The sequence below is a fragment of the Saccostrea cucullata genome, unplaced genomic scaffold (genome assembly GCF_032062105.1).
Source record: "Saccostrea cucullata isolate Sc308-1 unplaced genomic scaffold, CSIRO_AGI_Scuc_v1 ctg664, whole genome shotgun sequence".
NCBI classification, from domain to species: domain Eukaryota; kingdom Metazoa; phylum Mollusca; class Bivalvia; order Ostreida; family Ostreidae; genus Saccostrea; species Saccostrea cuccullata.
This window is the reverse complement of record NW_026928756.1, coordinates 27719-99807: the sequence shown is the minus strand read 5'-3', so window position 1 is coordinate 99807 and position 72089 is coordinate 27719. Positions and strand designations below refer to the sequence as shown.

The 72089-nt window shown below is 31.5% G+C and overlaps 5 protein-coding genes across 6 annotated transcripts in view; 3 read left to right on the top strand and 2 right to left on the bottom strand.

Annotated features, from left to right (window-relative positions):
- The window catches only part of LOC134278648 (serine protease inhibitor dipetalogastin-like), a 9767-nt gene extending 4932 nt beyond the window's left edge, over positions 1-4835 (bottom strand). Inside the window, exons 1-4 of the mRNA XM_062760945.1 lie at positions 4701-4835; positions 3674-3872; positions 552-695; positions 1-55 (exon numbers count right to left, since the gene is read on the bottom strand). The exon at positions 1-55 is cut by the window's left edge and continues 71 nt beyond it. Coding sequence (XP_062616929.1) covers positions 1-55; positions 552-695; positions 3674-3870 — 396 coding nt within the window. The 5' untranslated portion in view covers positions 3871-3872; positions 4701-4835. The remainder of the gene's footprint in view (positions 56-551; positions 696-3673; positions 3873-4700) is intronic.
- A 17320-nt stretch (positions 4836-22155) lies between these two features.
- On the bottom strand, positions 22156-36234 carry LOC134278654 (sodium- and chloride-dependent glycine transporter 2-like). Its single transcript, XM_062760951.1, has 13 exons — positions 36028-36234; positions 34338-34469; positions 33821-34112; positions 32863-32995; positions 30853-30987; positions 28180-28256; positions 27624-27748; positions 25441-25553; positions 25071-25199; positions 24864-24963; positions 24501-24601; positions 23865-24035; positions 22156-22438 (listed from the first exon to the last, which is right to left on the bottom strand). Exons 1-13 carry the CDS (start codon positions 36218-36220, stop codon positions 22298-22300), a joined length of 1842 nt encoding a protein of 613 aa, XP_062616935.1. The 5' UTR covers positions 36221-36234; the 3' UTR covers positions 22156-22297.
- Positions 36235-48652: 12418 nt separating this feature from the next.
- LOC134278647 (uncharacterized) lies at positions 48653-52094 on the top strand. The gene is made up of 2 exons (XM_062760944.1): positions 48653-48758; positions 49865-52094. Exons 1-2 carry the CDS (start codon positions 48740-48742, stop codon positions 50398-50400), a joined length of 555 nt encoding a protein of 184 aa, XP_062616928.1. The 5' UTR covers positions 48653-48739; the 3' UTR covers positions 50401-52094.
- Positions 52095-54334: 2240 nt separating this feature from the next.
- On the top strand, positions 54335-56737 carry LOC134278646 (uncharacterized). Its single transcript, XM_062760943.1, has 2 exons — positions 54335-54397; positions 55361-56737. The coding sequence occupies exons 1-2, from the start codon at positions 54367-54369 to the stop codon at positions 56101-56103; spliced, it is 774 nt and encodes a 257-aa protein (XP_062616927.1). The 5' UTR covers positions 54335-54366; the 3' UTR covers positions 56104-56737.
- An 8754-nt stretch (positions 56738-65491) lies between these two features.
- LOC134278658 (uncharacterized) overlaps positions 65492-72089 on the top strand; it is a 14547-nt gene continuing 7949 nt past the window's right edge. The window contains exons 1-2 of one of the 2 annotated variants that reach the window (XM_062760955.1): positions 65492-65824; positions 71769-71845. The gene's annotated coding sequence lies outside the window, so the exon portion shown is untranslated. Of the gene's footprint in view, positions 65825-70618; positions 70799-71768; positions 71846-72089 lie in introns of those variants that run through there. The other variant, XM_062760956.1, reaches the window with a different exon arrangement.

The following is a 72089-nucleotide window of genomic DNA, read 5'->3' as shown; positions in this document are numbered from 1 at the left end:
GATACAGCGGCATATTTTAACCTGACATTTCCCTGCGTGTGATACTGATACACCTCTGTAATAGGATATAACGTTTGTTTATAAAGGACAACAAAAGACAATTGTTTAAAATTAAACGCACATTTCTCTAACGATACTAAAGCACAGAATGCTTTACTATTAAGTAATTATAGTTACAAAGAAGATGCAATGACGGACATTTCGATTTTTCAGTCATTAGTTAAGTCTTCAGCTGGCAAGTATCGAAAAACCTACAGGCTGTATACTTTGGATGGATTAATTTTTGTAACATTTTGAATGAGATGGTTGCTTTCATCTTTGACATATCTAACAATATTGTACTTATCTCATTGCAAGGGTATATGTAGAATGTGTGACAAATTTAATTTTTTCAAAGAAATAACGTTTATTCTTTATCTATTACTTTAAAAACTATATTATTTCTAATACATATCTTATAATTTTTATTCAAATATAGTAATCATCGATCAGTTGTATGGTTAATATAAGAAATCTGACGAGAAATTAAAAAGGTATGCCCTCACACTTACACACATTTCGCTTGACATTCATTATCATAGTTCTTCCCGTTCTTTCCACAGACGGGTTCGTAGGTCTCCGCACAATAGCAGCGTCTGGAAACTTGTTGCCATGTACCTTGCGAACATGGGCCGTCGTGAATCTTGTACACAAATCTGTAAAATAAATATTTCTTCATTTAACAATATAACAACATCTTTAAAGAACCTTCTTTAAAATAATTTACTAGACATATTTACACTTTGATAAACGTGTTGTTGTGTTCATTTGATATCATTAGTCGTGAAAGTATAAAATTTTATATAATCATTAAATAGGAAGACCAGCTTCATACCGTAATTCAAACAACGGTCATGTCCGTAATGACCGAGCACAAGATAGACAGAAAAATCCGTACACTAACAAATTGTCAGAAATTTAAATAATGATTTCTGTGCAATTTAAGGACAAAAAATCACACCCTATAAAACACATTTCACATATTATATATATCAAGTCATTAATGCATACAAATTGTTTGAAAAGAAATCCATGCTAGTGCAGGTACTGATATAAAGTTTTTCATAATGTATGAATATAGATCATAAACTACAAAAGTACGTTCTATCAGTATTTCTTAATATATTATGCTGATTTGATATAAGAAATATGAAAAAAAAAAGTTTGTCTTCAAAGAAAGTGTGCTATACTAGTATTGAATAATGCTTGAAACGTTGTAATTTGGTGTATTTTGGAATTAACTATTTGTTTGAGAATGAATTTTTAATTTCTGAGAAATTCATGAAATGCGCAGCCGTGAAACGTCGTAGTTCATGTCATCATGAATATCTCAAAAATTCAATTCTTTTCTTCTTTTTACTTTATTTCTCAGAAGATTTGTGTTTATATTTTTGTCATTCAACCATCTTTTTTGAAAAAAAATGCACTTTTTTTTACTTTAGGTACATCACAGTGGAAATTTTCTTAATTCATCTCACGGTAGTTAATAGCAAATTTGCAAATAAACTTACAGAATATTTTTGGAAATGTAAGTATTTTTGTTTCGTCACTGAACATGCATAAAAGCTAGATAACAGGGGAAAAAAATAAATTGTCGTGTTTTAACTAAATTAATTAAAATACCCACAGCAGTAGAATCGTTTAATGGGAAAATTTGAAATTAGGTTTGAAGAAAAAATTTACCCATACATTTATTTAAATGTGTTAAGTATCGAGATTCTTCCTATGAAAACTGTAAAACAGAGTGAAATTGGATTCAAATTGTGTAAAACAAGGTCAGTAATTTTTGTTGGTTCTCTGTAAATTTCTATCTCAGGACAGGGCCGGTGCCCCTGAAAAGTTCCTGTCTTACAATTTTCTTACATCAACACAAATTAAAGCTACAAAAATGATGTTTGTATACCATTACTTTCAAAATTTGAAAGTTTTTCATTATTAATTATTGATTCAAAAGGTAAATATGGAAATTTCAGAAGAATAAATGATAGAAAATATCTGAGTAAAATATAAATTTCAAATGACCGTGGTGTTTTCAGAAATATTCTTCTCTTTGATGATTCTGAATACATCCTTTCTCTGTGTACATTAGTACGTAATTCAACCTTATATTTCCATTTGCTGTGTTTTTCTACTTAGTCAGAAATTGATTTGAATACCATTTTCATGTATACCTAGACGTATGGAGAAACAGGCGCTATGGTGACGTCACGATGAGGTCACAGGGACGTAAACATTGTACATGTATAAGGAAAAAAACTCAAACATGGAGTATATTTTTGGTGCTTTGAAACATTTAAAAAGTTAAATACGTACATGTATAAGGAATATTTTAAGTTTAGTGTGAATCATTTTTGTGTAGATCATACATACATGTACTTGCATGAAGGCATATTTTTTATGAAGTGCTCTTTATTAAAAATGCTTACATGACAAGTCTGTATAATTTACACACCAATATTTCACACAAATTTTAAAATCAGTCCTTAATAAGAAAACGTTACGCTTACAATACTGAATTTAAGACTTGGACAATAGAAACAAAAAAAAAACTTATTGAATGTGAATTAAAATTCTTGCATAACTGTTTCTTTTTTCTTTTCGATTTTATAGCTTATAATTTATTTGTACATGTACTAATGATGCTGTAAATATTTTTTGCTCAAAAAACCGGAAAAACCAAACAAGGGAAACATTTTCATCTATTTCTGACATCAGAATTGTCTATCAACTACTGCGATATAATTCCAAAAGCTTCACAAAGCTTACGTTATTTGTATGCTAAAAGGACACAATAATTACCACACAGTTTGATTTAGAGAGGTGCTAAGTTTAACAGCGGATTGATTGATCGGTGTTCCTTTCAACGCTTGAAAGCCAACCAATGTCACGATTATTTGTAACATGAATTAAAATACCAAACGAAATTTGAAGAAAAAAATATATTAATAGGAATGTGGTAATTCTAATTTTTAAAATTAAATGTGCTAAATTACAATGAAACAGTGCATTTGGTTACTGAAATAGTTTGTGCACTGAAAATTGTGAATAATATTTTATTAAAAAGGTGTCATGAATTTTTAACTAGGAGTTTTTACTAGAATGGATGCAGATTGAAATAAGCAAATTAAGATGGATTAAAGATGAATGGAAAATAGAAATGCATGTCAGGATAAATCTAAATATATTAACAATGGTATTCTTTCTTTGTGCAAATTGTATATAAACTATTGATTGACTGTATACTAAAGAGGGAACATTTTAGCATTGAATACAATGTCTTTTTTGCCAATAAAATTCAAGACAAAATTTAAAAAATATATATATTATTAAAGAGTCATGATATCTTCAAGGAGAAATAAGAATTACATTATTTGAATTGTAAAAATGATATCAAATCACAATAATTAAGTACCGGTATTACTGGTATATCATATATAAATGAAATAAATTCAAATAGTGCACATATCAATGAAATTCAAAACAAAATTTTAAGAAATATTATTAAAGAGTTATGAAATCTTCAAGGAGAAATAAAATTTTAAATCATTACACGATTTAAATTGTAAAAATGAATTCAAATGACAATAATTAAATTTTACCGGTATATCATATATAAATGAAATAATGCACATACGGTTTACAGCTTAATTCACACGTATTTTTGTACGTGTTGCCGTCATTTCCACACACTGGTTCGGAGGTACCGGGACATCTACAGAGAGTGCTAGGGGGTGGCGGAGGGGGTGGGGGTTGGGTCCTTCGAAAAAATCTCGCGGAAACAGTAGCACAAACAACAGTGTAAACTAATACTTTCAAATATGTGAGCTGCATGACTGAAAAATAAAACCAAAATGACATGAAATTTTCAAAAAGGTCGGGAGAACATTGCCCCCCGCACATCAGTTCAGCATATGTTACATATTGACAGATTTAGAACTTAAGGCTATCATTCCCTTGGATGTTTTGCGACGTTTTCTTGAATTTTTATGTACTTGTTGACAATAAATTGAGATGTAATAATTATTAATGACATTATTATGCGAACAATATTGTTTGAAGACCAGATGTTCAAAAAATACCTTAATTTGTTCACAATTAAGTTAATTAAGTTATATAAAACAAAAGATTGATAAATTCTATTTCAACTCGGAAATGTAAGACAAGACTTTCAGAAGTGTTAACGAAAAATATATCTTAAAAATTATAAAAATTCCCATTCACTACATAATTGTACATTTTAAGTTTTATTACATATTCTTTGGGAATAAATCATGTCTAAAGCCTTGTAAGTGAAAAGGAAAATTAATATATATTTTCCAGTTATTATCGATTATTATATTTAAATTCATATCGAGAAAGTTATTCACAAAAATTAGAAAGTAGCAGATTTTTTTTTTATAAATCTTTCATGTAGTCAGGTTAATATGTATATAGTATATGTATATAGTGCATAAATCAAATAATAGTTTTAAAATTTTTATTCAATAATGATAATAAATTGATTTTTAGCATACTTACTTTATTATTCGCTCATTTAGAACAGAAAATGATAATTGTAATTTAATTAATAGAATATGCCCAAAAATTATATTTATAAAATAAAATGAATATAAATAATACATTTTTGCATGTAAAATGTAAATCAAAAATATCTAACTTACCTTAAATAAATAACACAAAATGCAAATATAAACGATACTGATTCAAACACTTAAAATATTATAATTGGAAAAACATCGACACTTCTATATATTGAGCTTTTAAAATGATTGATGGTGTATTGCTTTCCTCCGCTCGTCGGACGTTTCACTGATTTATTTAACACGTATGGTGCTACATTAGGGAAATAATCACCTTCAGCAAAATACACTTAACAAAATTTCTAAGTGTTCACTTTAATAAATGTATTTATTCAAAAGCTACTTTATAGAATGGTATGATATTTTCAAATTATTACAACAAATGAGTTTTCTCAACAATTCTTGAAAGAAAATCAAATATCACCGATGAAAACCAATGTTCCGTGACGAAGCTTAAAAACAATAAATCTGTGCTTTGCGGCATGTGTTTTATCTAGTTAGTATCTTTTTGTGATCATTATCAAATTTTAAAAACTGGTTTCAATAAAAAACACAAAACATTGGCAAAATGGCCTTTGAAATAGAAGGGAGAGCCGTAGGAATGTTAATATTTGGATCATCCTTGCGCTACGTTTTACTCACTTTTATTTAAGTGCTTAATTGTACTTGATTTTATTTTTTAGAAATTAACAACCAGTATCAAAACCCGTTTAAGCACATTTTCTATAGGTTGTGCTTCATTTTTCGTCACAAATTTATCACAATTTGAAAGTTTTTTAAAAAAAAAATTAACGAAACCGGAAGTGACCTTGATCTTCGTCTTGGGCCAAAATTTCGCGTCACACCAGGTTGAAAGAGTGTTAAATTGTCCTGAAAGGATCTTAGAAACATGAAAACAAACCATTTCAATCGTACGAAAATGATAAGAAATGGGTGCTCGTGACAGTCTAATATGAGCTCAAGCTGTCTGAATTATCCTTAAAGCCATGCACTTACGAACTAAACACCCTAGGATATTGACCAAGAGGCCGCTGTGTGATGATACACTGTTAAATTTCCGAATTATAACTCATTCTTCAATACTGGTGAATTTTTAAAATATATTTCTTTTCTCCTTTATTTTCCAATAAATAAAGTGGAAGCAGATAGATTGATATTGGTATGACTGGATACTTGTGTAAGGATATAGTATAAATAGTTTTATGGATATGAGTTGAGGAATAAAAAAATATTGATCATTGTTGTATTGCATTTACGGGATTTCAATTGCAGAAAATGTGACATAATTTTCGAATAGGCATAAAGATGTTGTTTTATTTAAAAATAAAATCAATTGGCATGATATATGTGTACATTATCTTAGCATATAAATGAAATAATATATTTATTTTGTCAAACATGCTAAAATTATCCTAATAATTTTTTTCTGAACTTACAAATTTGTGGTTTATGTTCGTAACGCATGGTGTCCATATGCATTGAACTTTTTAACACCTCTCTACAAGCATTAAATAATTTGTCAAGTTCAATTTCTGTGTTTAATTAATGAGTATGTGTGATAAATTATTTTTAACAATATGCTTCATGACCATAACTCAGTTCTTTTTGTAATTTTAAAATGATCTCTGATTGTAAAATGTTTGGTGTCTTGACCGTTACGAACATAAAAGCTTTCAGTATGATTGCTAAAATAACAGCCAATGAATCATAAGTTTGGCTCAGGAAGTCCGTAGCAGTGGTATAATTATAAATTGAAAACGAAAGTAGAAAGGTTGCGCAGCTGTCTGCAAAAAAACATGACGATGCTCATTGTGTCCACGTGGAAGACAGAAGTTACGTACATAATAGATTCGGTAAGTATTTTCATATTGTATCAATTTTAGTGAATTTTTAACACATAAATACAGTCATTGTATCTCTATACCATGTAGCCATTAATCAGAAACTGAAAGATGTCGCTTATGACCATACAAAATGCATAAATCTGTCCGAGTCGAGTACTTTTGGTTTAACATTTGACTTTTGATTCGCGTCTTTTGTTATGAACATGTGTTTTTGCATTATTTGTATAATGTATTAATGATAAAGTTATATTGTACTATATTTTATTCTATATTTGTTAGTTTTGTTCTGCTCTTATCAAAGGATGAATACTTTTTGAATATTTGTTTTAATATTGCCATATCATTTACGCAATTACGTTCATAACAGAGACACGAAAACTTGAAGTAGTGACATAATTTGTACTTTACAGACCCTGAGACGTGCTACTACCCCAAAAAAGCGTGTGACTTTCGTGCGCTTTCCGTTTCGTGGAAACCGTGTAGCGTTTCGTGTAAACCGTGCAGCGTTTCGTGTAAGCTTTCGTGTAAGCTCCAAAGCGTTTCGTGCAAACCGTGTAGCGAGCGTGCGAAAAGCGTGTGAGAAACGTGCGACTTTCGTGTAAGAACCGTGTAAGAAACGAGTGACTTTCGTGTAAGAATCGTGTAAGATTCATTCGGAAGTCATTTCATTTTAAATGTGGCTATCGATGGGTCAGGATGTCAAATTAGTATTTTATTATTGAATTAGTTATGCTTGCGATATTTTAGGATTAAAAAAAAAATGGAACAACAAAATGACATTACACGGTAATGTATAATATATATTTGTTTGTTTTCTTTTCCTTCTATAGAAAATGTGTTCAAATTAATCAACTATGTACAACAATTTTAAGGGCATTGAATTCAATATACTATCAACGCGATCATGGCTTCTTAAATATTTTTTCTCAAAGAAAGAAAGAAATACCGGTATTATTTTTTTTTAATTTAAAGCAAAAATATATCAGTACTCCGCTCTTCTCTTTACATTTAAAGTACATGAAAGAAAGTTTTGAAACGATGTGTCAATTATTGCATAAAACTTGTTGCTCATTATTGTCAAATAAATGGATTTTATAATTTTAATTCACATGCACTGACGAAATAAGGGGGTGGGGGGGGTTAAATTTAATTACTAGTACAGTCCTTAATTTTTTGTTGTAAATTTCAATCTTATGTTAGTTTAAATAAATGCTTAATTTTTTCTATTCTTTTTTAAATCCTTTGTTTAATATGTGCGCAGATACACCCCTTAAAAATGTATTGGAATCGTCTTTCCGCCTTTCTACTGTGATCATCATCAAGGTCATTTACAACAGCGAGCACGGGTTCCGAGTGCTAGCAAAAGAAAACCTGTTTTGCTATATGAACATGTTGAGTTCCCGGCTTAATGACACCTGAAAATAACGACTGGATTTTATTTATTTTTTTTAATAAAATGGTTCTATAAATATTTAATGGATACAACGTATAAATCAGCGGATTTCATCTTATATTTGTAAATCCGAATTTCTAGCCGTAAACAGTAAAATAGACAGAACTTATTAGGTAGTCTTTTCATGAATATCATGTTAGAAAAGCTGAAGAGTAAATAATGAAAAATTATATATTATTTGTTTTATAAATCACGTGCTTTTTATTTCATCTAAGATATTTCAATTTTCTTAAACATGTAATATACGTGAATGCCGGTGTAAAGATCGATCTACATTGTATGTACAGATGTACAATGTATAGTCAAATGCCGAGACTATTAATTAATGTACACATATATACATAATATTATGTTAAGTCGGGTTTTGAAATGAAGGATTTTACGGTATGATTTGTATATTGATGTTATTTGATAAGCTTCATGTAAAAAGAGAAATTGAATAAGAATAGATTAAGACATCACATTTACCCCTCCTCCTATAGATATTACTTACGTAAGAAAAATAAAATCTTTAAAAATGTATCAATAATCGTTAGTAGAGTATATAAGCAAATTTTATTACTAAATCAAAATCAAGAAAAATAATCTGCCTACGTAGATCAAACACAATATAATCAATATTACATGTATTTAAAATCAATGAGTTCATTTTCTTGTGTTTAATTTATTAAATTATACTCGTAAAATATTACATTGAAATGAATGACTAATATATAAAAATTATGTTTTATTAAAAAGTCATTCATGATATCGGCATTTCGTTTTTAAACAGTTGGATAAATAAATAAAAAAAATAAATACGAATTTATGACATTTATTAATTAATAACAACTGTCAGAGTATTAAATAATTCTATCGGTTTATACAATACTAGTGTACTGATATTTTATTTAAACAGCTGCTAAATGTGGCTTTCTGAAAGATTTCCATTTAACTAATGATAAAACCGTAATAATGCCGGAGATATTCTGAGTAGAAATTCCAAACCGAGACCAAAACGTGCGAGAATCGTGTACAAAGCGTGTGAGAAACGTGTACAAAGCGTTTCGTGCAGCCTTTCGTGTAAACCGTGCAGCCTTTCGTGCAAATCGTTTCGTGTAAACCGTGTAGCGTTTCGTGCAAACCGTGTAGCGTTTCGTGTAAACCGTGCAGCGTTTCATGCAAACCGTGTAGCGTTCGTGTACCGTTCGTGCAGCGAGCGTGTGGGGTAGTAGCACGTCTCAGGGTCTGTAATTGCCTTCTTTCTGGTTTTATCAAGGATATATGATAAATATAATTAAACAGCATATGTGTTGATTACATCATTGTTGTGTTTTGTTTTTTATATATATTTTTCTTTCAGATTTACAAGAAATGACTGAATTATGTTCATAACAATGACACAAAGATCCAAGACTCAAAATAGAAGACATAGGATATTAAAGCAATCCATCTGACAATTTACTTGTCTGCATTAATTCTCTTTGAAAGCTAGTCTATTATTAAGCTTTGAAATAAAATATTAAAAGTATTAAAGACAAGTGTTCGATTGTCTTGTTATTTTTTTTTTCGTTTTTAAAGCCTGATTCGGAGTTGGGTGTCCATGTTACTTACATAATTTCTCCTTTTTTGAAACTAGAAATAAAAATTGTGACTTTTTAAATAAATTCCATTTAATATAAAATTAAACATGATTTCCTCATACCTTTTTGATTACATTATTTTCATATTTTAACAACTTGTTAAATTCTAGTAACATGTTACTTGTTTAGTGCTTATGTAAGTAACGGTGTCCATTGGTAATCTTGGGTATATTTTCTAATTATAATGGAATAAGGCAGCAATAAGTCATGCAATAAAACATGCAAACTAGTGTTTATATACTTCAAAAAGGATTCACCAGAAAAGAATAGCTTATTGATTTAAAAAACAGTCACTGTGGACACCAAGTTACATACATAAAATTTCAGACATGCTTGTACATTTGGACACCTATCTCCTCTTTAAGACTTCAGATTATCTTCCCATCAATTTTTTTCAGAAGCAGGAAGGGTACTGACTCAATTAATATACATAAATTTTGAAATTGATTATTTTTAAAAAATAACCCTTTGGTCACACATCTGAACTCAGTACTGAAGAATGAGTTGAATATGAAGCCCATTGAACACATTTAAGAATTTACAAGATATGTCAGCCCCCCCCTTTTTTTTTCTTTTTTCCACGCAATTTCAAAGGTTTGGAAAGATCTAAGCAGTAGGTGTGGCAGCAGATGGATCAATCTCCTATTCAGGGATACGTGGTATTCAACTGTAATGACAGTCTTGTAGTAATAAGAGCGAGTGGTGATGGTCTTACTCCATAGAGATTTTTTGTGTGAATTTTCATTTTGAGGGTACTTCATTTCCTCGACACTTTGCTTAAAATTCTGACGAGACACTTACATGAAATTTACGCAACATCGAAATTAAATATGCATCATTAATCAGGAATTGAAGAAATTATTTATTGTTTGCATTTGTTCTTTAAAACTTCAAAAATGTTAGGTGAACACTTAGAAGTTTGGTTCAGTGTATATGAAACAATATTTAAACGGTAAAATATATAGACATTTCAAAAACAGTTGAATGACGTATTTACTTACGCATTTCCAGATTGGTCTGATAATAATCATGTATTTTTAAAATGTTTCTCAAATACTTAAAAAGAATGTTGTCATTGACGCCAACCTATATACGGTATTCTTTCTTTCTTGTCATTGAAGTGAAAATTCAACAAACGCTATATTATTTGGCAGGAAAAAAATATATTTTTTTATATTTCGTCCAAGGAGATGTGAAAAAAAATCTTTAAAAACAATCTGATTGTACACAGGAAAACTCTGAGATTGATATTGAAAACATGCTTAAGTTTCAGACTGACAAAATCTATGTGGATTTTGAGGACCAGATCTTCCAACAATCTATTGGAATCCCCACGGGTACCAATTGTGCCCTGTTATTAGAAGACCTATTTTTTTCATTCATATGAAGCAGAATATGTTCAAAATCTTAAAAGAAAAAGACGAAAACACTTCACATGCTGTGGGCTTCAATCTGTCATTTAGATAAATCGACGACGTATTGTTAAGTATTAATAGGTATTTCCATCCTTATGTCGAGGCAATACTTGTATATCCAGGTGAGCATGAAATGAAAGAACTACAGAGTCTGACACATGTATTTCATATTTGGATATTATACTACGTTTATGGTAATCTTACAACGAAGCTTTGTGATAAACGATTTTCAATCGTCAACTTCCCTTACTCATGAAACAATATACAATTATCACCTTCATGCGGGTTAATTCGATACGCAAGAGCATGCTCTATGTATGAACATTTTATAAAACGAGTTAGGTTGTTCAAAAACAAGTTGATGAAACAAGAATGTTAGAAATCTCGTTTAAAGTCTTCATTTCGTAAGTTCTATGGTCGGTACAATGGTGATCCCCAGTCATGATAAGGGGCAAACGTGGGTGTTACCGGTCAGCGGGGGGTGCTCGCTCCTCTATGGCAGCTGATCCCACATCTGATTATTTAGAGGTCCCTCTTTGCTCTGCTCCAAAATTTGTATTGTTTAATGGACTTTGAAGGTCAAATACTCTTCGTTATCTCTATATATTCTATTTTGTACTTTATTTATAGCTTAGTGTATGGAACTTCAACCAAAAAAATTGGTTAGTTGTCAAAACACGTCATTATAGTTAATATGCAACGGAAATATAAATGCTTAAGATATACATTTTGAAAAACATTAATGCTTATGATGTTTAAAGTATGAAGACTGTGAGTGAAATATTTGGTAGAGACATTAACGTGCTCTTTTTATTTTAAAGTAAACAAGGATACTCACGCTTCTGAAGAAGAGAATTATAAGATTTTAATTTTTTTTAAAATAAAAACAAATACTGTTAATAGGGAAACCCCCTTTTTATTTTCGCCCCTTTCGCCCTTGTCACAAGTGGGCGAATTTTAAACGGGTCGAATTCAAAGAACGCAGTAAAAATTCTTAAACAAAACTGTGACTGGGCGAATTTAAAACAGGGTAAAATTATCAGCAAGTGTAAAAGGGCGAAAATAACACGGGGCAAAAATAATCCTGTATACAGTATACAGAATTTTTTTAAAACAATTAGAGTAAAATAACTGAAATTTTTGCTTAGGTACTGTCGATAGATTCTCTCATGTAAGTGCTGTTTTTTTTGTTTGATTCCCACCGCGGGACTTCGAGACCAGACTTTGCAAAACTATTCAAATGCCTTGAATGTCGAGGACTGAACTAAAATTCTTGCCCTCTACCTGCAAGTGATTGTATCTCGATATGAGATATAAACAAACGTAGTTCTTTTTTCCATGTTGGTTTTATTAAAAAAAAAGATGACAAACGTTTCAGTGCCAGTATCTACAAATGAACAGCATAAAAGTTGATGGCAGTTTTAACAGAAAGTAAATTAAGAATTTATCCAGTAATAATATGTTCCCATACGCCTCCATACTAATTGTGAAATGAATATGACTAACAGTCGACAACGGTAATCCGTCACTTTATCTTTACTTTTCAAGGAAGACTTCCGCTAAAAAGATAACTTCGCATCAAAGGGCTATTGAAAATTTTCAAAGGACATTGTGTATGCAATTGTCTGTTATTTCATATAACACGTACAAACTATTTTTAGGGAAGGATACGGAGATAACGAACAGTATTCAATCTCAAAGACCATAAAACAAGGGAAGATTTATCACATTTTATACTGCGACGGTTTACGTCAATTTATATTGTACGAAGAACTGCTACTTTTTAACACATATTTCAATATTCAATAGGTACTTAATGAAAATAAAAACTTGCAAGTTTACCCGTCGAAAGGAATTTGAAATCAGACATCGTACCGTTAAACAATTTAAACAGAGACTAATAATTTTTAACATAATTATAAAGATTACTTGAATTTAAATAATGTCAAATAATTGATGTAAATGGTTGTAATGAAATAAATGAAGTAAAAAATGTGATTGGTCATATACGATGGGTGATCAAAAAGTTCGCAAACTAATTGAATAACTTCCATACAAGAAACAATATTTGGTTTTAATGTTGATTATATTTTAAATTAATCCTCCCCGATTTTAATGCTAGTCAACCACCGTTCTGCGCATGCGCGAATCACGTGATATTGGCGGTCACGTGACGCCCTCCGTAGCGTTCTGTCACAAAAGTTAAAAGATTTTTCCGAGTTTTATTTCTTTCCATGTGAGTTGATTTTTATGACAAGAACAGTTAATTTGTCAGAAATGGTCATATGTCGGCAACAGAATGGGTGGATAATAACATCCTTTCCAAAAATAAGCATGGCGACCATTAAAACACAAATCTTCTGTCTCAGGAGAGACCTTTATTCAAGGTGGATACAGAATGGGTGCATCCTTTTTATCATATCTAATATATTTAAAATCTAAAGTAAACGATATCTTAGGTATTTAATACTTATATCATTGTTCAAATATTCAACTATTTTTCAAAGTGCTAATTGGAGGTCTTTGATAGCAAATTGCTTAATTAAAAATACAATCATATCTTTTCAAACTTGCTTTCACTGGGCAAGACGACAAGTATCATTTTGAACCATCAGCCTTCCTTCACTAAAACGATTAATCCAATCATTAATTGAATTTATAGGAACTCATTTATCTCAATAAACTGTGTACAAATCATTATATGATACTGTAGAGGGATTTCTAAGATATTACAATAAATTGTACAGTCGTTTGTTGAACGAGTTCGACTGAAACAACCATTTTTCGTCACAAGTGACCTAAATAGTGACGTCATTTTCACATTGTGACGTCACAAACAAGGAGAGAAACTTTATTCAGCATATGCTTTTTATAGACCTTGTGTATGGCTATGTGTGTACCGAATTTCATTCTAATCTGAATTGTGGTTTTGTAGATATAGCGATAGTTTGCGAACTTTTTGATCACCCCTCGTAAATATGTATTTTTTTAATACATATAATCTTCAAATAACACCCTGTTGATAAAAAATGACTTTTTACGAAGATATGACAATTTCCGGCTATGGTGTCAAAAAGTCAGGTATTTCATTTATCGTATAAAAAAAGTCATATCCAGCGTAAGTTATGAAAATATGTTGAGGTTTCTAATTTTTAAGGAAAAAAAAATTAAGATTGATTTTTTTTTTTCTGAACGCTTCTGAAAGTTTTTGAGATTTTCACATACCATATGATGTAACAAAGAACGTCAGAATTTTCGGCCTTGCAACATTCTTTGGTTTGTTTCAAACATGTTATGAAGGATATATGCCAGTAAATAAAATTTTGACAATTTTGTAATTTAATAATTGCTTGCAATTGTGTACTACATGTACATGTAGTAATAATCTTCAATAAAACTCGCAATACAATATGAAAACACACAATCTCAACTCGTTTGACTATGCAGTTATAATGTACTTCAATATAGTAGATAACCTCTTTTTTATATGAAATACTGAAGCTCTTGAATGGATCTATAAAAATTCCTTTCGAACTTTAGAAAAGAAATTGCTCACACGTGAATGTACCTTTATCTTATTACTTTGGTGCTGTCATATATATATATATATATATATTCAAATATAATTCTGATCAAGTCTTGGAGAAAGACCAGAAATGCTTATGGATGTTGTATTCTTTTCCTTATCTAGAATACATTCTACTCTTGCATAGTAATTTTTCATCTCTTTGAAATAAACAAATCAATTTTTATTTTTTTTCTTCAAATTAATAATTCAAGAGTACCGTATCACTACGTGAATTAGATTGAACTGTTTTGACTAATTCCTTGGTGGTCCAACACAGCTTGCAAATCCGTTTAATGATTTACGGCCATCTTAACCTTATGTTCATCTACTTGATCTAGGGTCGACAGAATGATTAAATGTCTCTTTATACAAAATATGGATTGATATATTTATAATGAAAGTACAAAAAGGGAGTCAGATGAAAAATGAATGTTTTGTAACCTTGTTACGTGCACTGATAATCTATCAATTACACCTAATTTTTCAGATACAAAGTTTTTTCAAGCTTCTAGTTACTAGTTCGTCCATAGGAGAAACTCATTCTAATATACAGTGTACTATAAACTACAATGTAAATGATTGCCTAATTAAAATGCAGCACAAATTCTATTCATATTTAACAAAGTGAACCCATTTACTGATAAGATTTCAAAAGAAGAAAAAATATCAAATTAATATATTACATAAATATTCAACTGTATACCAAACATGAAAAATATTTATCATTCTGAGTGAACTTAAGTCACCATGCACATCAAAGAATATATGGTTATTAAAGTGATATTTTTGTTTAATAACCATAAATATTTAAGAGTGCAGGTGAAAGATCCTTTGATGAAAGAAAACAGTTAATTTTGACTTTGCATTTTCAAAAATGTTTTACCTTAACCTGTATTTTCTCTGAGGCATAAATTTCATACATTCTATGGTCAATTTTCACTTGTTTTGTAACTATTATACAAAAGTACGACCAGGTATATAATTAATATATTACAATATATGGCCCATAAAAATGTCATCAGTTTGACAAATCTGTTAAATATAGATTAAACAATGAATGCTAACACTTGTAGTAACATCGGTTCATTGACACATAGCAATTTGATGTATAACTTCTGAGATTTACCTTTTCTTCCTTTTCTCATTTGTAAAAAAAGACAGATATTGATCCGATTGGAGGAATATATTCAAAAATCGGTCAGAGTCTTTTGCGAAGTTCATGGATAAAGACCTAATAGATATAAAACGGCTGAAATAATATACGTCCTCTAAAGCTAAGGCATAATGTTCAAGGCACGTTTTACAGAATATAGAATTAACAAAAATGTTATTTGAACTTTTTAAAAAAGTTACTTCGTATAAACACTCACTATACATTATGAAATTGATCTAAGCAAACAGTTTGCTTCCTTTAGTCATAAAATAATTCAGATAATTATCATTGATAGTTGATTAAATCGCTTTGATAAAATTGGAGCAGACTCTAAATGTAGGACTATATCATGGAATTTATAAATGTTGAGCTACCATAAAATTAATTACTAGTATCTCATTTAGCTACATGTATTACAGAAAATTAAAATGATTCACGACAGATAACTTCAGCTGTAGACACTGAAAATACATATGTCTCCCTTTGTTTTAATTTGGAAAAAATGTCCAAACAGTTTTTGTTCTATCCAGGAGTGCGAGATTTTGACGAGAAGTAAAAAAAAAAGGATGAAAATCATTAAACCTTTGAATGTATCCTTTCACCTAATTTGTACATTTTCCCCTTGATCCGTTTGTTGAACATGAAGGCACAAAAATTTCCTTTACTGCTCAAAAGTCTTCCATATGCACTTGGTTGCGTCTCGACATGAGTCATAGAAACTGGCCATGGAGAGGTTCTTGAAATAAACAAGAACAAAATACATCGTAATTAAGGTAAATTCATATTAATCAGATGATTGATATTTTTTTTACATGTATTCTGAACACAATCCATGATGCGGAAAGTAAAGTGGCATAAGCTATTATTTATATAAATTCATTACAAGAGAAATTTCAATCAATGTTATCCAATATAATTATTTAAAGATGTCAGACTTATATGTATGTACTCGATGATCATGATCCTTGCTTCAAATTGCAGTCCTGATTTCATTCATTAAACTTTAAGATACAATCGAAATCATGTTTTATATTCTTCAGGTGATACAGGTCCAAAACAATCAAAATATGTGTCTGAGAACTGATGACTGATTGTAATGTTAATAATCCAGTCTCACATTTTTTTTATTAACAAAACATATTAAGGAGGGATTCTTCTTATATTTCTCAGTTGCATTTTAAAAAAGTAATGAGAATTTTACAGAAACAAGAAGATAAGACCACCAAGCGATGATATCAATAAGATTGAGTTTTACATTAGGTGCAAGGTCAGGTCAAGCTCATTATCTTTATGAAATATCTGAATTTTCTCTATTTTTTCTTATATTTTTAGGATATACGAGGGTTGTCCCCAAAAGTCGTAGACAATGCTTATAACTTTTTAAACATTCAACCAATACTAACCAAATATTGCATAGACATAATATATTCAATGTTCCTTAAAATTGTGAATTCTTAAATATGTATCTTTCATATTAATAATATCAGGACGATTACTATGAAGGCCGATAAGGTCTGTCGGCGCACGACCGAAATTCGGAATAATTTACGCATATAACTATTACATTTGCTTTTATTTCTCTAGTACTATGTAAAATATTGAACTCAAATTTAAATCAGTGAAACGAGAATCAAAATCTTCATGATATGCCAAAATTTCATATAAATAGCATTAGAAACAGACTGTTGGTGTTGTGATTTTCAAAGTGTCGTTGGAATTGAGTTTGATGCAAATGACGTCGTCAAACGCGTAACCGGCGCACGGACATGTGATAAATTGTTTTGGATATGGTTTATATGCACAAGTTTATCTTTTAAAAAGATAGGTGAGCTAGCGCCGTAGGAAAGGAGGATCCGTGATCAAGTGATTTATTTTGCTGAATTCTTTCATTTTTATCGAGGCTGAAGAGTGATAAAGTTATAGTTGTTTTCTGAAGCGTATTTTGTAGACACATAGGTAAAGAAACGGGGGGTGGGGGGTGTGTGTTGACCTATTGGAGTTTTGGCGCAACGGAACATTTATGACCTTTACTGGAGAGGAGGGAGACCCTATATAATATGGAGAAGATTCCGATTGAGGCATTGTATGAGCTAGTTTAAGAATAGAATTTCTTGGCAATATAGCAAAGAAAATACAGGGGAGTTTGTTAAAAGGAATATAGAAAATAACTCAAAGTGTATGTTGTATAAAGCAATCCAGAAAGATATGAAGTAGCTTGGTCCTTTGGGTCATCTTTGTCAAGAAATGTTCTACTAGGTTAAAAGCCATACACATCAGATTTTTTTTTTATAAATAATGGATTTATTCGTTAATTTTAGTGTAAATTCTTGTTTCTGGAATTTGTAAGATTGGCTGAATTGACCAATAAGAAATTAGAGTCTATCTTTGGTTGTGCTTAGACGTAAAGAAAACCCTCCCTTGTCTTTGTTTAGAACATTTGAGGTATTACAAATATGTAGTTATCTTTAAAGTGTAAGCTACACAATAAATAAACATAATTATTTAATGCTACTGTACAACATGATACAACGAAATTGTTATCGTACGGTCTATCTATAGTAGTTTTCACAGTTTTCCGTGAAGCCGAGCATGCGTATTCAGGGAATTTGGACTAACGTAGTTGCTAGCGCTCGAGAGCGCTAGCAATCAGAGATGGGAGAAAAGAGTACAGAAGTGTCATTAGACACTAGAATTTAATAAAAATGTTATTTTTAGATGGCATGAGATTCAATTTCCTCTATACCGAAAATAGTTACAGCATGCAAGAAGTAGAGTACTGTTTGTTAAACGGAGACAATGGGGAACAATCTGGGCCACGAACGACGTCAAACAATGTGTATTCTTTGCTGCCTACAATGAGGTCTACGAACGTGCAAAGATCACATCTTCTCAGACCTCCCCGGGAGCTCTGAAAAACACGTTGTTTTGCCGAGAAATTTTAATTGCAGGTGTTTATAGCCAAAGAGAAAAAAAACCACAAAGTCAATCTTTTGATTAACATCCTTACTTAGAAGTGTATATACGACAATTTATAATTAACCATATCATTACAGTTATGTCATTGGTGAAAACATGTATCATTACCGATCGAAGAAAAACCTGAAAAGACTGATGAGACAGCTGCATGTAGCGTAGAAATATGAATAGGTACAGATATTATTTGCATTTCTGGAGAGAAAGTGATTTTCCCCCGATCTTTATACGTTAATTTTGTTTTTGTTAACGTATTGAACACACGTCATTATTCTTAACATTTGTCTTAATGTTATATCTGCTAGAGGTACTCTAACGGAACTTGATTTCTTCAGAGCAATTTGTGAAGAGTATCTGAATTCAGTAATATATCTTGAATAGATGTTACGCACTAATCGAAGATATTGAAAGCCTGAAAGTCATGAGAAACAATACACTTTTAAACCCATTATTTTCTGAAAAGGTTGCATTTACGCAGCTTTAACATGTTAGATAGTATCAAACTAGAAGTACCGGCCGTGACCAATAAGCTACAAAAAAAAATTATACCCCCGCCTCTCATATGGTTATACTTGCAAAGTTCCATGTTTTGCTCTGGGATACCCGAAATAAAAGTCAGACCAACAAATTAAAGTTATGAAGAATCTGTGAAAGTATTTTAAGACTTTTTCGCTGGTATAGGAGGAGCTTTGGATAAGAAATGGGTACCCTGCAATATATTATACAAAGAATGGTTGAGTACAAGTTTTGCTCTTGGAAAAAAGTAAAAGAGGAGGTCACAACGGCACTATGTAACAAAGATTCTGTGAAAGCGTCATTTAATTTCATTCATTTGTAAAAGAGAAGTACATCTAAATGCGGATAAGAGATGGGGTATCCCAGAGCGTAACAGATGGACGGACACCCCAATTCCATATATATACTTCTGAAGCAGATGGGATTATAAAAATGCCAAATGGATCGACGTCAAAAAGCCACAACACTCACCATGCAGAAAACTTCAGAACACTTTTGAACCTTTTTTTTTATCACAAGGAGTCAATATCAAACTTAAAGCAATAAGAGCTGCAAGATTGACATAGGAAAACATTGTTGCAAATTTGTTATAATTAACTATTTCAATGACAGAAATATAGAACATTTATAAATTTCTGTTGTTCTTATTTGCAAGAGAAGAACCTTTTACAAGCTTTAAGCAATATACCCTTATTGTCGTCTTGTACAATATTGATATCTTATATAATGCTATATATCTGATTGTACAGAAGTACTTCTTCTGAAACAATTTAAAATTTCATTTTAGTTTTATTGATCATAAGGGTTAAAATTACATATAAATTAATCATAATAACACATAATGTTGTTTATATTGACAGTCGTGTAGTTAATATTATTAACAAGAGGCCCAGGGGCCACATCGCTCACCTGAGCAAATCGGCTAGGAAAAAGCACAAATCAGATCAGAACTGAAAATTTTACTGGAGGGGGGGGGGGGTGCTTGAATTTTAATCCTACTTGGGAATGCCTTCATATTTAATACAGCATAATGACTTTGATGTTCTTGATAAAAAGATTTTTTAAAAACATGTTCTTCCTATATATAACTTCATAATAATTTGAATTTGATTCCCTATTGTTTCCCTCCCTACCCCAAAGGGCCATGATTTGAACAAATTTAAATCTTCAATACATGAGGATGCTTACATGTCAATATGACTAAACATAGCTTTTCTGTTCTTGGATTTTTTATCTTTATTTTTCTATGTAAAACTTTGATCCACCATTGTGGCCGCACCCTACCCTTGGTGGTTATGATTTGAACAAATTTAATTCTAAACTACCCGAAAATGCTTCCATATAAATACTAGTATCACTAATCATGGCTTTGCTATTCTTGAAAAGAAGATTTTTAAAAATATATTTTAATATAAAACCTGGATCCCCCATTGTGGCCCCATCCTATCCCTGGGGGCTATGATTTGAACAAACTAGAATCTACACTACATGAGGATGATTCCACATAAATATCACTAATCATGGCTTTGAAGTATTTGAGAAGACGATTTAAAAAAATTTCCCTATCTAGTCGTATGTAAAACTTTGATCGGCCATTTTTGCCCCACCCTACCCCCGGGGAGTATTATTTGAACAAACTTGAATCTACACTACCTGAGGAAGATTTCACATGAGTTTCATCAAAGTTGATCTTTTTTAAAGATTTTTCCTATATATTCCTATGTAAAACCAGTGGTTCATCTTTCCTGGCCCAGTTTCTTGAGAAGAAGATTTTTAAAGATTTTTCCTATATACTCCGATTAAAACTTTGAGAATAGAATTTTTAACGATTTTTCCTATATATTCCTATGTAAAACTTTGATCGGCCATTGTAGCCCCACCCTACTCCCGGGGATCATGATTTGAACAAACTTGAATCTCACTACCTGAGGATGATTCCACATGAGTTTCAATTTCTTGGCTCAGTGGTTTTTTGAGAAGAAGATTTTTAAAGATTTTTCCTATATACCCCTATGTAAAACTTTAATCGGCCATTGTGGCCCCAACCTACCCCCGGGGGGTCAAGATTTGAACTTCTTACAAGATGACAGATATACACAGACGGAATTAATGACCAAATTATCAAATGCATACTTCTTACAAGATGACAGATATACACAGACGGACAGAAAGATTCCGGGTAAAGTTTTCCCTTGGTTAAAGCATAGCGACTATATAAACTTGAAAAAAAAACTTTTCTGATATAATCAACATCCAATTGCAGGTTAATTTAAAATTTTATGAACACATCAATACCAATACATGCCACAGTAAGTAAAATATAATATCATATTGCTCCTGATCTATATCGAGGTAACCGCGTTCATGGCCTACATGTATGCATGCAGGCAATCGATACATAGTAAAATGATTAATATAATCTCAAATAAAACTCTTTTTCAAAGGTAAATACACAAATATAAAAGTCATTTCAAGGACAAAAATCCCTTTTCTTGAAGTTCTTGTAACCTTTACAAAAAGTCTTTTACCTATTACATATAATATGACTAATTATAAAAATATATAGAGAGAGTTTTATTCACCGGCTAAAATTGATATGAATTTACTGAACCCGATATCCTCGATTTGAAAACTAATGAAATAACCATTTGCCAAACAAGAAAATGTTCAACAACAATAAGGGATATTTTCACCAAATGAAGGCGATTTTCTTAGACTGGAAAGTGAATTAACCAATCAACGTTTATAGAAACTAGCGCGAGAAATGTAAAGATTCTCTTAATTATACAAAAGACCAAATCAGTCACTGAAAATATTTTTTATAAAAAGATATCATATAAAGACTATTTTATTAAATTGAGCCAATTAATTAAATCATTATTGGAGATAAGATTCATGGAAAATAGGAGCCCTTTCATAACAAAGAAAAATCTACACTTTATATTTTGTTAATATCTTGAAACATTCACATTAATTTTACATTTACAATTATATTGTTTCAAAAAATCATAGCAATTATACATCCTGCATTTATCTTTTAGCTATTTCCTATAAATAGTCTGAACAGTTGAGCATTACATTAAGAGTATACCAGGAATCTATGCACAAAATAACTATGTACGCTTAGAAAATTCCTATGATCTTCCTAAGATATTTCTACGAATTGTAGTTTTCAGATCCCCTGGTAAAGACCTGTTGTCAATATTATATTTCTCTGCATCCGAGGTAGACACTGGTCGCCAATCCTCCGAGGGCCTCAATGATGAACGGAGTTTCTGAAAAATATACTTATATGTTTAGTATAACATTTCAATAAAATCAAAATAACATTACTCAGACTTAGAACTCAAACTGTACGATTTAAATTTTATTTAAAGAAAACAGTTAACTTCTCTTGGAAAAAAAAGAATTATATGCCTTAGAGTGCACTGAAAGTGCACATCGTTTTCTCGTCAGTAAAATGGGTCATCATAATTTTCATAAAAAAAATATAACAAACATGTTATACAAAAAAGTTCATCAAATGACAAGATTTCTTGATTTGTTGGCCTTTGGGTCGTGCAAAATATGATCCTAATAAGATCTGATCTTTAAAAGGAAAATATCATTGATATAATCACGACTAATTTTCTGTCGCGAAAGAGAATTGTCAAGTGATGTAAAAAGCTGGCATACTTTGGTGATTTTTGGTTTCAATTTAATATTTCCCTTTTTACTATACCAAAAAGACATTAATCAACAATTGACTTTGTGGTGACTATATGTCATATATCATTCTTCAAGATATGATGATGTTATCATTTGACTAAAATAAAAAGGTGCCACGATATTTCGAATTTAAAACCAGAAATACTGTGAGCAATGAGCTCAATAAATGTCTCCAATATGGTTATAATATAGTTTTTAATCTGAGAGACCCGAAGGAAGTGTCAGATCAAAAAGTGAAATAGTAGGTACACAACGGCATAATGTTATAAAAAATCTGTGAAAGAATCATTAAATTTTGTTCAGTGGGATAGGATGGGTTGCAGATAAGAGAGGTGTACCCTTCATCCATGTTTTGCTCCGGGAAACCCAAAATATGTGTCGGATCAAAAAGTAAAATTAGAGATGCCTTATGGCACTATGTAACAAAACATCTGTGAAAGTCTCATGTAATTTCATTCAATGGTAAAAGAGGAGTAGCGAACAAGAGATGGGTACCCCAAAGCGTATACGTACAGACAGAGGCGTGGATATACAGACAGATGAACGGGCATCCCAATCATTTTATATACCCTCCCACATTTTCAAGAGGGGTATAATACATTTAACAACCTTCTTTTGGAAGTTCCTAGCACTCTTCGACACTTTACAAATATCCCCATTATAAAAACACAAATACAACAAAACAAAAGAGAAGGTTTTATGACTGTAGGTCTCGAGTATGCTATTTACATGTAAGATATGATCCGAATTACAAATTGACTACCGGTAGTTTAATCAAGAACTAAAATTTCGAAATAAATTTTGAGCAACCTGCATTGCATTTTTGTCTGGCACTACACCTAGATGCCTCAAGTAATCGTCTTCAGGTTTTGAGGTTTTAAACCCAGATGGTATTCAAGATGGAACCCTTACACAAATAGCTAATAAAGGGTCTATACGTGGAAGTCGTACTTGTATATCATCAAATCAATGTACAAAAATTAAAATGAATACCTCGTAAAAAGTTTCCCCCGGTGACTTCATCAGTACTCGTATTGCAAAGTAGGGTAGTGGAACAAGAGGAAGAACGGCAAAAAACCAGCCTATTGCCCGCGCATACGCCGGATATTCGTATGTGCCAACCATCGGCGGGCGGTATGTGTATAGCGAAGATATCAGTAAGAGCTACAAAAGAATAGGTTCTTATTAATATGTTTTTAAAAAATGCAGGTCTTTCTGTTAGAATTGCAAGCTTTTAAAATAAATATTAGAAGTCGACATTTAAATTCAAGCAAAATGTCATGTAGACATTCTGATCAGTATTCTAAATGTGTAAGGAAGGTGATTCCTTTTATAGTAAACAAATGTATACCAGTATTTACCGTATCTTCGATCCAAAAAAAAAAAACTGATGATTTTTTCAAATGAAAAAATGACTTGAAATATTAGTATATTTGATGTAAACATGGTTATAGCAAGAGACATATTAGCCTTGGCCTAAAAAATTGACAAACTTTACATTTTTTCAAGGAATTATATAACCATTAAAACACCAAAAAGAAAAAGGACAATTTTCTTAGACATTTGAATTAATTAAGTTTAATAAGTTATAATGAGAAAAATGTTTATAACTATTAGTATGTTACTTACCAATAGCAATACAGGTGTAAAGATACACCATAGGATCCTAATGTAAACTGGTACACCTCTGCCTAACATGATTTCTATATCACGTGACATGTTCTCCGCCCCTAAAATGGCCAGATATATATGTTAAAAAGTGCTATTAATATTCTTTGGACTAAACTACTTAGTATTTTTTTTATCTTTACACAAAATCACTCTGTAGTCAGTAAAATTTATAGCAAATAGTACCCAAACTACAAGTACAAAATCTTTCTTCTCAAGAGAATGTTTGCCAATTTTAATGTAAACAGAACCAACTCTAGCTCAAACACAGAACATCTATTGAAGTCTATTATCAATTGATTGTTACACTTTGGAAAACAATACCATAAATCCAACCGAAAATCACACATTCCAGGAAACCAAACAGGGGAAGAGCAAAGGCGGCTATATACCAATCCAGCAACTGGAAGATGTAGAGTCCAGCCTGAAATAATTCCAATGCTTAATTTTGTTGTTGTATGCGTAAAAAGAGACTTTTTTGATACATTATATTTCCTCCACAGTAAATACATGTAAAATGTTTGTTCTTACGCCAGTACACAATATCAGTCCAACCAAAAAGAAGAATAGACAGGATATGATTGACAGGAGCGCCTTGTGTTTTCTGAGACGAGGGATAACGTCACTGGCCGCGGTCATGCACGTCTCAAGGGGAGCGAACTAAGGAAAAATATCAACCATAAATAATTATCACAATTTAATGTAATCACTGGTAATGGTTTTGGCTTATAATACTTGTTTGATATCTAAAATTTTCTCAGTTAAATGTAAAATAAAAATTATACCTCATAATGATTAAATTTTACATCAACGCTATAGTATAGGTGTTTTGTTCGTGTTGATTTTTTCTGATCATAATTGACGATAATCTGTTTCATGCTACAGCGTAAGTTTAAAATACCTGACTGTCTAATCCAACGGTGAACAGCATCATAAAGAACACCACGCCCCAGAGATTTGGAAACGGAAGTTGGGAAAGAGCTTCCGGATAGACAAGAAAGGCAAGTCCAGGACCTTACAATAAAAAGCAGTAAATTTAAAGAAATTCATTTTCGTATATGCATAGGTTTATTTAAATTTCCTTATAAATGGCGCTTAAGATTCATAAACACTCTGCTCACTCATATAAAATGTTGCTTGAACCTTAACAATTTTCCAAAAGAAATGTATTTTACATGTAAAAAACAAACAACTAGTTTTAATTGTAACGGAGACCGTTACAGATGTTCCCCAAACGCTCCCCAAATCCCTTTTTGTGCCATTTTCCTGTACGACATTTTTAAAATATGCTCATTATCAAAGAATTTCATATAAGAATTATTAAAGCTACAATGATATCAACTATATTTTATTTAACTCATTGCACGCGCACGCACGTGCATGCACATGCAAGATGATCACAACATGTTGTTTTAACCATAAACATTTCTTTGTGTCGTGAGAATCAATAAGACAAATCATAAAAAATATAAATGTTACCATTTTTCAAATATATTGGTCATTTTGCATATTGTGCGCGTGCACTTGCATGCATGCTTGTCCTTGCATTCCATTTTGATAGTAGCATAATGTAGTAATCCATCATACCTATTCATATTCTAAATTTCATCCCGTTTTGTTGAGAAACAAGAAAGTTATAGGCATTTAAAGTTTCAGCCAATCAGATTGCAGCACATGTGCATGCGCATGCTTTTATGATAATTGTTATACATAATGCTGTAGATCTTCATTATGTATGACTATGTTCAAAATTTCAAAGGATTTTGTCAAAAAACAAGACAGATATTGAGAATTTAGTTTCAGCCAATCAGAGCAAAGCGCACGTGCATGCACGTGAGTTCTTGCTATTTTGACCATGTCATTATGTCTATACTACTAATATATCCTCACATTGTGAGTTTCAAAGCATTTCATCAAAAAAAATAGAAAAGTTGCGGTTATATATCTATTATATTGGTCATTTCACGTGTTGCACGTGCGCGCTCTTGCAAGCACGTGCGCGCAAAATGACCTTGATTCCGCAAATCTACATAACATGTCTACTGACCCTAAAAAGGTTTTACCTACATCGGATGAACAGTTTACAAGATCACTCCCGGACAAAAAAGTACCCAGGAAGAAGAAGAAGAAGAAGAAGAAAAATAATAATAATAATAAGAAACAGAGTAAAAACAATATGTTCCCCAACTTCGTTTGGGGAACATAATTATAGCATAGCTTGCGGTGCAAAATTGAGCAAAAAAGACTTTTCAAGTTGGCAAATCTATACAGGAATAATAGACATTTATGTCATTAAGAATTATCTTTCTTATCAGTGTATCGATGAACCTTAAATTGCATATATGCAAAAGTAACGTTAAATATTTTTTTTTATAAATTAACTAAAAGCTACAAAAGGCCTACATGTATTGTGGTGAATAATTATATATAAGGATGGCGTTTCCTTAGAGTTTATGGTGACAGTAACGGATTTCTATAAAGTTCAATGGCTTGAATTAAAAAGTGGAATATAAATAATTAAGAGTTCTCATCGGTCAAGATTTTAAATTTGTATGCCCGTCTGTTACGCTATGGCGAACCCATCTATTATCCGCAACTTCTCCTATACCACTGAATGAAATTTAATGGAACTTTCTAAGAATCTTTGTTCACGTACATAGTGCCATTGTGAACCTTCTATAAATTTACTTTTTAATCGGACACATATTTGAGTTTCCCAGACCAAAACAAGAACATGACCATTCTTTAATTCTATAATATTGAATGGTACCCATCTTCTATCTGCAACTCCTCCTATACCACTAAATAAAATTTAAAGAAATTTTCATAGATTCTTTATAACATAATGCTATTTAGCTTACTTTTTTAACTGACACTTAATTTTGGTCACCAAGAGCAAAACATGAACTTTGTCATTATATTTATATGGGAGGTGGGGGTATCAGTGAGCTCAGTGTTCGCAGTACCTCTGTTTCTTTCTACTATAATAAAGTATTTAAAATTATATACATGTGATTTTGTTAAAGAAATTAAATGTCTTAAATGGACCCTATTTTGCTTCGTGTTTTATACGTTTTTGCTTACCCGCTTGAACAACATCCTCAACTGGTTTCCCTGCCGTATGAGCCATGTATCCAACAATGGTAAATATTGCAAAACCTCCAAAAATACTGGTGCCCTCACTGATCAAGGTTAAGATTATGGAATCTCTGAAATCACATTGTCATGGGAAAGATTATACTTCATAAAATATACTATGTCAAACAAATCTGAAATAATATTGATAAATTTAAATGCTGAAAAAATATACAAATAAACGAAAACCTGCGTTATGGATGGCGCCATTTTGGACACTGAAGTTGGGCAGATTAGAAACCAAAACAGGTAAACTGATATTATTTTAAATGAAAAAAAATATAATATTAAATATAAAATATAGAGTAGTTGAACGGTAAAGCATTTATAGATGAGTTTCATATATTTTAACTAAATGAAGCATTTAAGATCGTAAATCAGTGACAAGGGCAACATGTACAGCTGTACATGAATTTGGTTAAATAATAATTTGCTATACATATATGTACATAAACATTTAAAAATTCCATGAAGCAAAATATTTATGTTGCAATTAATTGGTAACCTGTAACAATTATTGTGGAATTTGTTGTAACTGGCCATGGTAATGAGAGGTGAATTTGTAGTTCCAATATAAAATAACTTTCTTCATCACTGTATTTCAGTACATATAAATATGAGAAAATAAATAAACATTTTAAAATATTGAAAAATACCTTTTTTATTTACGTCCAAAAGTAAAAAAAAAATTTTTTGCAAAAATCAGATTATCAGACTGGAATTAACATTTAAGTCAGTTTGTCAACATGACAATGTGCACTTAGTAGGTGTGCTGAATAACAGTACTTTAAATACAAGCCAATTCTTATACACCATAAAGATAAATTTTCTTGTCGAAGAATAACACTTCCCCGCAAAATTGGTGGATTTAAGTGGTATGATACGAATATAAATAATAATGCCTTAACAATTACACAAAAACCCAAAAGCTTGTGTATGAGTATTTGTAATGTCATACTTTGGTAATATATTAACCAATTCCTACACAATTTTGTCTGGTTTTACTCTTTTACATACAGAAAAACCCAAGAGCTGGCCAGTATTAATCATGTATAATAACTAATACCACTATAATAGTGCCTGGTTTTAATCTTAAAATACAACCAAAGAGCTTCGGGGGGAAGGGGGGGGTGTTACTCACTTGGCCTCCAGCAGGGCTAGAATACCTGGGCCTTAGGCGGCCCCAACCTCTTGCCTAAACGAAGTTATACTCCCCAAATCCTGTATCATGGTATATAAATGATTAGTCTTTTAGAATCAATTGATCACGGTACGGGAAGACAAAGAAGAAAATAAATAATCTGTCCTTGATAATCTTGAAAATAAATAATCTGTCCTCGACAGGCATGAAAATAAATAATCCGTCTAAAAAAAAATTTGCCAGGCCCCCCCTCAGGATCAAATGGTCGTCCCCTTATACATTTGGAAAGTATGTATCATATGATTGTATTATTTCAAAGACAATGTGGCCATAAAGCGTAATATACGAGGGCTGTTCAATAAATAATGTCCTCAGTGCTAGGAAAGAAGCAAAAGACGCTTTTTAATGATTTAGTCTTTATGATTTAACATAATATTCTCTTTTAATTAAAACACATGTCCGTAACATTTTTATCCAATTTCTGATTGTTTTCACAACTCAGTTTTGGGTATGTATAGTGTAGTGAAGTGGAAAATGGCAGATCCTATGATTTCCTGGACTTGTTTCTTCCTTCTGAAAGGTGTTTTTTCAAGTTTGGAAAAAGAAACAAGTCATAAGGTTAAAGATCTGGCAAATATTGTTAATGTGAAAAAACATTAACTTTCTGTTTATCCCGAAAACTCCTTTACTCTTCAGGGCGTGCGGGTTTGGACGCTGTCATGAAGAAATTTAATGCAGTGGATTCCTGATTCTGGGTCCTTCCTCTAATAAACCTTTCGATTTTTTTGCAAAAAATTTGCTTTCTAGATTCCTTCAAAACTGTCTTCCCGAATACGAATTTGAACAACAATACCACTAATATTTAAGAAAATTGCATATAAATATGTCTTTGTGCTCTTGCAATTATTTGCTTTTGTCAGACTTTCGCTGTTTTTATCAAGTACATCTTAAGGTAAATTTTGTTTTGAGGGTTTTAAGCAATAGATTCAAGTTTCATTATCTGTTTGAATATCAAACAAACGTGCATAACTACAATTACTAATATTTTAAAATAATTGTTGAGGCATTCGTACGCGCTGTCGTTCTCACTCATTTTTCAAAATATATGGTGACGTTTGAAAACTAAGCTTTTTAACCGTCAAACGTTTCTAAAAAAAAAACTGTGTTAACTACTCCCGAATGATGTCTATCAAATTTGCTTTGTGTCTCAAAGTCAATCATACATTGTCATTTTTTTTTTGAAATTTGGCAAACAGTACATAAGTTGTTATAATTTTTTGTTGGCAAGGAGGGTACCCATTTTTGATGCCCATTATATAGTTTTTTTACCATTCAAATCCACCTGCTAATTTGTCTAAAAAACAGGCATTGGTTGCTGTAAATTTCACATATTTCAGTGAATGTTTCTTTGGGATTTTTAACAAGTTTTACAGCAGCTTTAATGAAGCTTTTATTTTCACTCTAGTTTACTGATTCTATACCATTCATTTATAATGCAGTGTCTCGAATAGCCCTTGTTTTCCAGCTTCTCACAATGAAACTATGTGATGAAAAGTGGTCACATAAACTGTTATAGATTCATTAAAGTTTCTATAATGAGAGAAAGCCAAGCTTAATGTCATATGATATCTGTATTGTATGTCATACAGTCCAGGACATTACTTATTGAACAGCCCTCGTATATGCTATGTTATAGAAACATAAAAATACACCACTCATTAAGAAATGAAAGGATTCAATTAGAATTTGTACATTGGACAAAAAATGGGTTGTGTAAATCCATTAATGAATTTCTTTATTACGTACATTATCATTAAACCATGCAATTTTTATTCGCGCGCGAAAAAAATATCTGCGAGTTACACTATCTTCTTTTGTCCGCGAATATTTCTCATCGTGTGAATATATTATTCAATTCTTTATCTATGCATAATGTTTTCCCATTCGCGGAAATGAATAGTAGCGGATGAATTACAGACAGGCGATTCGCGAATATGACGGGAATAATAGCTGGTTTACAGTATTTTTTCATCATACCTGGACATTTGCAAGCTTCTTGAAGTCTGGTTTAATGTAGAACAGAATACCATCGGTAGCACCAGGCAACGTCAAGCCCTTTATCAAGATCACAGTCAGCAACAGATACGGTAGGGTCGCCGTGACGTATACTACCTGTGTATGTCAATTAAGTCACTATTTTGCATATATTAAAATTAGATTTTTGTAATGCATTTTACAATTAAGACTTTGTAAAATAAAGGATTTAACATAAACAATTTACATTTTCTCCGGACAGATACTTCGAAGTTGGTTGAGAGAACAATTTATGCACAACTTTTCAATGGAACATATTCTAAGGTTAAAACTTTCTTAAGGGGGCTCTCTACAACGTCACAACATGGTGTACTTCCGTTGAAACGCCATTTTGGTCTCAAATGATCTGATTCAAATTCACTTTACACCGCTAAATCACTGAGTACAACACAACATGCGATATTGTGATGAAATGTACATTGTATCACCTCAGATAATACAGTGTTTGCCCAGTACGTATCCTTTCTTTAAAGATGAATTGTTTGTCAATTTATTCAATTCTACTTATTTAATTATTAAATAATATAGTTACAAATTATTAGAATAAGATTTTTAGGTGAGAAAAATGATATAAAAACATGGCTTGTCCGTATGCTAATTCATCATTACGTGTCAAAACGCCATACACTCCGAAATTTCTTTTTTCTTCAATAAACATATAAGCTTTCCAGCAAAACATATCCCCCGAAAATGCAAATTTGATAAGATAAGACATGTGTATTATCTTCCCATTAACTAGAGGATACGACACTCTGTTCAAGATTTGTATACACCCGAATGAATGGTTGTACTTGGTGAAATTTAAACTCTTCATGAAATCACCAAAACGTTTCGACAGTACGTGGAATTTTGCATGACCCAAACTTTTGATCAACATTGATTATCAGCTGTTTATATGGGAAACGTGCAGGTTTTAGACGAAGTGTGAATTTGGTTATAGGAATTTCTTTTACCCGCTTTTGGCCATTTACCATGTTTTGTTATATCTAGCACTGGATAACACATGCAAGTTGGATAAAAACGGTAAGTAAATCTACCTTTCTCAATACCATGAATTCACTAAATACATGTCTTTTTCATTGACTGGAAACGTGATTGTTTTCGTATAAACTCATTTGAAAAACAATACATGTACAATACGAACTTCTTTCAATGTCCTTGCTTGACATTTTTTTTTCAATACTTGTGCAAGTTATAGTAGAGTTTATTTGAAGGTTATAAAAAAAACAGTACCAAGATATTTGAGCCCACTCTGAAAGCGAATCTCTTACACCTGAATTTTTGTGATGTTTGAAGTTTTGACAGTTTTTCAATTTTGTTCAATTTCTTTTTTTTTCATTGTTTTTACCCTTTGATATTATATATCTTTTCAGATATTGGAGAAGATCCAACCAGCTATTCTCAAGAAAATACTGTTTTAGTTTTTCTTTTGTCTATTTTTGTAAATTTAAATAAAAATTATGTTGATTTTATTTTTAACTTTGTTGGTTATTATTTCAATATGTTATAACATTAAACTTTGAAGAGAAATTTAAAGCACTGGGCTTTTAAAAATATAGATAGAAGGGGTTTTAACAAAATAAATAAAATATTTTAAATATTTCTAAAAAATAAATTGAAATACTTTGGAACCTTATTTTATCGGATATGGGGCCTATTATTAGAAACAAATGCATGCAACAAAAATCAGTTATACTTTATAGGTGTAGAGATCCTCCTTCGTTCAGCAATTATATACTGTAGCTTAAATTTTCAGAGGGATATGAGACATGGCATTACATCATTGTAAGGTACGCTGTAGTATAACTGTATATGCTACATGGTAAATTAGTAATTAATAGCAGTGTTTTGTAAGTCTTATAGTTATTTTGACGACTTGTTGATAACCAGCACAACAAAAATTGAAGTCCATATAATAATATTGAAATTTTTAAAACAGGAAGAGCTACCTACCTTTCCCAGGGATTTGACGCCTTTAATCAGACACAAACAAACTACTATCCAGGCCACAATAAAACAGAGCAAAAGTCGCCAATTTAAGGATCCGATCTCATGAAGACCATCAGACAAATCAAGAACTCGATAGCTAAAAAATGAATACGATATACGTGAGTAAATTTCTAAGAAGTAATATTTCCCCGCCATTTTTTAGCGCTTAATTGACAGAAGGTAATATACAATTATTGCTGTTTTTTGAGGTCAATACAATGATTTAGCCATCTGAGGAGTACAATATTCACCGAGCCCGAAGGGCGAGGTGAATATTGTACTTCGAAGATGGCTAAATCGTTTTATTGCCTGAAAAAACAGCAATAATTGTTTTATTATGCTATTCACTGATAAAATGATACAGCTCATTACTTGTTTGGGTTTAAGTCCTAGCCAAGAGAGAAGCAGAATTAAAATTTAAATAAACCTTACCAGTCATATCAATTGGAAATGTTTTTTAATCTATTCTAATTGCCATGAAAAAAAGATATAATGTCAGTCTTTTTTATAGGATAGATTTTGAAAGGAAGGAGTATTATCAGGGAAAACTGACAGCCGAAAAAAGTAAAAATTGTTGTTCAGTAAAAGTGTTGGAGTGGGGTCCCTGCATCCCCTCTAACTATCCTCACCAGAAAATATATATTCGCTTATGTTTTGTTCGCATGAAAAAGTCATAGTCGTTTAAATAGATTTCCAAAACAATTTGTATCAATTTAGAATTTCCCAATATGTTGTTAGATCAATGTAGAGGAAATAAATCCTTGTATTCACCTGGAACGTCACGTGCAGGTAAATATAACATAGTATTTCTTCCACATAGTTGGATCTCAGCCAATCAGAAAGATAGGAATTATTCAATCATATAATAAAACGTATTATTGCTGAAAATTAATCTTCCAGAGCAATCAAACTATACACTTACAACCAGAATTGTTCCTCGCTAGTCGTACCCGTTCCTCTAGTTGTATTTAAAGCAACAGATTCTATTGAATAATTTGAGGTAGCTCGTGTGAATGATGCATTGTACAGTGTGATGTTATAAGTTGCTTCTGGCAGGCTGCGGATACAGTCCTGTGTATTCCACTCTTGATCACAACTTGACCAAGGAAGGGGGTTGAAAAAGGAACTTCCCATGTAGTAGAGTGTCCAGGTATTAATGATATTGTAGTAAAGTGTAATGACGAAAAGAACGAGGAACATTCCAACACCAATACCTAAAAAATCATCATTTACGTCACACATTTCAATTTAAGCACCGGGCAGTAAAATACATGACTAAATACATATAACGATAAAAAGTAGATTTTTCTCGTAAAAAATATTTTCAGTACTCGGATCAAGTAATATGGAAAGACATGTACAAAAATGGACTGATAAATTATATAGAGAGTTTATAATTGGCTTTCTTGGGTTTATGTTTAGGGGGCGTTGGTGCTTACCTTTGAAGAGTGGACACGCCTCCCACACATGGAAACAGCCTTTGCCAGTAAACTGTCCTAGAGAGACCTCAAGGAAGTAGAGAGGCAAACCACAGGCCAAGAGGAAGAACAAGAATGGAATCAGGAAAGCCCCTATAATACAATGAATATTAGTTTTGGTCAGACTATATAATTATATGAAATCAAGAACTAATCAGGAAAATGATGTTTTTGTCTCAAGAGATTAATAAATATAAAAGTAAGACCACTCTCCAGTATAACCATTTCATTTTTCTCTAATCTTAAACCTGAACACGACTCATAAATAGGCATTTTCGATTTATTGTTTGCTATATGGGCAAGTCGAGTACAATAACTAGATTTAGCTACGTAGGTAGAATGGAACTTTTAAAAAAAAATTCTTTTTATTAAAAAGAGACAAAAAATCGCAATTAAATAACTATTAATATTTATTCTAGGGAGGTTTAAAAAAAACAATCCAAAGCAGATATAGTTTATACATTGCCGGGTTTGGACAATTTGGATCAAAACATGTAATTCCATTGTTTGGGTAACTGTCCTCTCTATTGGGTGCGGTTAGGCATGGCTGAGTATGATTGTACTTCACATTGTGCTGAATAATTACCGACCTTTTATCATGTTAACCGGAACTGGACTTCTTTGTTATTTCATTCAAGGAGTAACTGTTCCAGCTGTCATACATTGCCCAAAAACTTTCAGAACTTTGATTGCAATTGCGCAGGAAAAGACATTTCTTTCATGAATTGCTTTCAGATGAGTTCAAAGTTGAAAATCATCACTGCAGCAAAATGAGATTTTCTGCACACCCTGAGAAAAATGCTTTTTTATTAAAATAAATTGATTTGGTAGCTAAATAAAGCTACCTGAGGAAGGTAAATAAAACTACGTAGGTAATTCTAACTACGTAGCTAAATCTAGTGATTGTACTAGACCTAATGAGCACCGGGGTATGCCATTCGAATTTGTTACATTTGACTGATTTATTGTCACGGAAATCGGTGTGGAATTACGACACGTGTTCGTGCTGGCTATCATACTTACCTTTGTTTACATTTTATTGCAGTTACTTGTATTTGTGTCTGTTTGTCTACAGCACTGACCTGTGCAACTGCTGCAAGTTTTATTGGTACAAGATGTATATCTTACTCTCCGGCATAACAGAAGTACACAATTATTTCTTATCTCTACCGCGTGCTGTAGCATCGACCAAGTCTACCAATGAAAACTGATTATACTGAACATTCATTTTGCTTATCGAGTGGTTTTATATAGGGGCCCTGAGATATAGCGAGAAACCAATCGAATATGGCAAACAAATTTCTTTTACGAGTCGTGTTCAGTTTAAATGTAAATGAACTTTAGTGAAAAGTGAGTTTCTGATATAATGAAGACGAGAGTTAAAAAAAAAGTAGAGAACATTTTGATAAACAATAAACATGTATGCTTATGATAGATTTCTTTGAGAGAAGTTTCATATATATATATCTATTAAAAATGAAATTTTCCGATCTATGGGAAATGTATTTTCACAAAAAATTGTCATAAAATGTGATGTTCTTAAATTAAATTGCATTCCTTTTTAGAATAACTTTTTTGCAAAGGTTATGCTCTAAATGTCTCTCGAGACTGCACCTATCGAATCAGATGCTTTGCGCATGCTCAAACTTACCTCCCCCGTTTCTCATACATAGATACGGAAATCTCCAGATATTTCCCAGCCCAACACAATAACCAACCATAGATAACATGTAGTCAAGTTTAGCTCCCCATCGGCCCCTTTCTATATCGCCTTCTGATTGGTCACTCTCTAGGTCCGATGAATCATGGCTTGCCTCCCTTGATTTAACGGTTTCTAGTTCCATCTTACAGTTATCTTCCTTAGAAAAAAGAAAATGCGTATGAAACTTCAAATAATAAAATACCAAATAAATTATTTTCTGGCTTTTAAATTAAACAGGACACGATCAAAGAGACTGGAATGGGTTGCACTGGTTTTAGATTTATGAGAACCCACCTACACGTAATTTATGCATGAATTGCTTTCTTTTCTTTAAAATGTAGAAAATGTAATTCTATAACTTAAAAGCGATTAGATTCAACCAAAAAATAAATCATCGAATTTCAAAAAAGAAAAGCGAAAAAATCACGAGATACTACAACGTTTTAAGTTCACGTTTTATATCAGCAAAGTCACGAAGATGGATTAAGTATCAAATATTTAATACGATAAAATTCAGCTTTAATTAAGTCACTGGGACTTCTAATTTAGCATCTTTAAAACGAAGATGGATTATGCATTATAATGGATCATGTACATGTAACTACAGTTAATTTGGGTTATAATTAAGGCAATAGGACCTTGAATTTTACTTCTTTAAATCCATACCAGGAGTAGAAAACTACTCATGCTAAGATATCCTTAAATAATAATCATAATGGCAGATATAATTTGTTTTATGTTTTCAAAAGACAGTTTCAGAAAAATAGATTGAAAAAATGCATCGTTCATTGAAAAAAAGTATAATATTGCAAAAATGTATAATATTGGGAAAATGTATAAATTTCATTCATTTTTATAAAAATAATCCATATGAACATGATGAATGAATATCAACTTACTCATTTCATGAATAAAGAAATATTTTATGACACTCGCATATCCAGAAAAATTCAATGTATCGATGTTCAAGATGCATGTACCGATATTCAGCCAATCCTAATACGATGATTAATTCGTCCATTTGATTTAAGTATAATCAAACATCAATAAGATTTTGTGTTCTTAAAATTCATTTTATTTTATACCTTACGGTACAAGAAATTTCCGCATGCAACTTCAGAAGTATTATCATCAGATGACGAGTTTGTTCGTCTGTCTGTCTGAGCAAATCGGCACTTTTTCCGTTTATTCATCTTACAGATGATAAAAAAAATGTATTGAAATATTTTCAACATATCTAACAATGTTAAGATCAACGATGTAGATTCTTTATGTTTCTGGTATATTGTAAAAACATAACGCAGGTTAAGTTAAGAAAGCATATAAATCATTTCTCGGGAAATGTAAAATTTTTAAAGAAAATAATTTGATAATTTATCAAAGCTGCTGATATAACATAAAAATTGATAAAATATTATTAACTATTGCATAAGACGGGGATTAATAACTTCAATGTATAACTAATACGAAGACTTATAAATAATATAGTTGAACAAGATGTGTTTGTGAGACACTGATGCTTCCGTATGGCAACCTAGCGAAGATTAAATTTTCTCAAGTGTAATTCAAACCTGTTGATACTCAAAGTAAGCCCTTTTCACAAGAAATACAAATGTGAAATATAAAATCCTATCACCACCTGTTCAAAAATTAGGGTCAAGGTTAACGTTTTAATGGTAGGTCATGCAGATCACATCCGTGCCATCCAAGGTGAGCTTGCACATAATATCAAATTTATATATGGAAATGATTATTTCATAACCACTATTCACACGAAAATGTAGTTAATCAAAATGAAGGATGTATGTGTATTAATATAATATCCGAGAAATGATAATAAATATAGATAAGTAATAAGTCTAATTTCAGAGTATATGACATAACAATCACAAAGTAAAAAGAACCAGCAAGCAAGCTAAGTCAGGAGAGGGGTATTAAATATCCAGCAGCAGTTATACACTGACCTGTCAGTGTCACGTGAACATGTTCTTTCAGGTAATTGTAGGAGCAGAACAAACAGCAGTTAAACACTAATCTGTATTTGAACTACATCCTAGTATCTGACTGTTTGTCGTAAGCAGAACAAATAGCAGTTAAACACTAATCTGTATTTGAACTACATCCAAGTATCTGACTGTTTGTCGTAAGCAGAACAAACAACAGTTAAACACTGACCTGAATTTGAACTACATCTGACTGTTTATCGTGAGTAGAGCACATGACAGTTAAACACTGAACTGCACTTAAATTACATTCTAGAATCTTACTATCCATTGGGAGTAGAACAAATCAGCAATTAAACATTGACCTGCATTTGAACAACATTCCTGAATCTGACTATCCATTTGGAGAACAAAACAGCAGTTAAACATTGACCTGCATTTGAACTACATTCTAGAATCTGAATATCCATTGGGAGAACAAAACAGAAGTTAAACATTGCCCTGTATTTGAACTGCATTCTAGAATCTGAATATCCACTGGGCGTAGAACAAATCAGCAGTTAAACACTGCATTTGAAGTATATTCTAGAATCTGACAATACATTGGGTCTAGAACAGAATTGGTTGAGGTCTAGTAATTTTAGCAAACTTAAAATTTGCAAATTCTACCCAGTGATGAGTGATAGTGCTACTTAACTAATCTTGAATTATTTCACTTTTTCTCTATATTTACATCCTTTAACTGTTGCTTCCAAATTGTAATTTAAAGATTTGTATTTAAAATTGAACAAAATATTAAACAACGGTTTTCCCAATAATACTTGCAAAACAACTGTTCCTCTTGAAACTGTAGAACCAAGAAAGTTGTTTGCATTAATTCCATGAAATATGCCCTTTTAAAGGAGGAACGTACCATGCGACTATTCAAGAAAGTATGAATAAGTTTTACCAGGTGAAGGATAAAATTATTTTGATCTTAAGCATTTAATGAACAGGATGTGAAATTTCTAGATTATTCTGAATTTTGCGAACAACACCTACAGGGAAATTGACCTTAACTTATTAAAACTGGAGAACTTAAGATGTGTAAAGGCCTATATATTCTTACTAAAGGCATGGTGCAAAGGTAATTAATTGAAGGGGTATAATAAGCCTATACCAAAGTCTATTTAAGCCATGATAAAATATTTTAACTTGCAAGATACATAACCCATAGTTTTATCTTGTAAGACAAATTCGCTCCCAATACATTCTGTTTTTTTTTTAATAAAGACACATTCCTTAATTTGTTTTATTAAAGGTACAATAGCCTTGATTCTGCAATTCCAGATCTCAGTCTGTGTGGAAACTACATTTGGTGACGTCAATAAAATAAAGCTCCATAGAATATTACAGCACTTTTCTTATGAATCTCTCTTCATGAATTATATGATAAATAATAAAGTTCATATCGGCAGAAAAATACTGATTCACAAAATGTATAATAAGGAATCAGGTAACATCTTGGATAATAACCCGCGCACATGTACCACCACACAAGTAAACAACAAAAAATAAAATCCACACGCACAAACGGCACTTTACAACATGGTCAATACTTTGTTGTTTTCTATTCTTTTGGAATTTCATCTCGACAGAAATCCAAGACACGTCCAGCTAAGTCAAACAATTACAGAAGGTGTAACAATTCTTCAAAATAGACGTGCCTCATCTTAGCGCTGGTCAATGTGCGAGTCTCAAAATACAACTTAATGACTCGCTGAGCTGCGACGTGACCATACACCTTCTATTTATATAATAGTGTTGCATTATGCATGTACTATGCCTAAATAGTAGGCAGGGTTTGACACATGGTGCACGAGCCGGAGGCGAGTGCACTATGTGTCAAACCCTGCCTACTATTTAGGCATAGTACATGCATAATGCAACACTATTGTTATTATTATGCTGACTGTTGTAATTATTTATGCGTCAATCCATTTGACTTTCCCTTGAAAATATCGGTGCTAACACGGCGCACTTGCAAGAACTCATTCAAAATCTTCATGCTAAAACTGGTTGCATGCTTAGTTATTTTGGTTACTAGTATTTTCTTTAAATAAGTCAGGATTTTCGGTTTAAAAGCAACTCATCTTTATTTTCTGTTTTTTTAGTAAGACTGATTTGTTTGCAGACGTCGATTCTCCCTTGATAATTTTCTTTTACATCCTTCAATCAAGCGTTATATAAAAAAGCGTTTTAATGACCCCATGGTATCAGTTCATTTAACGATCTGTATGTAATTAGTTTGAAACTTTGTTGTACACATTTATCTAAGGTCCCTTATAAAAATATAACTGTTTTCAAAAAATATTTTTCTATTTTCTCCTTCTTGTGTCAATTGTATAAATTAAGTTTATATATTTAATAAAATTCTCCCAGTCAATAATCGTCTCTGTGGCGTAATCGATAAGGCTTCAGACTGGCAACCTCATGGTCGTCAGTTCGATTACCGGCGTCAGCAACGAAGAATTTTATTCAGTAAATAAGGCCGTGCACTATTTCGGCATAGTATGCTTACGCTATATAAATCCTTAGACCACTATGCGAGAATAGTAGGGTATGGGTTATATAGAGACAAACTGGCAGGAAGCATAATAATACATGTAATCTATCACCCAAGGCGTGGATCTAAGAATTTTCACAATTTACTAAAATAAATCCTACTGGAACCTCCATATAAATTATCGCAATAAATACATAAATAAATTCATAATTATTCTAATGATTTTTTGGGGTAAATATCTACATGTTTTAATTATTCATTTTATATATTTATTGCGATTATTTATATGGAAGTTTCCAGTAGGATTTATTTTAGTAAACGACCGGTTCCCAGAAAAACGCGCTAAAAATAAAATGCCACCGTAATCAAATTTACTATTAACAACAGGATCTGATCACATGACTGACTTTATCTCAATGAAACTCTAAAATTGATATCTTATTTTTTAAATATCTGAATGTTTCGAATTCCTTAACACGCCTGCGAAGTGAATCCCTTATTTATTTCAAATTTATTAAAATCCATCATTTTTCATGTATATTTGATGCATAAAAAATGTAACCTTATACAATAACCTTGCAAAAACAGGTCTTCTTACTGGTTTTAAATTTATCAAAAAGGTAAAAATATATATTAATGTGTTTATCGTTCACAGATTTGCTTCATAAATTAACTCTATTAAACGCAATACTTACTTTAATAAATCCACTTCAATTTTATTGCACAAACGTGAAATGGAACTTTACCGGTACAACGAATTTGACACACTACGTGAATTGATTGTAAACGGATGTCTCCTTTCCGAACCACTTCAAAAATTGTGGTGCAAAATTTTGTCGTCAATTAAACTACCGGCATGTCCTAGCTAGCATACGCGTTAATTTAAAATGGACATTGTACATGTCATGTGCATTGCATTATAACAAGCCTGGATTATTACATTTTTCTTTATGACATTTGCGTCGAAATCAATGCAGAATATAATAACGCAAAATGTCACAGCACAATTTTGTGTTGTCTCTTTTTCTTTCCCTCCAATAATACAATGGATTGTTTCTGCATATCCATAGTAATACGATGATAAATATACGAAGTAAAAACCCCATGCCACCCCTGCCCCTCCTCGCTTGACACACACACACACACACACACACTTACCCTCTCTCACACACGCCCTTACACTACTACATTGTAATTTGCTAACCAATGCACACATACTGAACATGCATATCAAGAGCTTTTAATGGACCAATGGTCAATCTTTGGTTATTAAAAATGTTATGAGTTAAAAATTTAATAAGACTGATTTATCAATAATAGTCAATCAAAGTTAAATTAATGCTTCCTAATTAGGGACCGTGTATTCAATAAAAGTCAGAGTTAGAAAAAAAAAATACATTTAGATTTATTTATGTCCGGAAAAGCCGTTACTTTGTTCTCATTGTTTTAGTTCTAAATATTTTGTAAAGCGAGTTTCCCATGTTGGTTACATGTATATATATTTAAATCAATGTGTTAAACGCAATCAAAATGTTAATCATACGTATTTTGATTAACTACATATTGTTTTATTACAATTAGCGTTGCCTTCAGGGCAAAAATAAAATAATGCAAGGAAAATAATAACAAGAAAAAATGTAATAATCCAAAAATCGTGTTATTATATTTTGCGTTATTACATTTTGCGTTGATCTCGACGCAAAATGCAATAACGCAAAATGTATAATAATCCCAGTGTATTACATTTCGTGTTGTTATTTAAGAAATAAGGTATCATTTTTTTGAGTTTTATTGAGATGTAAAACGGGTTGGTCACGTGATCAAATCCCATAAAGCCCGAAGGGCTTTATGGAAGATTTGATCATGTGTCAACCCGTTTTACATCTCAATAAAACTCAAAGAATGATACCTTATTACTTATATTTACATTTGTGACTTATTCATACTTTATATTTGCCTGATTGTTACTTTTAACGTGTGAAATGCGTTAATTTTTCAAACCCAACGGCATGTATGTAATCTACAAAACGCGCGTCGACCCTTTATGACGTCACAGAGAAATTACGTGGAACGTTTATCCAAACGCACATCTATGACCTCTTGACCCCAAACCTGTATTTACACAGTTATAAAAACGCTTGCCTTCAGTAGTTTTATGTAAAGGAAAACATTTGCAAATGTAAATATTACATTTTGTAACATTGCATATTTATTGTATAAGATTATCATGTAAGCAACATTCCCTTGTGCGGCATGTAGACATTGTTTTTTGATGTTTGTTTGTTGGTGTGTTTTTGTTGGTTTGTTTTTATATCATACAAATTAGTGCTTGTAGCTATCCTAATTTTAACATCCAACAATAAGTAATGACTCAAACCAATTAACACACATTGATTAATATTTGTCTTTGTCTTTGCTACAAAAACAGGCAAAGTTTAAAATTATATATGACTTTAATCCTCTTCAAGGTATTTCAAATTTTGACCCCGTCTCTGTCATATTTAATGCAGAATGCATGTGCTAGCAATGTAGTAATGTAACTATGAAAAACTACATTCAACTATCTATAATCTACAACTATAAAACTTAGACAAGCTCAATTTCTCAGTTATAATTCCTTTTCTAAAAGTGAGACTAAGATCAAAAGTCTAAGTTTTATGGCCCCTGCGACTGAATTCTAACCTGCCGACAAGTTATACTAAGTCTTATATTCACTAGTCTTATCCTTATAAACTATTTGGTAATTTTCAGAATCGACCCGGGCCCTTCCCCTCATATTCTAAAACAAATCAGGGGTACTGTAAGCACTGATCTCACAAAATGATACTCATTCCCTGCACTCATATTAGTATAATGGCAAAATGCATTTCTTAGCGATATGCGACAGTAACCCTTTAAACAGTACATGTATTTCTGAAAGAATGTCAGTCAAATTCATGATCTTATCATGGGAAAACATGTAAGCATGTTGCATAACTGTTACTGCTTATAATAATCTGGTATATTATATAAGGGCTGCGATAAAGATGCTTAAGATGCTTGACCTACAAGTACCGATGTGACCTAGTAAAATAATACGCACTTACTCCATGACATTTGTATACAGGGCTTATTGTTCTGGAATGTTTCAATGACCCCCCGAGTGCCTTTAATTTATTATAAATGAATATTCATAAATGTGTTTAGAAAAATGGCCAATATATATGTATGATTTATGTTCATACTCTATATTTAAACTTCAATTTGTATACATGTACAGTGAACATTGAGCTCACTAAATGATACCCCCCAGCCTCCGTTATGAATATATGTCTATGTTTTGCTATGGGAAACCCCGAATATGTGTCGGATCAAAAACAAAATAGGAGGTAACAATGGCAATACTAGGATGTAATAAAGATTCTATGAAAGTCTTATCAAATGTCATTCAGTGGTATGAGAGGAGTTGCGGATAAGAGATGGGTACCCCAAAGCGTAACAGACGGACGGACGTATAGCTAGACGAATGGACGGACAGACAAACATCCCGATAATGATATACACTTTTCAAGCAGGGGGTATAACTAGGGTAATATTTTATGATATTGGTGGAATGTGCAAAGGGAAGAGGAAGTTCTCTCTTAATCTACCTATGACGTGATGTCTACAACGACTTACGGAGTTAAATGTTGAACTTATACATATGTTCTATGTAATCAGAATTTTACAGATAATATCTACATGTAATGGTTGTGAAAACCGATGTGTATATGAACATCCGATGTAAGTGAATGACACTTTGTGGCTATTGGAAACTTAAAAGTCATTTCCTGTGTTACAAAATATCCTCCACCCATAAGCCTCTATTACAAAATCTATACTGAAACCCACTTTCAGTATAGATTTTGCAATAGAGGGTAATATTATCCACGGATATCAATTTTGGCCTACCCGTTCATATCTCTGTCTGTTTGTCTGTCTGTTGTTAATATTGTCTGTGAGTTTTGCATTGAAATTTTATATCAAAATACAATTGATTTTGAATTTAAAAGGGAGGATTAAAATCGGTAATTCATACTTGCAAAATCATTATTTTTCCAACAATTTTTTTTTATATAATTGTCTCAATGTCTCAAAAAATAATCCCATAATGATTATGAGGTCGAAATATCAAAGGTAAAAAAAATTTAGTTATTGCTAAACTGATTTTGATACTGAAAGATCAAGGTAAACATGGTCAAAGCAAAAAACAATGTACATATGCAATATGGTTTTCAAATTATACATGTACCTTCATTGCTTTTAGCTTTTTCAATGAAATCTTTGTCAAAACTCCTGGAATCTAAAAGAGAGCCTCAGTTGAGTTTACGAACGTAAGGACGTAGTAAATAGTTATTTCTTCTAGAGAAAATCATACTGTGAATTTTTTTTTCTCTTTGAATGTTCGCACTGAAATTTTATACCTTAAGTCGATATAAGAAAAATTCTTTTATTACTGATTTTTTTTAAAGAAATTGAGGTCAAATATGTCAAATAACAAGACTGAGATTTTAAAAAAATTAGTTAATTGTGCGTCATTTACAAGTAGTTTTTTAGGTTCTCTCTAATTTTGCAAGGAAACATAAGATCACAAATTTCCTGAATTAAAGATAAACACACCAGTTGACTTTTAAATCAAAAGCTGAAAGAAAAACTTAAACTCAAATTCGATCTTTTTTCTTTCTCTTTTAGCATGTTTGAAGTCTTTTCATCCTTGTTATTTCTCTTTGGCCGTGACACGAATTCCCCGAATGAGCTTTTCGACCATGTGTCTTGGTCTGGTAGAAATACTGTAAAATCACTTATTTTCGCTCGGGTTTAATTTTCGTGGTCTTCAAGGTATGAAGAGATCCACGAATTCATATCCACCATAAAATGACATTGTTCACATATATTACTACTGAACAATAGTTCACAAAAACTTGACCCCTCTAAAATATGTGATTTTACAGTAAGCACAGAATTGCGATAACAATTTTTAACCCCACTGACCTCCATCAACAAGTAGCTTACATGAAATAAAATCTGATAATTATAATTTAATGCACAAATGACAACGGAAATTGCATGCTGTATATTAATCGTGTAAAACTATACTCTGTACTGTGCATGTCCGTGATTGTATATACATGTAATAAAGTTAGTGACACGTACATCATATGTATATTACTTGAACTAAATACTAATTCTTAGTTTTCATATAAGCACTGATCTCCCAAAATGATACTCATCCCCTACTGTCAGATGAGAATAATGGCAAAATGCATATCTTGGTGAAATATGTTGATGAAATTCTAAGTCCCAGGAGATATAGATACACGTAACACATGCTTGATCAGAAATGCTTTAAAAAAACTCATTAATTTAACTTTAACTGGATGCATGTCCACTCATTACTCCAAGGGTCAAATGGATTTACATTATCTTCTGTGTAATGTAAAAACTGTTCTAACAATAATTTTATTGATGTTGTTTCTTTATTTAGTTTTAAATTTAATGCTGTAGTTTACATGTTTGTACAGATGTTCTCGATTCTATGTCTCAAACCTGAAACATAAACATAAGATGACCAAATCAATAGAAATGGAAATAACAACTGTAAAATGTAACATAAACATAAGATGACCAATTCAATAGAATTAGAAATAACAACTATATATAAAATGTAACAAAATAAATTTTAAAAATTAAGTTGAAAATACCAGGTACACAGCTTCATATGCTAAAAAATAAGTGTAAAAATTTTTAAACAAATCCTTGGAATTCAAAACGGCACTGAGTTGAGATTCTGTGAATATTTTATTAAGAATTAGGGTGCAGACAAGTTAAGACGGACACTTTGAAGTGTATCAGAATGTGAAAATCCAAATGAGAAATTTACCCAAGTATTTAAACGATCTTTTTCTTTTTTCATTTGTATTTTTGAAGTTTTTTTCCCATTCTTATTCTTTCCCTTGGGTTACACCGGGACACGAATTCCCTGATTTAATTAGCTTTCCGACCATTTGTCTTTGTCTGGGAGAAATTAGTGCATCTATTCTCTATTGAGAAGTCGATGGCTCGTTTCAATACTCCCCCTCGAAACAAGCCATCAACTTCTCAATAGAGAATATTAATGCATCATAAGAACTGAATTGCGATCATACCAATTTTAACCCCCCACTGATCTCCATGACCATATAGCTTACATGAAATACAATCAGATAATTATAATTAAGTACACAAATGACAACGAAAATCCCATGTTGTATATCAATAGTGTAACACTATATTCTACACTATGCCTTGAGTATGTGTCAGTGAGTGTACGTACATAATAAAGTTAGTCACACGTGCATGCTGAATGATATATTATATGTTTATTACGGAGCTAAAATTATAACCTTTTTTTTAGTTTTCCCTTATATATTATATTTATAATACATGTAGAACTATGTTCCTCTGCTGCAGGAGAAAAAAGAGAACAAAAACTTGTCTTTTTTATTTTTTAAATCAAATTTAATCATGTTTCAAAAAAAAGAGAGAGAAATCTAAAAATAACACTAGCTACATATTTTATCTTAATCAATTTTTAACACAAATCATGGATTCAAAAGGCAGCTGAAGAAATATTGCACATATTGTTACTGTTAGAGTTTAATGGCTAGCCATGCATTTTATGCAGATGTACCGTATATTCCCCTTCTGGCTAATTAACACGCCTGTGATCTGGAAGCACACTGCCAATCTCAAACAAAGGCGAACACGACTAACTGGTTCCCTGTCTTTCATTATCCCGACAGAATCTAAAGATGGGTTAACCTCCAATCATCTTGTTACGTCAAATTTCTAAAATTAAACCAAAAGCGAAGCACTGAAGAAATTTCCATATTTCCATCAAACATACAAGAAATTACATTGATTTATGAGACTTAATTTTTGACTTAATTATAGTACATATATGCATAAATTTACTTTGATTCAAAAGTATTTCAGGGAATTCAAACTATAGATTTGGAATTTTTTTAAGAGGTCAGGGTCACGTTGAAGAGTGACTGGTGCTATTAATATTGTTGGAGAGGCAAAGGCAGAGAACCAGTCCATGGAAAAATACTGCAACTCAGCTACAATCTGATTGGTTCAGCATTCTGATCATGGAATGAATATCCGTGAAATCAATTGCATTAGCAAATTTTTAAAGTACCATCGATAAACTTTTAATGCCTCCTTGTGCATTTTGCATCTAAGTGAAAATCTGACATCTCACGACGAGAAAGTGACCAAATTTTAATCTTTACTTTTTATTAGCAACAGTGGCTTGAAGTTTTTATATTATAACTCTATGGTTTCTGATTCAAACAATTTATACCGAAAGAAAATTTTAAATTTAAATTTAAACTTTTTCATTTGAAACCAATAAAAGTAGGAGTAGGAGTAAAAATAAAAAGTTAATGTTGAGAGAAATGGATTGATTTTTGTTAAAATGAAATGAAGATCAAAGCGTTCTATCATATGAAATCTTCTTTTAATATTTTGCAGTGATCTAATGAGAGAAAGAGATGTAATTAAATTGGTGCATTATATAAGCAAAAAAGTCAATTAGTTTTGGTTAATTTCCCGAATAAAGAGTTTCAGTAAGGAACACACAATAATTCTAATGTCAACATAGAAAAGCATCGTGTGCAATTTATAGCAACACTACACTTTATACATTCTTTTATTTCATTGATTTTTTTAGTAACTTAATTTATTATGCATATGTTAATATGACAAACTTTTATCGAAATAATTTTAAAATTATAACAATTTGAGTCTTGCATATAAAAGTAAATTTTACACTTTTAACCACAGATATATTATTTATTTATTCTTTTTTAAATTTCATTTAAAGTTTCACGATGATGGGATTCAAAGTGACATCAATTTATATTAATTAATAAGGATGGTTTCAGAAAGGTAAAATAAACATTTAATTTCAAAATCATTGTAGATTTCTTTCTTACAGAGTTCTTCCCCCTTTAAAAATTAAAACGAATGGGGACTTTTAAATAGGATTTATACATTACGTCGTCCGATTAGCATTACAGGGATTAGCCTCCACATTTCTTAGTGCATTATTTATATTTTAATGATCACGAATAAAATTGGATGATTAGAAAACTCGATATTTGTGAAGATGACGACTTCTGAAAGTGGTAAACAGTTTTCTTTTTAAATTTTAATTTATAACAAAAATTTCTATATGTGAAAAAGAATTTATAAAAAAAAAAATTACACATGTATCATTATTTCATGGTGAATCGTTAATATGCATTATGATACTGGTATTTATTTCTTTAAATTTGGTTTGAGAATGAAAATTAAATCAACCGAATTTTTATTGATAATAACTTTTCCATTGAAGATCAGCTTTTTGGAAAAAAAACTTTGAAAATTAAATATGAAAACGTGCTGTTAAGTAAAACTGTGTTTATTATAACCGATTATTGAATTCATTGACTTCTGTGTATACCAGATTTTTAATACAGACAAAGTAGCTTAGGCGCTATAAATCTGTGTAACCTTTAAAAGACCATTTTTTATTACTGGTCATTTAAACTCGAACCACGTCTAATGTACATGTTATTTGGTGTGTTTAAACAGACACTTTCTCATTCTTACGTTCTCTAATTATATATTTTTTTCCGCCATCTCTTTTGTTTATTTGCACTTCCATATTCCATTTTCGATTTATTTAGAAGACTGAGAAAAAATTGAAGAATACAGTGTGAAACTTACAATTAAAAATATAAAATTTACTAAAATTGGGATGAATAATATAAAGTACTGCATACATTTTTGATTTTCGTAGATGTTATTCTTGAAAAACAACAGAGTTTAAATAACTCAAATTCTGACTTTTCATTAATTTCATTTTTTTTAGAAATACATGTATTCTTTATTAGATAGAAACGAAGGATTTTGTTTCAAGATTATCTTTTATGAACATAAAATTCTAAAAAGCAATTTTTGTCACACAAAACAATTCGACCTTGAAACTTATATTAAAATTTAATTTTTTTTTCAGCTTTGAAAACTTATCAAAGCTAATTTTGAAAATTAATATTTTGAATACTCAGTATTTCAAATATACATGTATATTTCATTTCAATATTTTTATTAAATAGAAAATTAACAGCGTGTTAAATAAAACCTACCAGGGAATTTCAAACCTTAATGGGCCTTGCTGGGTCAAATCTGTGTATAGCAATGAACGTTAAATATCAATTGAAATCGTTTTTGTATTGCTTCTCTTTTTTAGGCTTAGACAAGTATATCTTGGTTGGAATTATTGTTGGATCAACAATGTTGGTGATTTGCACATGGTTGATTACCGATTTTTGTTTATATCATCGAGAAAAGGCAAAGCATAAAGATAAGAAAAACCATAAATTCTACACAAGGAAACCAAAACGTTTACAAATGCACCATGTTTCATTGCAAATGCCATTGCCCCTTACCAATCCTTCCGCTCCTGAGCAATCAACGGACATAGATTACTCAACAACGAAGTTACAAAGAACAACTTCGCCTGTTCAAGCGCAAGTATCTCATTCGACAGTGAAATCACCAAGAACAACGTCACCCGTTCAAGCGCCATTATCACCAACAGGCAATACCCTCTCCCCGAAACAAAATAAGTTGAAGAAAAAACTTAAAAGAGATAAGGCCTTGGGAAGTTCTCCGAGAAACATGCATAAAAAATCTTCCAATGAAAAGGGTTCATTCAGACTTTCTGAGGATGAAGAGTCAGATTTTTACTCGGTGTTAAACGATGATAAAGCTACAGAAGACTGAGGAGTTCCAATCGAAATAAAATCAAATCAGCAAAAAATCTTTATTCTATAGTTCCTGGTTTGCTTTTCTGTTATTTTCTTTGATCTTAAGATGCTTATTTTGCGTTGTGCTACGTGCTTTTCTTTCAAAAGAATATGACGTGGACATTGTGCTATTGTTGCAAAAGGATACCTGTTATTTTTGCAAAAGATGTGATATAAAGTTCCAAAACATACTCATTCTGACCCACACACACCCTTACAAACATCCTCCCCCACCCTTACATATACCCTCATTCACGCTCATACATAGTGAGAGGGGGAGGGAGAGAAATTAAAAAAAAAACACGAAAATAACGAAAAGAGTTCAATAAAAAAAAATATACACACCTAAATCTGTGAACATTGCATAGAATGAGGACCATTGGAACAATTTTCAGAGATGAAGTTTGGTACATAGACTGAGTAGAAAAGATAAAGAGAGAAAAAATGTTCTTATTCACGCATAGACTATTGTGCAAAACTGTTTTAAAAACAATTTAAAAGCTATTTTTAGAAAAACATGTGAAAGTAACAATTTTAAAACTTTTAAGATTATCATGTGTTTAATAACTTAATGAATAATAGTTTACAACATTTTGTTGGTCGTCGTTTGTTTGTTGCCTTTAACACTCACAGTAACTTTAATAACATAATATTTTTCAATATTATATGCACAAGAAAAAAGAGAACAAAGACTTTTGTAAGTTATACCAGGTATGTAGGACAGTCAGTTCTTCTGTTCATTAAAGGTATATTTTATAAAATGTTTTTCAGTTGTGTCATAATGATAATCGACTTATATTTTTGAAAACAAGAAGTGTTGTATATTTTTAGTCTACATACTTGTTTTCTATCCCATGATTTGACAGAATTAATGTATTTGCTGTCCATGTTTGTATGCACTTCCTGTTTGGGTCACGATGACAAATAACTATAGTGATGAGACAACTTATAAGATGCCAGCTAATTTAGGTAAGCATGGTCAACTGTTTTGTTCACGATGACAAATAATTAAAGTGATAAGATAACGTCTTATATACCAGCTAGTTTAGATAAGCATTATCATTTTTCAAGAATATAATGCTTTTAATACAAGGGTGTTACTTGGGGATTATAAGATTTCATAAGAGGAAACTCTGTATATCATAAATGATACTAGCAGTCATAAATATAATCACTGTCATGCAGAAATATTTTTTACCAACACAAAAAGATCTCTTGGATTCCATATATGAAATAGATAGCAAGACTTCGGCAAGCAGCAAGATATGCAAAAATATAACTTGCATTGTTACTACTTGTATGCTTAGACTCGAATGAATCCTATTAAGTTAAATATATCAAAGAACAAGAAATACTGCTCTGTATAGGAAAAAGTAAATAATGTTTAATGTTTGAAAGTTAGTTAAAGAAGACTGATGAAGAAAACTCAAATTAACTTATATATTCAAATATTCTTGTTTATAATTTGAAATACTTTTTTGCCTTACCTGACTTTTAAAAAAGATGACCGAGGCTTCGAAGATGACTAGAAAGGCCAATACGTTTACCGAGGCGTGAATAAAAAAAAGTCTTAGATATTATCCAGGAATTAATATTAATTTTGTTAAAAGATTTATTGATTTTTTTAACTCGATAAATAATAATTTAAACATTGTGTCGGTCTTTTGACGGTTGCCTCGAACTTAAGTAATCTATGTAATATTTTTCAATGTTATGTGTACATGTAGGTCATTTTAGATATATTTTATTAAATGTCTCAGTCTGGACATGATGGTAATCGATATGCAGTGTTGCATATTTTTAGTCTTTGGTAGTTTTCTATCCTATGATCTGACAAAAACCAACTAATGTACTAAGTATTTGTTGTCTATGTTTGTATACATTTCCTGTTTAGGTCATGATGACAAATAATTATAGTGACTAGACAACTTATAAGATACCAGCTAGTTTCGGTAAGGTGGTCATATGAGTATAATTCTTTAAAACAAGAGTGCAACTTGAGGCTAACTAATCCTTATTTTAAGAGGAAACTCTATAATATATAATGATGCATGTATTTGCAGTCATAAATATAATCAATGTCAGGCAGAAACACATAATTATATCTTTTGGATTCCATATGAAAAATATGTAGTTATAAAAGACTTCGGCAAGTAGAAAATATGCAAAAATATAACTTGCCTTGCTATTACTTGTATACTTAGAGAGTCGAATTAATGATTTTAAATTAATTTTATCAAATAACAAAACTTCATTTAGAGTAAAAAATAAACAATTTTTAATGTTTGAAAGTCACTGTTGATTGATGAAGAAAAGTCTACACATGTAATTGCCTTATATACTTTTATTAAACTTTTCTTGTTTACCTTGCACAAGACTTTATGATTTTTAAAACATTGTAAGACAACCAGAAGTCAATTATATTTATGTGAATAGGTTGTCGCCGATAAATCCCTTATTTTTTGCTAAGGGTTTAATACTCATTGTTATCCTTTATTTTTATTTTTAGAAAAAAAAGGGTTCCCATGTCGAAATGTTGTTAAAGGGATTGGGAATCTTATCATCATCATAAAATTTTCCTGCTAGATGTCAAAGAGTTGAAATAAAATTTCGAAGTTTAATGTACTACCCAGATATAGCACAACTTCGTTGGCCCAACATTGGCGCACAGTTGTTGACTGCGTTGGTCCAACATTGGCGCACAATTGTTGACTGCGTTGGTCCAACATTGGCGCACAGTTGTTGACTGCGTTGGTCCAACGCTGGCAACCTAACATTGGCCGAATGCAAGTTTGCTTATAGGCACGACGTTGGCCCAACATGGACAACGTTGGCACAACGTTTGACGATTTTAAATCTGCATTTGGTTAATGTTGACCCGACAATGGCTTAATGTCCATTGCCAACAGTGATTAAATTGTATCAACATAGGCCGAACAAAGAGTACTTTTTGTGTTGGCCCAACAATGGCCTATTATCTGTTAACTAACCAACATACATGTACCATCGATGACTTAATTAAGGTCAAGTGTCCAGCAGTTACCAACCAACCCTTGCCCTGGAGCTTTAAATCTTGACTTTGAGTGTGAATGCAATCAAAGAACGAAAATTATTTTGTTATCTATATTATGAATAATGACAATATCCAATTTATCAATTAAACACTTACAAGAGGGTTACAATGAAACAGCTACATGTGCCGTATACATGAGAGTGTAACAGTTTAAAAAGAATGCGTCTGAAATTTTATATTTTCAATTGAAACAAATTATAGGAAATGAAGATACAATTAAATAGGAGATGCATGTTTCTGGAAATCAACTACCAACAAAATCCTCTATAACAACATGAACATGCAATATTAGGAATTAAAGGATAAATGTTACGTGTAAGACCAACCCTTAATGTCTATTGAAAGGGTTGGCAAAGTATTGCTATGTTTCAGAGGTTTCAGTGGCCAAGATATAAATAATACAGTATGTTTTCTCCTTGTTTAGCATTTCAGTATTCAAAAATAGATAACCCTCAATCTCTTTGGTATCTTGTAAAAAAAGTATTAAGATCACGTTAACAGACATGTGGTCTAGAGCCACGACGATGGTGCATTTATAATGCATACAAGTTTGCATACTTGATGCTATAGTCCTATCTTCAAATCTCGATCTTATGAATTTTTTTATCATATTCGTTAATATTTGATCCATTTACATTCATACATCCATAAACAAAAATTATCATAATCTGTAGTAAGTGTTCCAGGACCCATTCATTTTTCATTTATTGGCAGAATGCAATTAACATGGTTTTTCTCTGTGAAGATATTGCTATGGGTATCAATAATAAATGTTCTTACTTTGCGTGTATTTTACTTTTGGTAAATCTGGTCAAACTTGAGAATGAACTGCAGTGGTATTGTTCACGCTTGTGTAACTGTAAAAGATAAATGGATTTTATTTTCATGATTCAGATGCAAGGTAAAAATTATATTTGACAATATATTTTCATATGTCTCAGAATAGCCCAAGCATTGCAAAAAAAGTTTTTTTCAAAGATCTGGTACTATATTTAAATGCATGATTATCTTATTCGGAATAGATAGCTCTTTCTTGGTTATAAAATAAGTTAACATTTCTTTTTTTTTTAATTTCTTTACTGTATAAACAAAAGCATGACAGAAGTAAACTAATAAAAAGTTAAATATATTTAAATAATAAATATAAATGTATTTAAAAAATCCAATATTACATGTTATTTTATCCACTTAGGTCTTACTTTAAATTTAAAACCAGGAATCGGAAAGATAACGAATGGTAATCGTGCTCAAAGGTACAAATAAAGAAAACAAAAGCAGAGCACATACAAATCCCCCAAAAACATCACGGGTGGAATCAAGTGCCATGGGGGAGGGAAATCATCTCTTTTTGACCGGTAACACAGGCAGTAGTCTCTTTCTATTTATTGGGTAACGATTAAACGAAATAACTATACATTATAAATTCAGTATGAAAACAACGGTCTGTACTTTGTATTGAAGATATCAGTCCACATATTTTACCCTTAAAACAAATTTTATCGGCAAAGAAGGTCTTTGTCGGCAGAAGAATTGTTGACTTTTTGATATTTATGTAGCATCAGCATTTTGTATTTAGTATATTGCTGTTTACAAACTACATATAAGGAAAGTTAAATTCACTATAAATCTAGTTATGTTACCACCAATGATTTTCTCTATTACACATCCAAATACAAAATAAATTTGTAGGACTGTTCTGTGTCATTTATTTTGAGGTCATTGGGATATATCTAATCAATATATATAAATTTGAAAATTATACAAACAAAAAAATTACTTCTCACTGATTTTGTACAGATGTACATGACATGTACATTATCAGTGTGAAGTCAATGTTTTTGGAAAGGTGTACATTATCTTTCAGGTCTAGAGAAGTACCAGCTTGTTCTTCTGATCGTCGGATCCACAGTAAGTGTGGTTGCTACATGGCTGATAGTGGACTTTTGTCTATATCATCGTGAAATAAAAGCAAGAAGAGAGAAAAAGAGAAAAGAATCTTGGCATCCTCGCCAAAATAAACCGCCACGCTTGTCAATTCCTTTTACCAAAAAAACAGGATTGAATGCATCATCCGTTCCTGTGGCGGATGCTGAAACTAATGGACAAACAGGTTTCCAGAAGTTTCTTAGTTTCTTTAACATTAAAAAGAATGAAGAAAACCAAAATAATACAAAGCAACTTGAGAAAAGATCGCAAAGCTTTAACGACGCTAATCTAAAAGGGAAGAAATTTATTTCACCAAAGAGCCGACGTTTTACTGAGATCTTTTCAAATAAAGTAGCAAATCTGAATGTTGATATCGATTCCAAAGCAACAACAAAAAAGGAAGAAAACAGAAAAATACCAGAAAGTACAGAATGGAATCAAGGTTCCACCGACAGAGAAAATCTTCAAAGTGCAGACAGTGGACATTTTTCCGAAGGTAAAAGAGGGGGTGAAACAAAATGGAAGACTGAATTTTCTGAAACGGATAAAGCAGTAAAAGATGAGTTTAGTGACGTTGAAGAAGAAGTTGGAATATCAAGGTCAAAGAAAAAATCAAAAAAGAAGAAAGATGGGAACAGCTCCAGAAAGACATTCTCTCTTTTACATCACAGATACCTCTGAAAAAGAAATGAAGATTTTGATAATATTGATAAATGCTTTGACAGTACATGTAGATTGATTTTAATGCAAACGTTATCATTAATGATCTCACATACATCTGATTCAGAAAAGTTCTCATTGCTTAATAATATTCGCACTTAATTTTACAGCTGGAGTCCATATGTATGAAAAAATGTAACTATGAATATCATTTTCAAAAATATTTACAAAACCTTTTTTCTGATAAATAGTTGTTTTTTCCATTGCTTTCCACTGATTGTCAGGAAATTGCATCTACAAAATCTTAAAAAAGGGGATTGCCTGATTAAAATTCATCTACAATACTAGTATGTAATCTTCTTGATAACTTTTAATAATTAACTAAACTACTGTGCAGTTTGGTTTCTAATGTTTTTACTGTCATAACATGACAACTGTCTCATCTTTTAAAATCAAGAATCAATGTCAAATTTGAAACAAATGATTTTAGAGCATTTAAAAAGTAACTTTCAATTCCATTGACGTACATGTACTCTTTCCAATTTTCTTAAAAAGTGACAGCAAAACTGATCTCTTTTAAAAGCAGAATTCTTTTTCGAGGTAGTTTTTATATTTACTACAGGATAATTATTCTATAATAAAGGAGGAAGCTTTATTGCAAGGCAGCTTGTGTAATCACAATAAACATTTGCAAATAATTTAATTGTTTGTCATTCTTTTGCATGATTGACTGTGTTTTAAAGCAGTTTTAATTAACAATTGTTATTGGGCAATATGTATAAATATACATCGTACATTGCTCCTTGTTATTAAAGAGAAAGACGTTGACCTATGCACTTTGACATGATTGGTTTCTTTTATTGTTCCTCATCTTAGGTGAGTGGCATAAAAAATGCAGGATATTTATTGACGGTCAGAGTTACAACCCATTTATTGGTCTTGATTGTGCCTTTGGGAATTCTTAATTGCAATGCACTAATTTTCTTAGTTTTTCACTATTTTTTCAACAGTTTGAATAGAGCTAATTCAAATGAGTATGAAAATAACATTTTGATTTAATCTTGTTTAATAGTGATGTTTTACAATGAAACATATTGAGATAACAAATAGTATTCAAGCTCAAAAGTCCATAAAACAATACAATAGCAGAGTAAACACGGACGTCCAAAACATCATAGGTGGAACCAGGTGCCATGGAGTAGTGACTTCCCCTGCTGACCGGCACACCTTGTCATGATCAGGAAATAACGGGGAAATCCGTCGTCTATTCAGTGTTAATAAAGGACTAACAATTAGTATGAAAAAAAAGTCACTCACCATTTGACTCAATGTTAAACTGTATTTGCTGACAAGGTCATTATATTGACCATAGAACTTACGAAAAGATGACATTAAACGACGTCGCTGATATTCTTGTTTCACCAACTTGTTTGTCCTCGTTTTAGAAATTGTACATACGTAGAGCATGTTCTTGCGTATCGAATCAACTGAGATATATACATACATACTCAGAATGCAGGTGATGAAGGTATATTGCTGCATTAGTAACGCTGAATTCGAAGTATCTTTTATCTCAAGCTCGCCGTGATATATCGTATCGACATAAGAATGGAAATAACTATTGTTAATTGATAATACGTTGTCGTTTTATCTAAATGTCGAGTTGAATGCCACAGCAAGTGTTTTCTTCTTTTCACGAAATAGATTTTTGACAAATTCTTAACAGTTGTTTTCATGTATCAGGAAACAACAATTATACGAAAACAACAATTATTCGTGATAATGGGAATGCATTTTGACAAACCTTTAATATAGTCAGGTCATTTAACTTTATACTGTATAAGTTCAGGGATGGTCACGAAAATGTGTAATCACAAAGTATTTTTGCAAGGAAAACGCTGAATTGAGATTTTTAGCTTCGTTATTCAAGTACATTACCGAAAGTTCAAACTAAATATATTAGAGATAAAGAACAGCGATTAAATTCCAATTCCAATTAAACAGTTAAAATTAGAGCAGGACAAGGAGAAACAAGAGAGGCGGGACCAGGTGCCATTGAGAAGTAAGTATACACTGTTAACCTGTAGCATCTGATGTGAATCCTTTACCTGACAAAAACATATACATACATGTAGAAAAATATACCGGTAGTTTAGGTCTTACTACATAATTTCCTTGGGTCAATTTTTTTTACTCTCTTCAAAAATTTGTAATTTGGTTATTAAAAAAAAGTTCATTGTGCGTTATCTTTTCCATTTAAATTTAACCATCCCGTTTATCAAATATTGGTCTTTGTTTTACCATTAATGTTTATATCTATCAAAATATCAGTTTGAAATAAAGCAATTTTGTTGTGTCTTTTATTTCTTGTTCATTGGCATATATTTACATGTTGTTATAATTTACAAAAACAGTTATTGTTACTTGAAAAATCAAAAGCACTTGTCGAAAAATCTTTATGCCGAATTTCAGGCTAGCTACAGAAAGGACACATTTCAAATGAAATCAGAGTGCTTAAACATTTTATTTTGTTCGATTATCAAACACAAAACCCGATAGTGTTTAGGTGCATAATTAGGTTCCTGAAATATGAAGATATCAAACAGTTATGTTCAAAAGTCAAAATAAACAACATTAACTTTGAGCAGAGTAAACAGAGGCCTCTGAAAACATCAGAACTGGAATCAGGCGGCCTGGAGGAGTAAGCATCCCTCGTCAACAGGTTACACTTGCTTTGTGCTGTTTGTCATGATCGGGTTAAAATACAAATCTGTAGTCTATTCATTATGTAAAAAATGACCAAAAATGTATACGTCAGTTATAAGATGATTTGATCTAACAACTAATTGGATCTGCTCACAGGATCATTGTTTTTAAATTAAAATTTGCAAAATACAGTCTTAACGGGATTATAGATACCCTTTTATCATCCAACTGCTGGTCAGTGGCCTGTCTACCCGTCTGACACATCTGTTTCATACTTGGATGTTTTACTTGAAAAAGACGTTAATGGTAATCTAACAACCAAGCTATATGATAAACGTGATGAATTTAACTTTTCCATCGTCAACTTCCCTTACTTATGCAGCAATATACCTTCATCACCTGCATACGGAGTATATATATATCTCAGTTGATTCGATGTGCAAGAACATGCTTTACATATGAACAATTTCTAAAACGAGGTAAATTATTGACAAGCAAGTTGATGAAACAAGAATATCAGCAGTCTCGTTTAAAGTCATCATTTCGTAAGTTCTATGGTAGATACTATGACCTTGTCAGCATATACAATTTATTATTGAGTCAAATGCTGACGAACGTTTTTCATACTTATTGTTAGTCCATTATTTATACACTGAATTGACGACGGATTTTTCCGTTATTTCCCGATCATGACAAGGAGCACACGGCGGATGTGACCGGTCAGCAGGGGATCCTCACTCCTCCATGGCACCTGATCCCACCTCTGATGTTTCGGAGGTCCGTGTTTGCTCTGCTCCTAATTTGTATTGTTTTATGGACTTTGAGATTGCGTACTGTTCGTTGTTTTCATGTCCTTTTAAAAAAATGTTTATTTTAATGCAATAAGTATTTTGATACCCCGGTTACCCATCAACTGGCTAATTTCTTTCCATAATCCTTTCAATGCTAGAACACCTTATCTTATCCTCCTTCAATGAGTAAAAAGTCTGTAAAACAGTTTGTCGTGTGTTGCCACCTTTGTGACGTTTAATAATTTGTTTGAAATTCTCAAAAGTATTATTAACAATGACATATAATTTTTAGCAGACACAAGATATCAAGATGAGAAATAAACCAATTTTGTAAAGGGAGATAATCCAAATTTACAGTAATTACCACTTAGATTTAACAGAAAAATCATGAAAATGGGTCTGAAAACGCGATTTAACAGAAAAATCATGAAAATGGGTCTGAAAACGCTAAAACATAAATTTAAAGAACAAACAAAAATGGCGGAGGCGGGGTGGAAGGAGGTAAATAACAAACTTTGATAAAACGTCCGTCCTCCAAGGATGTAGATGGGAGAAGAGGCAGAGTAACGCACCGCGTGGTCAGAATTTCATTTGTTAGATTTTGATTGGTCAGACTTTGATTGGTCAATCTCTGCCTCTCCTACCCCGGTAAGACATGAAACAAAATTACCATTACAAAGCATAGCTATACAATATTTCAGACTTTCACATTCAAGGAGGACACTTATTGATTACAATAAAAAAATTTAAGTAAACTTAAATTTATTTATTTTAATGCAATAAGTATTTTGATACCCCGGTTACCCATCAACTTGCTAATTTCTTTCCATAATCCTTTCAATACTAGAACACCTTATCTTATCCTCCTTCAATGAGTAAAAAGTCTGTAAAACAGTTTGTCGTGTGTTGCCACCTTTGTGACGTTTAATAATTTGTTTGAAATTCTCAAAAGTATTATTAACAATGACATATAATTTTTAGCAGACACAAGATATCAAGATGAGAAATAAACCAATTTTGTAAAGGGAGATAATCCAAATTTACAGTAATTACCACTTAGATTTAACAGAAAAATCATGAAAATGGGTCTGAAAACGCCACTGACTTGACCGAACTAGGGAAATCTCTGCCTCTCCTACCTCGGTAAGACATGAAACAAAATTACCATTACAAAGCACAGCTATACAATATTTCAGACTTTCACATTCAAGGAGGACACTTATTGATTACAATAAAATTTTTTTAGTAAACTTAAATTTATTTACGCGAGGAACATGCTTTTGTGTATCAAAACAACTTGGAGACATGAAACAATTATGCAGGTATTAATTGTATATTGCTGAAAATGATAATGGGGGAAGAAAATTTGGAGACTGGCTATAATTTGGACAAAGAAAAGTTACTTCAGTCCATTTTTAAATGCAAGTGCATTGAGTAATTACTAAAGTACCAAGAAAGTGTTTTGTTTTTTTAACATAAATCATTATCCTTTTATTTGATCTTTCAAGAAAAATTGAATTTTTTAAAAATGTCATCTCAAAATAATATTTTGCATTCCAAACATTTTCAGTATGTTTTTTGTGTGTTTTTTCTGTGGCTTGAAATGCATCTATGTTTATGAGATATTTGGCAGATATTTAGCCAATATCTACCTTCTTCTGTTAATTTAAAAAGAAAATGATTTTCATTACCTGCATTTTTTGTACATGTTGCTGAATATGTTTCCAGTCATTGTGTTTTAAATTCATCAAAATTCTAATCATTTTATCTAAATAAAACATTTCCAACTTCTGAATTACTGTAGCAAAATGATTGATTGCACTCAGTTTCTTACTCGGTATTCAATGTATATTGAAGGGATTTGAACGATTTTAAATAATTTTAAACTATAGTTATTAATAAAAACACAATTGCTAGATAACGATTAAAGTTAAATGAACCAAATTTACAAGACTGATAAGATGTAAAAAGACGGTCATTTTGCACATTAAAAGTTTCCGAAGAGTTATCTGCCCTAGATGAAAAGAAGAAAATTTTTGAGTTCTCAAAATTTCTGCAGTAAATAATTTATTTTATTTCATAGTTTAATAAAGAGGAGGTTTATGCATATTTTCACCAAAAGATTTGTTTGAAATTCGGATTACGTTTTACAATATCTTATAAAAAGATGCCCATAGACTTCAATGTAAAATTCAAGGTGAAATTAATTGGACAATAATCAAAATTTTGTAAATTCCTTTGGTGGAGCGTTTTCATTTGATAACATCTTCAAAATGCTACCATGATTAAAATATCGAACAGTTCATTTATAAGGTACAGAAAACGGTCGTTGATCTTCGATAGTCTTTATATATAACAGACATAGAATTTTGGATTTTTTAACAAGGGTTTCATATTTTTTTTTTACCTTTGAAATGAGCAGCGTTTTAAGGTTATCATATACGTACAGAGTAGAAATAGTAAAATATACATGTAGATGTAAGGGTTGTCGAGCTTTGGTCAAAATTCATCGTATTCCAAGATAGACATTGAACTGTAAAAGTTGTCGAACTTTCTTCGTGCCTGATGTCTACTAGCGATTGAGTACATATAGGTAATGCATTAAGTTCTAGTAAACTGTGGCAACAAACACTATTAATGAATAAAAGAACTGTAGTATAGAGATGAATTTACAAGTGTGCTTATTTTTTAAATGTTAACAAGTTTCAGTACATTTTTTGTAACTTTTTGTATAAATTATTTAAAACACAATTAAAACTGTCATTTATTCAAATAACAAATGACTAAGAATAAAATCTATAATACATATTACACAAGGTTATAAAACAATTAATTGGCTGGGCTTAAAATAAAATATACAGTTGATCACAAATTGACTAGTTAAAGTTACATTTATTTTTTAAATGTTAACAGTTAATAATTTTGTGAATTCACTTTTTTTTAATTATAGAATGACATTACATCCCAAGTGTTTTCTTTTTAAATAGAAACTTAATAATTTTGTGAATCATTTTTTTTATTCGTGTTCTTTTTTTAAAAAATTTCTTGGATTGCAATTGAAAAATGAATCTTTGGAAATATCATTCACTATGATATGCACATTATTTGAATGAATTTAACGGCTGCCAGAAGGTTAGCTGTAACTAACATATGTTCTTTTCTTGTCTGGTGCATACTAGACAACTTTGAAATTCAAACGTCCTGCGAGGACGAAAACATCCATGGAATTCTTGTATTGCGATGAGAGGCATCAAATTCTAAGCATTTAGAACATTGCATCATAATTACTCAGCTTTTAATTATTCACGTGTTTGGTTATTTAATAGTCACAACTTGTATTTTCTGTACTTTTCAGGACAGTAACCATGCATGAAACATGATTATTAAGTATGCTGAAACAGAACATTTTCAGAGGTAATTGTACTGTAATGATTTCTAAATGAATCAGTTAGCAATGGATGGAAATTTGAAAAAATAATAAAATAAAAAGACAATGAATATACATGTAGGAATAATCAAAATAACGAGGCTTCTGTCTTTTCACTGTTTCACACATTGAAAAGAGAAAGTCTTCAATTTTTTCGAAGCAAGAATATTTGCGAAGTCTCGTTTGAAATCATCATTTCGTAAGTTCTGTGGTCGATACAGTGACCTTGTCTGCAAAAGCAATTTATCATTTAGTCAAATGCTGACTAAGCTTTTTTATAACGATTGTTATAACGATTGTTAAGGCATTATCTACACACTGATTTTTCAATGGATTTTTTCCGATTTTTTTTACCTGAACATTCCAAGGTGACTGATAGGCAGGAGATGCTCACTCCTCCATGGCACCTGATCCCACCTCTGATGTTTTGGAGGTCCGTGTTTTCTCTGTTCCTATCTTGTAAATTTTTTTTTACTTTTGAGCTATTCCTTATCTTCATATTTTTTTTATACTTCATTAAAAATCACTCCGTATTTATCCAGGTCTACAACTATTGTACTTTGAGCATAGATCTCTACTTGACAACTCAGTTTTGGTTCCAGGAAAAAGACGTATGAAGAGTGATCAAAAAGTTTTCGAACTATCACAAAACCTCAGTTCAGATTAGAATGAAATCTGGTACATAAATAGCCATAAATAAGTTCTGTAAATAGCATATGTTGTATAATATTTTGCTCCTTCTTTGTGACGTCACAATGTGAAAATTTTGTCAATATATCAATGACTTTTAACAAAAAATGGTGACTCAGTCATGCGCGAGTAATGAACGGTTGTAAAGTTTAAGGTATTCCTTTGAAATTCCTTTGCAGCATCGTATAATAATTTGTATACAGTTAATTAAGACAATACTTCATAGCAGTTCAGTCAATGATTGGACTGCTCGTCTTAGTGAAGGAAGAGAGATCGTTAAAAAAGATACTAGTATTTGTGCTGTTGCCCAGTGAAAGTCGATGTGTTTTTAGCAATTTGTTATGAAAAATCTCAATTTAGAGTTTGAAAAATAGTTGAATATCTTTAAAACAATATAATTATTAAATACCTAGAGTATCGTGTGCTATAGATTTTTAATATATTAGATATTTAATAAAAAGAAGGCGACTTTAAACTTCACATTGAAAAAACGACTTTCCCGAGACAGAGGACTCGGGTTTTGATGGTCGCCAAGCTCATTCTGGAAAAGGATATTCTTATCCACCCACTCTGTTGACGAGATTTGGCCACTTCTTAGAAACAGACTGTTCTTGTTGTAAAAATTAATTTGCATGGAAAGAAATAATCTTTCAGCTTTTTTGACAGAATGATTCGAAGCAGGTCACGTGACAACCAAGATGACATGATTTGCGTATGAGCAGAACGGTGACAGATGTGCATTAAAATCGGAAAGGACTAATTTTAAATATAACAAAATGAAACCAAATATTGTTTTTATTAATTTTTTTTAATAAAATTTATTCAATTAGTTCGCCAACTTTTTTTTTCACCTCTCGCATCTAATAAGAAATAATTATTTAATACATTGTTATCTTATTCAGTGAGATTGATTTTTTTATTATAATTATTATTATTTTACAATTGATAAACAAGAAGCACAGTAAAGGTGATAAAAATTCTTGTGAATAAATATAAGTCTTTCCAGGGATGCATTAACTTTTTTCATTTAAAAAAATTAATATCATGTTATTTCTTATTTAAATGGGGGGAATAGAAGAAGCATTGATGACATGCAATTCTTGGTGCTGTCTGGCTAAGGATCTATGTATTAATTAACAGTAATTTTTAAAAATGATATATAAAGTTAAAACAAAGACATGGTTACGGCCAAAGAAATTTAATTTCTTACGTAGCCTTAATTACAGTCAACACTAACGTATTGTCAGCATCATCAAACTATAAATCTCTTAATGCATCAAATGTTACCAAAAAATGTGAGCAAAATTACGCAAAGTCTGATGAGCTCAAATGATGAGAACCAGCGAAACGTGACAGACAGCGACAAGGGCGATAGATTGTTGATTAATCAATAAAGTTTTACGACTTCATTTGCTCATTTATAGTCTCCGAGTGGACCCCTCTGCTGGAAAGAATAATGAGAACTTTTCACCCAATGAAGAGGCCTTACTGGAAAAAAAGAAAAGAAGCAACATTGGTGTCAGAGAGGGGAAAAAGACATCAGAATATTCTCAAGAAAAATCTGTAAGTTGTAATGAGCTAAATAAAAGTATGTTAAAGAATTAAGTACCTTAACCTTAATTAGGAATTAGTGGAGCGTCATGCATTTTGCTTCGCTCAGTTTCAAAAATATCTGCTATTAAACCCAAATATGCATTCCAGAATATAAAATAACACATCTATCGTTACTTAATTATGGGGTTGCATGTAATTTGCCACCATAAATCAATTATGCATTAGTATGCCCTGGTCCATTGCAGAAGCCACAATCAAAGATTGACCGCGCTAGCTTTTGCCTCCGTCAATTATTAGCGATAAATTTCATTAGCCTGGTATCAGGTAGAATTCCAGTTCACGGGAATTTCCTATAGCTCATGATTGTTTCCCGATCCTTAAGTTACTTTCATAGGAAACTTTTGCTTGATTAAGTGAATAAATGGATTACACCAGTGGAACTAAATATGTTCAAGGCAGTAAAGTGGAATAAAGACCCTTTTACATCGCGGCGGCTCGTACAGAATCTATAATTTTTGCAAGAGTCTAATCTTATCCTATCAAAAGAAGGAAATATACAATGGTTACTTCAACGGTGAGTGATTTTTTTAACTTTGAAATAATTCTTTGAGTAATTTAGATATTGAATTTGATTTATTATTTTGCTTTTCCCCTTTTAGTTCATTTTATGGAAATTGTATCATAATTTGATAAACTTCAATTTGCTTCATATATCCATTCCGCACTACATCATGCATAAGAAATCCATGCTTAAGAGAAGTAAACGTTTCGGTGTATATTTTTAAATTTCAAAAGAAATAAGATATGTTTATGAAACATCGGCAGGTCATTGTCGAGATTAAAGTCTCTCAAAAGTAGGTCATATTGCAATTGAGCTGAAGAACATTGGGTAAAAAATGTTGGTCTTCATCATGTTCATATATTGGACTGTCACAAGAAATACATCAGTGAAACATGAAAACTAAAAACCTCAGCGCCAACCGTTTCAAGTTATGGCATAGGTAAATAATTTTTGAATAGGTCAGGCCATAAAACTTAAACAAGCTCACTTTGGATCTCAGTCTCACTTTTACCAAAGGAAAATATATTGTAAAAGTGAGACTGAGATCAAAAGTGTGCTCGATTAAGTTCTATGCCCCCCAGGCCAGGTCAAGAGATAAAAGAAATGTTGCTACCCAAATTGAAAAGCATTCGAACAAATTAAACCTCAGGCTAGCTATATGCTCTCTCCAATTTTAGGGCATTAAAATATGCAAGTTAAAAAGAGAAATAAGAAATAAACTTTCAAAATGATTTTTATAAATATATTATAGCTGTATATTTCTCTTGAAGGAGTTGTTATTTTCTTCACTTAGCAAAAATTCGAGGATTGTTATTCAACAACAACAGACTATGGTCGAAAAAAAAGTCGATTTGTTGAGAATATCAAAAATATTTAAAAACCAAATTTTTGATGATTGATTTTATATGGGCATTATCATATTGCACTGTACTTTATTTATATGACTGCATTTATGTTTTAATACCTTTCTTACGTTTACTAATATTAGTCGTGGAACTAAACTCGGGTACAATGATACTAGCCCTCAAGAAGCACTTGACATGTTAATAAAGAATAGTGTGTCGGAAAACAGATCAATTCTGAAATTTGTTTTTATGAAGATTTCATTGTTATATACATCTTTTTATTTTCATTGATTGTAAACATTATTTGTCGTAAGGTGTTGACTGAAGTCTTTCAAACAAACTGTTTTATTTATTTTCATAGCGAGTAGACTATGGATTTCTCTGTATTTATATCACAAAACGCACACGGTGGGTGTGAACAGTCGACAGGGAATCCTTTCTCCTCCATGGTAACTGGTTTCACCTCTCATATTTTTGTATCCCACTGACCGGTCCTTCGGATGAGACCGTATAAACAGAGGTCCCGTGTCGCAGTAGGTGCTGGCATGAAAAAATTCCTTCACTGTTCAATGGCTTTGAGTGCCCGGTATAGGACAAAATTTGCAGCTCTCCACCGGCAAGTGGTGGCGTCTCCATATGAGTGAAAAATTCTCGAGAGGGACGTTAAACAACATCCAATCAATTATATTTTCGTTTCATTTTTCCTTCAGTGCTCAGCTCATGATTATTTGTAGCACTGTTTATTACATATTTCAATGTAAACGGTACGTTATAATAAAAAAAATTGCTTGAAAGTTTACCATGATAAGTTTTATAATTCAAAAATGATCAATAAAAACAAAAACGTATTGCCTTTGACCGTTTATTTAGAAAAACTTTTAAGAATCGATATTATATTAAATGTACCTCAAAAAAGCGATTGTGATATTTAATTATGATGACGTGTTTAGCAAACTGTCAACACGTAAGATTAGTGGCATGTGTTAGAGTACTATTTTTTTCTTTTCTTCTTTCATTTGGTTTCGTTAACGACCCTTGCCAATTGCGCTCCATAGAACAATATTATGAATAATTAATGCATGATTTTTTGCGATAGATGTCTGGGGTGTTATCTATTATATTGAGCTTTGTTCCGTTTGCTGGAGAGCGAAAGCAAAAACTGACTTCACATTTGGAAACCAAATTAAAGTTTAAGAATATTTAATTGCATGCTTACTTTTATTATTGTGCATCGACAAATTGCGTGGGGATCTCTCTTCTTAAACAAGTTACTCTCTCCTAAAAGCGATGAATTAATGACTGTTTATTATCATTATAATGATACTCTGATTGTAAGTTATATATCATTACCAACATCATTATATCAACGTTAAAAAAGATTCTTACCTTGTCAGTCACATACTACATGTAGTACTTTTGTGAAAATTTTGTTTCAAACTGGTAAATTAAATAGATAAATTGGAAATTAAGTAATCGGAGAATTCAACAGGGAACATATTAGGAAAAGGAAAAAAAATTGTGATAATTTCAAAATTATTTTCTCTTCAAGTGTCTTAACTCCATAATACTGGTAAACTGGTACATGTTGTGTGCATAATAATATGGAACATAAGTAGAACATAAGTCACACGCCAACTCTGCAAAATTTGAATGTTGCAGTCATTTTCAGATCCTGGAAGAAAGATATTTATTTTGGCAACCAAACGTATTGACTCATTTGATATAGGGCAGAGTTCTTAAATTGCAATTTTTCTTCTTAAAAATTTGTAAAGGATTTTTAAATTATTTATAGACACATAAAAATACTTACTTATCTTAAAGGGACATGGACAATTCGGTTTCCGCTAAAAAAAAAATTTAATTTTTTCTTCCATTTTTTCATGTTTACAAATATTTAACTTAGGTATTTTTAATAATTATGAAAAAATTGGAATATCAGTTGTCGAGATACAAGATAGATGTAGAGCTCTAAGCATTTCTTATGCAAATAAAGCCTTTACATGTTTTTGTTAACATAGCATTAAAAAAAATATAAACAAAAAAACTAATACATGTTCGTTCAAAGAAGATTTTTTCAAAGAAGCTAATTTTAAATACGATTAGACAGTATCTAATGATTTGCTTAATCTCGTTTTGCTAAAAATAGGATATTTTCTATATGGAAACAAAAACAAGGCAAGAGCCTTTTTACATTATGAAGAATTTTAGGTTCTGCATCTCCTTTGTAAATCAACAAATGATGTTCAAACCTTTGCTGGTCGTTTCAATTGCCTTAAATAGGAGATTTTAACATTAAAATTGGTTTTTACAAAAATGAGTTGAAACTGTGTCCATGTCACTTTAAGATACAGAAAATAAAAATTTGTGGCATTTTGTAAAAATTGGCCTTACAGACATCAGATAAGAGACTTTTGATATGACATTAAAAAATTGTTCGACAATCGTGCATATGCTTTCAGAATATTGTTGAATTTCTAAAATGCATATTTGTCATGAAATTTTCCCTTCAAGTATTTTTTTTTTTTGCCTTTCATTTTGAACTGAAATTCAATGTAATAACATTTTGAGATTGAAATTCTCATAAATGTCCTTAAAGATTTTTTGTTTTTGGATCCTGATTCATTTCAAGATTCTTTGTTGTCCAATCTTAAAGAAAAGTTAATCCAGTGTTGCAACATAATATTCGAATTTCATCGTTTGCGAATGCTTCAAGTATTCTACATGGAAGAAATAATGTATGTATTAACATTACAAAAACCCTATACATGTATTTAAGCTTTTTTATGAAATATCTTTAGTGTTGCTACTTAGTATCGTATGACTTTAAAACTGCATGACATTTTGTGTTCTCGTTTGTCTTTGAAAAAAAAACTGAATATTGTAACATAAGAGACTATAAATCTCTTCGCCCACTTGTAAACATAAATATTTAATGAAAGGATCTGTAATTTCCTGGTCTTGTAATGATTGTTCGTTATTTGGCCTTACGTCTTTATTAATTATGTATATGAAACATCCAAAATACTGATGCTGCCTTAAAACTCGATGGGTTCTCTTTTGTTTTTAACTATAGAAAAAACACAAAAGGAGCATCTGTACTTTAACGGAGACGCGCCTTGTTTCCTCATGTATCGAATTTCTTAATTAAAGTTTCTGTTAATCATCGATGACTGGCAATATTATTGAATGTTCTCTTTGTTAACATGCATGTGTTTTCTTCCTCTTCATATTAATTTTTTATTACCTAATAAAAAGTATTCATATAATGTCTATGTATAAATGCATTTATGGAAATATAATCGACATGCTTGTCGATCCTGCCAATGAATAACGTCTTTATTTTTATCCATAGATAATTCGAACACTGTCAACTTTGTGGACTTATTTCCTCAAGTAAAGCTTCAAAATCCTACAGATATCACAGATTTATAGAAGTAATAAGGCAAAGAAAATACAATAGATTTACAGAAAAATTGACAGACCCTGCAAGTGGTAAGGAAGGGCCGTCACAATGACTCCTTTATTCATATAAGAATTTACCCGTCAAGCTGATTTTTTCTTGAATCTATTAATGAGGGCAATTTGTCAGTTTGTCTGAGACAGCAGTTTCGGAAGTTACGCCAAACACAGTTAAAAAATAAATACTGCATTATTACAGTAAAATGTCAAAGCATATGGAACCGAATGAACTCTAAATCCTCTCTGCATATGCTTTGAGCTTGTTATTTTTTTTTCATCGAGACAGTATATATGCTTCATGCCTGAACTCAAATTCTTGAGCCTTTTAAGAGCTTAAACCTTATCTATATTTTGTATAATACTTAAAATTTATTATACAACTTCGGATATTTCATGATTGCATTGTATACATGAAAGTCAAGTACCGAAGTTTACGTTTTCTCCCCTGTTATGAAAAATATCCTATTATCACTTCATTACGATACACGACTAAAGCACAGGAAATATATACCAATTACCTCTGGTCATTAGCAGTAGATAGCTAATGTAAACACCACGTCTTATACAAACAATATGGAATCATCACCAATTACTGGTCAGTCTACCTCTCGAGTCTTGGAATGTTTTCCGTGATACTAGACGACAATCCATGTTTTCTCAAACGGGTTTGGACACATCTCTGGTAGGGTTTCTTTTGTTTTTGTTTATTCTGAAAATTAAAAGAAACAAATTTATTTGACTGTCTACAGTTGTTTTTGACAGTTGAACATGCGAATAGATTGAAAATCCGATATTGGAATAATTTTCAGTAGAATGTTGCACATGATTGTATGAAGTGTGAATTTTGGGGATCGAATACTTCCTATTTATATGCGTCACATCCATAGGTAGAAATTCTATTTATTAATATACTTACTCCAGTAAAATAGAATTACTTTTTTTAAAAGTCAGCAGGGAAAATGTACAAAATAATGACAGTGCGTGATCTTAAAAATCGGGAAAGAGTAAAACCTTTAAGTATCTAATCTCGTAAATAAGACCCAGCCTTAAATTGCTATCTTGTATCTCCAAGGAAATCGAGCCGTATCCAAAGGGGTATTATTGGCCTGCTATTCCAATAAGTTACGTGCTGTTTAAGTGTATATTTTTGTTTCATCAATAGAGTCCTAGTGCTAGATTCTTGTAGAAACCCCGTCCATAATTGCTCGCATGGGTGTTCGGGGACAACATAAAAACCTATTGATTTGCTTTGTATTTATTAGCACGCGCAGGTGATAATTCTTTTAACTCGCCATCTGCTTAAAAATCTCGATCAATTGGAATTCTTGTCATAATAATTATTTTCCTTTCAATTAAACCTGCGGAGTATAAAAATAACGAGAAAGCATAAAGCTAAGATATTTCATTTACCTTGCGCGTGTCATTTAAAACGCTGATTGAAAATAAAATGGGTTTTTAAATGGAGGAAAAAAAACGGCGAAAGTTCAAAATGTGTATATATTTTCCAAGTTGCCCGCATATCAGGTGAGAAAAGATTATATATATTGTAGGTTAGTATGTTACGACAGGATCCCTCTTCACACTGAACCCGAGGTGAGCATTGATTATTCAAGGAGGATATAAAGAGACTAATAGGTCTTTTGCATTTTCAGGAACTGGGCACGGAGTGTCACCGATGTCTATACACGTGATTCCATCTTGAGGAATTAATGTCAACACTTTTTGCAGAGTAAGTACAATATATTTCACTTTTTTACTTGTTCTATATAGCAGGTGAAGCAATCTTTTTTTCTAAAATGCTTATTTTTTTCCCTTTTTAATGACATTGTCCGTAAGTATCTCGTGATTTTTTTTTTCTTCATATTTAATCCGTGCAAGTCGAGCTACATATTATTTGATGAAATGATTTTAATTCTTAAGATTTCCTCATATTCAATACCAAACTTGCTTGATAAAAAAAATACTCAAATGAA

Excerpts from the sequence above, each read along its gene's own strand:
- LOC134278654 (XM_062760951.1), bottom strand. The coding sequence starts at position 36,220 with ATGGAACTAGAAACCGTTAAATCAAGGGAGGCAAGCCATGATTCATCG. Across the intron at positions 34,113-34,337 it reads GGCGTGTCCACTCTTCAAAG|GTATTGGTGTTGGAATGTTC; the intron begins GTAAGCACCAAC and ends ATGATTTTTTAG. Across the intron at positions 27,749-28,179 it reads TTCCACAATAATTGTTACAG|AGATTCCATAATCTTAACCT; the intron begins GTTACCAATTAA and ends ATGTGATTTCAG.
- LOC134278646 (XM_062760943.1), top strand. The coding sequence starts at position 54,367 with ATGGATTTTATTTTCATGATTCAGATGCAAG. Across the intron at positions 54,398-55,360 it reads TTTCATGATTCAGATGCAAG|GTCTAGAGAAGTACCAGCTT; the intron begins GTAAAAATTATA and ends ATTATCTTTCAG.